The sequence below is a fragment of the Cupressus sempervirens genome, chromosome 10 (genome assembly GCF_028749045.1).
Source record: "Cupressus sempervirens isolate cs-2001-9-10 chromosome 10, ASM2874904v1, whole genome shotgun sequence".
Lineage (NCBI taxonomy): Eukaryota > Viridiplantae > Streptophyta > Pinopsida > Cupressales > Cupressaceae > Cupressus > Cupressus sempervirens.
This window is the reverse complement of record NC_143127.1, coordinates 743,601,166-743,673,254: the sequence shown is the minus strand read 5'-3', so window position 1 is coordinate 743,673,254 and position 72,089 is coordinate 743,601,166. Positions and strand designations below refer to the sequence as shown.

At 33.5% G+C, this 72,089-nt stretch overlaps 1 protein-coding gene across 1 annotated transcript; it reads left to right on the top strand.

Moving 5' to 3' along the window:
* The first annotated feature begins 30,805 nt into the window (after window positions 1-30,805).
* LOC149536034 (uncharacterized) lies at window positions 30,806-33,994 on the top strand. The gene is made up of 3 exons (XM_089804432.1): window positions 30,806-30,978; window positions 31,154-31,211; window positions 31,302-33,994. The coding sequence occupies exons 2-3, from the start codon at window positions 31,167-31,169 to the stop codon at window positions 33,972-33,974; spliced, it is 2,718 nt and encodes a 905-aa protein (XP_089660558.1). The 5' UTR covers window positions 30,806-30,978; window positions 31,154-31,166; the 3' UTR covers window positions 33,975-33,994.
* The last annotated feature ends 38,095 nt before the right edge of the window (window positions 33,995-72,089 follow it).

The following is a 72,089-nucleotide window of genomic DNA, read 5'->3' as shown; positions in this document are numbered from 1 at the left end:
AGTAACCTACAAGTTTTAAGTGATTGCATAATCTTATGGATGCATGCATGAGTATGAATGTTTTATGGGTTCACTAAGCTCTAAAAAGTTTTATTTATATGTTTGGACCTTGGATAACTAATTCACCCTCCCCCCTCATAGTTATTCTAAAGTATTGCAACAATTGGTATCAAAGTCATCTGCTTAAAGAAGACTAGTTTCAGGGTACTAGAAGCACAAAGATCAGGATGTCAAAAAAAGAAGTATCAAAGCTCAATAGAGATAACTTTCTTGCATGAAATTTTTTGTTGAAGTTATACCTTAAAGGACTTGGAGATCGTGCACAATTTACCATTACCATTGAGCATGTTGATCCTGTTGGAGCTCCAACTATTGAGGTTACAAGAAAGAAGAAAGAACACAATTAGGAAATGTTGGAGATTGCCTCTACCCTAAGTTATGCCAAATTTGATGATATCAAAGGCCTTGAATATGCAAAGAAAATTTGAGATGCTCTAGCTACCATCTATGGAGGAGACACCAATGTTCTTAGAGCCAAAGGTGAAAGTCTCAGAGGTAAGTTTGATGAAATGAGAATGGAAGAAGGTGAAAATATTTCTCAATATGTTGCAAGGATAAAAGAAATAGTTAATGCAATAAGAGGAGCTAATAGAAAATTAGATGATGATACTGTGTTAAGTAAAGTTTTAAGAACACTACTGCCTATCTATGCTATTAGAGTCTCTACCATTTAAGAACTAAGATGTATACCAGGGAGTGATCTTTCACTTGAAGAAGTAGTAGGTAGACTCACTACTTTTGAGCTATCTAACTTTGATAATTACAAAGCTAAGAATATTGAATCTGCTTTCAAAGCCAAAGTGTCACTGAAGGAACTTGATGAGAAGAAGAAGAAAAAGAAGAAATTTGTATCTAGTGATAGTGATATAAATGAGAAGGGTGTTGAACAACTTAAAGCACTATCGGCAAGAAGATTCCACAAAGGTAATGCAAGTTCAAAGGTAAGTTGCCTATCATTTGTTTCAATTGCAATGAGGTTGGTCATATTGCTGCTAGATGTCCAAAGAAGAAAAACTACAAGGGAAATGACAGATACAAAAATAGAAGAGATGAAGACACCAAGGACTATAAAGAAAAATGCAAAAATTCATTCTACATTGTTGAAGAGGAAACATATGATGAACATGATGATGAAGTAGTATGTGTTTCAATAAAGGATGAAGATGATGAAGATGAGGCAATTGCACTTGTAACTTGTGTGAACAAGAATGATAGATGGATCATTGATAGTGGATGTTAACATCACATGCTTGGAGACAAAATTAAGTTCATTACCTTAAATTGTTATGATGGGATTAGTGTAAGATTTGGTAATGATGCACCATTCTTGATAAAAGGAAAAGGTTCTAAAAAACCCAGAGATAAGATTTTATGTGACAATGTTTATTATGTTGAAGGACTTAACTATAATATGTTGAGTGTGTCACAACTAAATAATTTGAGATGTAAGGTTGAGTTTGAAAATAAGATTGCTAAGATATATGACACAAATGGGAAATTGATTGGAAAAGGTGATCAAACTAAAAGTAATCTATTCTATCTTGATATACAGGATGCCACTTGTCTTGTTGTAACTGTGGCACAAAAGATTATGTCATGTTAACTTTGATAACTTGGTTAGTATTAGTAACATGAAAAAAGTTAAGAGTTTTTCCTAAGTTGAAGAAACCTAACAATACAATGTGCAAACAATGTCAGTTAGGAAAAATGACAAAGTCAAGTTTCAAGAGCAAAACTTACACCTCTAAAGAAATACTAGAAATGGTTGATACAGACTTGTGTGGACCAATTAATGTGCAAGCTACAAAGAAGATAAGTGCATTATGCTATTTGTTGATGATTATTCTAGGATGATGATAGTTATGTTTTTGAAATAGAAATCTGATGCTTTTCAAATGTTTAAGTGGTACTCGGCAAGAGTTGAAGAGGAAATAGTAAAAGTTTGAAGTGTTTGAGATTTGATAGAGGAGGAGAATTCACATCAAATGAATTTGAAATGTTTTGCAATGATAGAGGAATCAAAAGATAGACATCTACACCTAGAACCCCTCCACAAAATGGAATTGTTGAAAGAAGAAATAGCTTTATGATGGACTGTGCTAGAACACTCATGATGGAGAAGAATGTTTCTTTGAAATACTGGAGAGAAGTTGTAAGTACAACTATCTATACCTTGAACTATGTACAAGTCAAGAAAGGTACTCATTCAACACGTTTTGAAATATGGTATGGATACTCACCCAATGTAAAATATTTTAAGGTATTTGGAAGAAAATGTTGTATTCTTAAAGAATTCAGGAATGGGAAACTAGATGCAAAAAGTGAAGGTACATTCTTAGGCTATTCCACAAGAAGTATAGCTTATAAGTGTTTGAATACTAACACTAATAAATTTGTGGAGAGCACCAATGTAAATTTTGATGAATATACAAAAATGTATGAGGTTGAACCTATGAAAGGACCAGAAGAATACAAATAATTTTTATACTCTTATGAAGGTATGCCTGTTGAAGAAGATGCTACAAATCAAGCTACAAACCAATAGCAAGTTTCAATGACTATCGAGTCACACCCCATGAATGTCGAATTGCATTTAGGAACTGAGTCACATTTAGATGTTGAGTTACAGAATGAAGTCAATGCACATTCTGATTCTAAGATCAATGTACATGAAAGGGATGTTGAATTACCTAACAGAGATGCACACAATGAATCTAATGCTGAAAGAAAAAATGAAGAAACCATAATTGAACCAAGATTTTCCAAATATGTCAAAAGACATCATCCTACAACTCAAATCATTGGAGATAAAGATGCTAGAACAAAGACAAGAAATAGATTGAGAAATAATACATGTTTTTTGAGCATGAAGGAACCCAAATCAATAAAAGATGCATTAGAAGATATAGATTGGAATAAAGCCATAGAAGAGGAGATTGAACAAATTGAGAAAAACAAAACATGGAATCTAGTTCCTAGACCAAAAGGAAAAAATGTGATTGGCACCAAGTGAGTATTCAAAAATAAACTAGATGAAAATTTTGAAGTCACAAGGACCAAAAAAAGACTAATCTACAAGGGATATGCACAAGAAGAAGGAATTGACCATGGAGAGACATTTGCCCCTATTTCTAGATTGGAAGATGTAAGAACTCTACTTTCTTATTCTACATATAAAGGATTCAAATTCTATCTAATGGATGTTAAATCTACATTTTTGAATGGCATATTAGAGGAAGAAGTTTACATAGAACAACCAGAAGGATTTGTTGATATTAACAATAAGAACATGGTATGTAGATTACACAAAGCTCTATATGGTTTGAAACAAGCACCAAAAACATGGTATGAGAGACTTCATAAATATCTTGTGAAGATTGGATTTGAAAGGACTGATGATAACAACAATATATACATAAAGACAAAAAAAGGCAAAGGTATTTTGTTATCTTAAATTTTTGTCAATAATATCATATTTGGAGGTCAAGATGCTTTATGTAAAGATTTTGCGAATCAAATGAAACTAGAATTTGAAATGTTTATGTTTGGAGAAATCAAATTCTTTGTGGGATTGCAAGTACATCAGATGAAATATGGTATATGCATCACTCAGTCAAAATATATCAAGGAAATATTGAAAACTTTTGGATTGGAGGATTCCAAACAAGTACACCTATGGTGATAGGACTTAAGTTGTCAAAGAATGATGATTCAGCTTAGGTGAATCAAACATTGTATAGGTCTATGATTGGAAAGTTGCAACATGTGGTACATAGTAGACCTGATATTGCATTATCTATGGGGATAGTTGCAAGATTCTCTACAAATCCTAGGGAGAACCATTTAATGGTTGTAAAGAGAATAACGAGGTATCTAAAAGGAAAAAAAGAGTTTGGTCTATACTACAAGAAGAATGAGAAATTTGAATTGAGAGCCTACACTAATGTTGATTGGGTTGGAAATATTGATAATAGAAAAAAGCACAAGTGGAGGAGCATTTTTCTTAGGCAAGAGACTAGTTACATGGACTAGTAAGAAACATAATTGTACCTCATAATCTACTACTGAAGCTAAATATGTTGGTGCTACTATAAATTGCACAAACATTGTATCGATCAAAAAATTACTCAAAGGAATGAAGGAAGAAATCACAGAATCTATGATACTTTATTGTGATAATACAAGTTCTATCAATATATCAAATAATCTAGTGATGCACACGAAGACTAGGCACATTGCAATCAAGTATCATTACTTAAGAGAATTAGTTCAAGAAGAAGAGGTGAAGATGGAATATTTTAGCACAAAAGAGAAAATTTCTAATATCTTCACAAAAGCATTACCTAAGGATGCTCATGAGTATCTAAGAGGTAAACTAGGGGTGATACCCCTATGAAAGGCTAACTAAGTAGCAAGGAGTGCCCTACATCAAACAAGCTAATTTCATATGTTACAAATTGATGCAAAGGATCTTACTTTTGGAATTTCCTAAAGTAATTAAAGAGCTAAAAATTTCAAAATAGTCACAAGAAAGGTGATAGAGATAGAAACTAAAGAAATTGAAAAAGTCTATATCTGCATGTTTAAGATGACAAGTTTTTTGCATATGTCTTTGGCATTGTTGTGAAAAAGGGAGAAAGAGTTAAACTGGTCATCATCATAGGGAGAAAGAGTATTAAACTAATCATCGTCAAAGAGAGATATCAAGAGATTTTTAAAAAATATGGAGAGAGTTACTGATCTTAGAGGGAGATAACTATTGATCAGAGGAGAACACAACAATGATGAAAGAGATAGAGAAGAATATAAGAAAGAGGGAGAAATTCTGACATCTACTTAGTAAGAGGGAGATACATCATAATCAAAGGGAGTTATAAGAAAGAATTTTTTTAACCTATTCAAAAGATGGAAGTGCTTGATAGAATGGGAGATTACAATGCAAGGAATTATTTTATTTTTGGTATTATCTTACTCTTTTAACCTATTCAATTTAATTGAACAAGGTGTTTACCATTTAGGTGACTTGGTTGATCGGTTTGGTTTGCCATCAATGCCAAAGAGAGAGATTGTTGAGATGAGATTAAAAAGATCAAAAAGATCATTGTTGAGGGAGATTGTTAAAGTTTAGTCAAAAGAAGGAGATTGTTGAAGAAGACTATGTGTTTCAATCATTGTTTTGTCACTGATGTCAAACCTGCTATTTGCTAGTAAGACAACTACTTATATGATTTAAGTACTATCACTTATTTGATTGATGAAGAGGACTTGATCAAAAGATGTAACAATAGCACTATGAAAGCTTAGAAGAATAAGTTACAAAAAGATTTTCTATCAAGCTTGATCAAGTGGATAGTAGGTGTTGAGAAAAGTTAGTGCAAGCCAAGAAGAAATTTAGCTAAAGCAAAGAAAAAGTTCATTCTAGTGTATGTTGAACAAAATAGTGGATGTTGAGTAAAGTTTAGCTAATGCTGAGCACCAGTAAACTTTAGTTAGTGCTGAGTAATCTAATAGTGGATGTCAAGAAACACAGTATGTGCTGAGCATCAGAAGGTTGATAATGTCAAGTTGCTACATTATTTAAAAGATCATGGATTTAATGAATCTAAGCTAACAATTTTGTTTTCTTAGATTGTAAAAACTAGGTGGAAGATAAGGATGATGAGTTAGTGGCACAGAATTCAAGTTAAACCATTTTTAGGAAAATTCAAAGAAGATTCTAGGAGAAGTTTCTAGAAGAGAGATGGAATGTGGGATAAATTCATTGTATCCTACCTAATCTATCTTAACCCTAAATTAGATGATGGAAAATGAGTGGCAAAATATCTTAATTTCCTATTTATAAGAATGGTTGGTCATGAAGCAAAGAGAAATGGATGCGAGAACCAAAGGAAGATGAGGAGTCAAGGGCTCTACTTCATTAAGTGACCTAAGAGGAGACTACATTGGCATGCTAAGAAAGAAGGCTTAAGGATATCAATGCTTGAAGGGTGAACAAGCTATCAAAACTGCAATGTGTGAAGGCCAAGCAAAATTGAGGATTGAACAATGATCTATAATTTGCAAATAAAGTTGTAAGTTATATCAGATCAAATCCTTACTATTACTCTCTAACAATTGTATCATTCTAGGGTAAATCCTTTGGATTAAGGTTAATCTAATAATCATTTGTAAATCCTTTAACTGGGTGTAATTCCAAGTGAATGATCTAAAGTCCTCTAACAAGGCTCACTCCTAATAGGTTGATTGAAATCATTTAATAGGGTCACATTTAATAGTGTGTATTGTAACCTTTAATAGGGTTGGCCTTTCATAGGGCATCACTTTAGAAGAGTGAAAAGAGTAGCATGTTACTGGTGGTTTTTCCCAAATTGGGTTTCCATGTAAAGCATTGTGTCAAGTGTGCTAATGAATCTATTATGTTTCATGTTTACATTTTTGCAAGTTGATTTAATAGTAACCTACAAGTTTTAAGTGATTTCACAATCTTATGGATGCATGCATGAGTATGAATGTTCTATGGGTTCACTAAGATATAAAAAGTTTTATTTATACATTTGGACCTTGTATAACTAATTCACACCCCCCCTCCCCCCTCCCCCCTCTTAGTTATTCTTAAGTACTCCAACATAAATCTTCTCCACTTGAACTCTTTCTATCATCAACATTTCCTACCAAATCTAAATCAATGAATACTTTCAGTTCAAAGTTGTTATTCTTCTTGTAATACATGACATAGTCTTCTATTCCTTTTAGATATCTTATCATTTTCACTGCCATCATGTGATTTTACTTAGGACTTGCAAAAATTATTGTAAAAATCTCAACTACCAATTCAATATCAAGTATGTTGTGAAAAACATATTGTAGTTTTTCACTCATTGATCTATACAATATCTGGTTCACATCAATAGTCATCATTCTTAGATAGTTTATGTCCTATGACCATATGTGTACTAATTGGTTTTGAATCTTCCATTCCAAAGGTTTTCAGTATCTCCTTGGTATTTTTTGATTGTGTAATATAGATACCTTAATTTATTTGATATAGTTGTAAACTAGAAAATAATTTTATCTCACCAAACATAGACATTTCAAATTCTCTCTTCATCTCATCTACAAATGATTTTTATAATGCTTAATTTCCTCCAAATATGATATCATCAACAAATATTTTAGATAAAAATATCTCATTGTTACTACCAATTTTCAAGTATAGATTTTTGTTATCATTAGTTATAGCAAATACAATCTTCACCAAATAATTGTGCAACCTCTCATGCCACACTCTAGGGGCTTATCTCAAACCATATAGAGCCTTATGTATTTTACATACCATGTTCTTCTTCCTAGGTTCAACAAATCCTTCTAGTTGTTCAATATAAACTTCTTCTTCTAGTATTCCATTTAGAAATACAAATTTGGCATCCATTTGGTACACTATAAATCCTTTATAAGTAGAATAGGTAAGTAGTTTTCTAACTCCTTATAATCTTGCAACTGGGAAAAAATTTCCCCATATTCAATTCCTTCTTGTTTCCTATTCCTTGTGATGCCAACTTTTTCATTGAACTTGTTCTTGAATACCCACTTTGTTCCAATAACATTCTTGTCCTCGGGTCTAGGTACTAGTATCCAAGTTTTTTTCTTCTCTATCTGTTCAATTTCTTCATTTATTACTTGAATTTAAATCTTCATTGTCTAAAGAATATCTCACTATTTTGGGCTCAAATTCACTAAGTAGACATGTCTCACTCAGTTTTTTTCTTGTCATAACTCTAGATTCTTAATCTCCAATGATTTTCTCAAGTGCATGGTATCTTGTCACATACTTTTCTAATAAATGTTATTTTCTTCATTCTTCATCTATAGGCTCATCTTGAAAAATGATTTCAAGTTCATTTTGTCTCTCTTATTTAGGTTTTTCTTGGTTCGTATTGTCTTCTTCTACATGTACCTTGGTGTCATTTTATTGTTGCTCAAAACCTCTAATTTGCTACTCAACAACTTGTTTATGCAACTTGGCATTCATATTTTGTTGTTGGTGGGAATCTTTTCTCTCTCTGTCAAGCAAGGTGTAGGGATCACCTTCATTCATGTATATGAATTTACTGTAATCTTTAGGTTTTGTCTAGCACTCAACTTCATTCTTTTTTTCATATCCATCAACTTTCACATTTGCACTTTTCACAACTTTTTTAGTGTTAGAATTCAAACACTTGTAAGATTTTATCCTAGTATAATATCCTAGGAATATGCCTTCATCACTTTTAGCATCAAGTTTCCCATTTCTATTATCTTTTAGTATATAGTATTTTCTTCCAAAAACTTTATAATACTTTACATTAAGTGCATATCCATACTAAAACTCAAAAGGTGTAACATTTATACCTTTCTTTACTTGCACTTTGTTCAAGGTATAGACTATTGTACTTACAATTTCTCTCCAATATTTATGTGACACATTCTTCTCTATTATCAATGTTCTAGCACAATCCATAATTGATTTGTTTCTCCTTTTAGCTATTCCATTTTGGGGAGGAGTCCCAGGGGTTGGCATCTAATTTTTGATTCCTCTATCATTGCAGAATCTATTGAATTCATTAGATATGAATTCTCCACCTCTGTCAAATCTCAAGCACTTTAGACTCTTACCTATTTCCTTTTCAACTCTGACCATATACCACTTAAATAACTGAAAAGCATCATAGTTTTCTTTAAAAAACATCACAAGCATCTTCCTAGAATATAAATCAACAAATAAAATAAAATAGTTATCTACACAATAGATTTGAACACTAATGGATCCAAAAAGGTTAGTATGAACTAGTTCCAAAATATCATTAGACGAATATGTCTTGCTCTTGCAATGAAACTTTAGCATTTTTCCCAATGGAAATTTTTTACATATAGCATTATAAGGTTTCTTCAATTTTGGAAATCCTCTTAGTCTTTTCATTTTACTAATGCTTACCAAATTATCAAAGTTCACATTGCATAACCTCTTATGCCATAACCATATATCTTCATATTGTGCAAAAAAAACATATCTCATCAGATAAATCTAGATAGAACAAGTTACCTCTAGTTTGATCACCACTTGCAATTAGGCCACCAGTAGCATCAAATATCTTGGTCTTCTTGTGATGGAATTCAATTATGTATATTGATTTTTTCAACTGAGAAACACTCAAAAAAAAAATTTACATCCTTCAACCCAATAAACATTATCACACTTGATCTTATTAGTCAATTGTATGGATCATTTACCTTTCATAAGACATGGTGCATCATTACCAAATTTAACACAAATTCCCTTGTATGGCTCCATGGTTTCAAGTTTACTTTTATCACTAGTCATGTGATGTGAACAACCACTATCAATTATCCATCTATCACATTTTCTTACATATGAGATTAATGCAATTTTCTCATATTCATTAAAATCTTCTTTCATAGAAACATAGACAACTTCTTCATAATTACTTTTAGATTTATTATTAGTTTCTTTTTCAACAATGTAACAATAATTCTCACCTTTTTCTTTGTATTCATTGTTTCTCCTATTGTCTTGGTCATCTATTTTTCCTTTTTACCTATTTTCCCTTTTATCATCCTTGTCTTCATTATCAAGACATCTAGCAACAATATGTCCAACGTTGTTACATGAAAAATAGGTTATATGAAGTTTACCTTTTAATTTTCCACTACCTCTTAGAAGTCTTCTTGCCATTAGTGCTTCAAGCTCATCAGGTTCATCATTAGAAATATCTCTATAACATTTTGTATATTTTCCTTTTCCTTTCTTTCTAAGAACCAATCATGATTTAAAAGTAGATGCAATAGTAGTAGGGGTGAAATTATCAAAATTTGACATTTAAAAAGAAATTTGTCTACCAATCACACCTTCTAGAGTTAGGTTATTACATAAAGTAAATCTCAATTCTTGCATTGCATAAGCCCTAATAGTATAAATAGGAAGTAAAGTTCTCAATACCTTGTTGATTATAGTCTCATGATCAATCTTTCCATTTTTTCCTCTTATGGCATTTATAGGTTCTTTGATTCTTCCACAATACTGGACAATGTTCTCAGCTTTGATCATTCTCATTTCATCAAAATTAACACTTAAGCTCTCTAATTTTCCCCTCAAGACATTTTTGTCTCCTCCATAGATGGTTTGCAATATATCCCACATTTTCTTGTTATTTTTTCAATTTTTTATGTCATCAAACTCAACATAGCTTAGGGATGATGCAATCTCCAACATAGTTTGATTGTGCTCTTTCTTCTCCTTCAGTTGTTGAGCTACTAGAGAAATAATTTATATGCATTATCCACAAAGTATATCACACCATCTCCAATTCCAACTAGATACAGTCTCATCAAACTCTACCATGTAGGAAATTTCTCTTTGTTCAATCTTGGTGCCTCCTTTTTGTACATCTTGATCTTTAGCCTCAAGTAGATTCAAATTTTTATTTACAAACACCAATGCTCTAATACATATTGTGAGAATGTTTAGAATAATTCAGAGGGAGGGAGGTGAATAAGTTATTCAAGAACCATATATACTAATTGAAAAATAAAATTATTTAACTAATCTAGATCTGATCATTCAATAGTCTAGTCTCTATAGAAGATTATCAATAACATAAACTAGCAATCTACTATCATAATAATTATAGACTTGCAAAATGTAAAATATTAACATTGAATCATCACAAATAACATCCACAAAATTTTGATAGTAGGATTTAATGTGGAAACCCAATTTGAGAAAAACCACCAATAACATGTCACCAATCTTTCACTCTTCTAAAGTGAGCTTTGTTAGGAGTCAACCTTGTTAAAAGTTACAATACATAATGTTAAATGACCTTGTTAAAGGATTTAATCACCATGTTTGGAATGGTCTTCTTAGAGGACTTTAGAATATTTCATTACAATGTCACCTTGATTAAATGATTTACATATGATTACTAGGTCAACTTTGATTAAATAATTTCAATACGGATATAATGGTTAGAGAGTAATAGTAGATTTTGATATAAAAAATACAACTCATTTTGCTAATACATATCAGAGTTTAGTTCATGTGATGATCCATTGATTCTCCTTCATTGTCATCTGTGTCTTTGATTCACTTGGTAACCCCTTCAAGCAATCACTCTTTGCCTCTTCATAACTCTTCTTAGCCTCCTACTTAATATTTCCAATAAATAGTATTAAAAAATGCTCCAACCTCTATTAGGTCTTCGCTAGCATTGATTATATTGTTAATATTAGTCCTTTTACCTCCTTAAATAGGCAATTCTAATATTTTTCTTCTTAAACATCACCATAGATCTTAGGTTTAGATTAGATTCCTCGAATCCTTCCAACATTTCATCTCTTCTTTTCTCTTCTAGAAACTTCTCCAAACTTCACCTTGAATCCATGCATAGAAATGCACAAACATGTTTTCCCTTGATATAAATGATCAAGCTCATCATTCATGATCTTTAACATGCTTTCCATATTCCAAGAAGAGGAACACCATCCTAAAGGTCTTTGATAGTAGCAATGTTGAACTTTCTAATGAGGAAGATATTAGGCCTTGGACCACTAGGTACTTCCAAGAAATTTACAATCCCCTCTAACGCAGGTGAATCAAAATATAGAAATTGCATTGTTGGAGGTCATCAACCCAGTTGTTGAGGGTAAACAAAATCAAGATTTTATTAGAAGAGTTTCTGAAGAGATAGTTAGAGAGGGAGTTTTTGCAACTAGACCACTTAAAGCTCCAAGACTAGATGGATATCCCCCAACCTTTTTCATGATTTTTGGGATATCATCAAATATGATGTGGTGCATGTTGCATGTGATTTTATTAGGAATGGTTGAATATTTAAAGAGCTTAACTAGACCTATATTATTCTCATCTTACGATTGGAAAACCCTCTTGATTGGTGGAGTTTAGACTAGTTAGCTTATGAAATAGCATTTAAAAGATTCTATCGAATGTGGTGGTGAATCATATTAAGCCTATTTCATATAAAGTTATTAGCCCACCCAAAATGGTTTTATTCCAAGTCATCAAATTATGGACATGATTATAACATCCCATGAGGTTCTCCATTCTATGAAGAGGAGTGAAAATCCAGGTATGGCTATGAAACTTGATATCTATAAAGCATATGATAAAGTTAGGAGATAAGTTTTACTAAAACTTCTGGGAAATTTTAGCTTTAAGGAGAGATTCAATTCTTTAATTAAGGAAATGATTAATACAATACAATTATCAATTCTAGCCAATGGAGACCCACAGGAATTCTTTAAATATGTGATGGGGATTCAATGAGGGGGGCCTTTGTCACCCTATTTATTTCCTATGGTGGAAGAAATTCTTGGGAGAAACCTCTTTTATGTGGCTAGTTAGGGAAATATTATGGGAGATAAATTGACCACAACTCTACCATCGAAGGTGTTGTGATAATTTGTTGACAACACATTTCTATATTATTTTTCATCTATAATGGAAGCCAAGGCCTAGAAGGAAATCTTGAACCAATATCTAAAGGTCTTTGGACAACATGCCAACTATTAGAAGAACAAGTTATACTTCCTCAACTCAGTGATGGATCTTCAATAAAGGATAACAAGGGAACTGAATTATCAAGTGGTATCCCTTTGTGACACCTATCTTGGTCTACCCCTCATTGTGAAAGAAGTTACCCATTAATTTTAGAATACAATACTGGAAAGAATGTACATGAAGTTGGCAAGTTGAAAAGATAGGATGCTTAGTAGTGCTAGGAAACTTCAACTCATTTCTACCTCACTTTAGGGGATCTTAGTCTACTTTTTTTCTTTATTTCAAAGACCTCTAGGAAAACAATTAGATGAATTTTCTATGGTGGCTATGGAGGAAAAAATGAAAACGAGTCTTATGTGCTAGGAGAAAGTGTGCAAACCAAAATCTCATGGGGAATTGAACCTGAGGAGAATGTTGGACTTAAATATAGATCTCATGACTAAAATAAGATGGAGATTGGCCCAAGATTTGGTTAAATGGTGTAGAATAATGAGAGAAAAATATCTATATGGAAGGTCTTTTAATCAAGTTTGATATAATGAAGGTATCTCGATTAGATCAAGGATTAGGAATAATATTGTCAAGAGCAGGAAGCTTTTAATAGGAGGGACCAAATGGAACATTGGGGATGGGAATTTGGTTAGGCCCTTAGAAGATATATGGACTAGGGACTCTCCTCTAACCTGCACTAAGTTTTTTTTTCCAAAGAATCATGGGGTGGCTAACTATAGGATCAAGGTGGTCAATTATATTGAAAATGGAAAGTGGAAAGAATTGAACATGGGAAATATCAACCTTTTGGAGAGAAAGTGCTCTACGACGAGCTGGGGAACCTCCTAAAAGAAGAATGTATCCCTTCCTTATTAGATAGTGAAAAAGTAATTTGGGATGAAAAATCTTAGGAGGAATTGAGTTTGAAGTTGACCTATTACAGCATTGTTGGGGAAGGAGGCTCCTTGGAATGGAGGCATGTTTGGCAGTCAAAATTAATTTCTCCTAGTGGTCTATTATGCATAATAGTATCCTAATGATTGAAAACCTAAAAAGACATGGTTTGTTGATGGTTAATTAGTGTGTGATGTGTGATTATGAGATGGTGACTACCTCTCACCTCCTAATTCATTTATCTTACTCTATTTAGATATGGAAGAAGTTATTTAATCAAATGGGGATTTCTTGGGTCTTGAATATTGATATTCAACAATTCATTTTAAATTGGAAGTGTCCCTCACATCACTTCCTTATTAAAAAGATATGGAAATTCATCACTCTTATATATCTTGGGATATGTAGAAAGAGTGGCACAACCATATATTTAGAGATAAATTTACCTCTGGAGGTGGTCTTTAGAATAAATATGGGCCTAACTAGGGAATGTACTCTAAATTGGAAATGGAAGCATCTGCCCCCCCTGCTCACCCCCCTCTAACACAACTAGACATGAGATGGGAAGAGGTGTGGTACATATTTCATCTATTAGAAAAAATGGATAACATAAAGGCCCTCAAAATGGAGGGTACTAAATGGAAGTCAGCCCACCTCCCACCCCCCCTCCCCCAAAGTGGTAGAAACTTAATTTTGATGGATTTGGGAGAAATGATTTGGCAGTTGCCGAGGGAATTATCTGAGATGAAAAAGAGAATTGCATTAAGGGTTATGTATGTAACTATGGAAAAATGTCTAGTAATGAGGTAGAAGTTGTGTGTCTTCTATGGGGCTTGGAGAGAATACTATTAATTGGGACATTCAAAAATTAGTGGTTGAGGGAAATTCCTTACTTATCATTGAGGCCATTAAAGGTATTCACAAGATGAGCTAGTAGGCCATAAAAATTATCAAGGATGCTCAAGTACTACTAAATAGTTCAGTATATGGCATGCGTGCCAAGAATCGAACCAAGTGGAAAACATGGGGTCATCAATCACCACACTTGGGAAAGGGAGTACAATCTACTGACAATTTTTTGATCACTCATTCAAAAAGGAAATATTTTAAAGTAATGATGGCCATTTTAAATAAAGGGTTTTTGGAAGTTAGTTTTATGATGATGCCTCATAAGGTGGCGATTTTTGTGATGAGGATTTCAAATTGGGTCACCTTTTCAATAAATATCCTAATTATGACCCTTCATGCTAAGCACAAGTCTATAGATTGAGGCACAATTTAGAATAAGTTTTTACAATCCCAAAGGATGAGAATTTCCAAATCTTAACGACCATATTTCAAGGAAAGGTTATGGAAAGGAGATGAGGTGTCATGAGTAGAATATTTTTTATTCCACCTTCACATGCAAAAAACTCAGGTGTAATTAAAACACCATAGCCCTCTTTATTAACAATTTTTTTTGTTAGGAAAGAAAATGCTTTATTATTTGGTCTCTATGCATATTTCTTGGGCTTTCTAGTAGTATGGTTGTGGAGATGAAGGAAGTTGTGGATGATTTGGTGATTGAGCTTGGGGAGGAAGAAACCATGGAGAATATTAATGCTCAGATTGAGCCACCCAAGATTGAAGAAGTCAATAGGAAAGATAAGGATGCTTGGACTTACTTGCCGAAAGGTGGTCTAATTCTATTTATGGAGTGATTTGAAGGCCATGATGAGAAGGTTTTTAGGAAGTGTGTCAACTCTGGGAAGAACTGTTGGGTGACTATGAATGGAGTTTTGTTTAAAATTACCAAGGATTTTATTATGAATGCTAAAGGTCTAGATTCAAAAAGAAAAGTAACAAGCTAGAGGAAGTAGTCAAGGGTCGCAAATGAAACAAGTTTGGTAAAAAAAATCAACCTAGTAAGGTTTCTGTTCATTTTTGTGATGGGTTTTCTCATTAGAAGCTTCCAAAACCGTATGATATGGTATGTTATGTAATTATGAGATACATCACCATGGAAGACATGTACAAGGTGATTTACTATTACCACTTTCCCATTCTCAACCATTTTATGAATAGGGAATGTATCTCTTTTCCTTACCTATTTATTACATTCTATGGAAGAATGGATTTGGAATATTTACAAAAAGAGAAAAGAAGTTATGAGTTTCACTATATACTACCAAGCCTTAATTTTTCTCCTATTTAATTACAAAAAGGAATTAACCCTCAAATTATTAGGTTGTCCCCTTGCCTACTTAAAATTATTGATATTGCCCAAACTTCATCCCTCTTTTTGCAAAACCTAGGATGATAAGGAGCCCTATGCCACTATTAAGAAGGTTAAAATGGAGAAAATTGAGGTGTTAGATGTGGAAAGTACTGGAGCTAATGTCAAGAAGGGAAAAAATAGGTCTAGTAAGAGACTATGAGAGAAAGAGCCCTTTACCTTAGCTGATAAGAAGAAACTTACTAATTTTGATTCTACTATTACTCTAGGAAGAAAGAAGGCCCTAGACCCAAAAGGAAAGTCAAGAGGAGAAGGTATGAAGAGGAGGAGGAAGAGATGATTAGTGAAGAAAAGAATGAATAGGACATTGGTGGGGGTCAAGATAGTCCTATGTCATCCTATGTGTTAGATGTTTTTAACACCGAGACAAATACCTTAAATTCTAGAAAGGGGGTGATATGGGAGAGTAGGGGATAATTACTTCCCCTATTAGGATCCTTAACCTAGAAGGTCAAAACCAAGGGGAAAAGAAGAAAATAGAGACTTAGGGTGCTAAACCTATGGTGGGTGCTAAAGAATTGTATGCAAGATGAGCCCACTGCCCAAACATGCAATAAACAATATTATTCCTTATAGAAAGAGATAGATACAAAAACCTCTTGCTTGTTGCTTGCGATATTTTTCATATCTTTGATCATACATTAGAATTCACATTATATATAGCTTTCATATCATATATATATAGCCTTCACATAAGTTTACATATCACTTTCAATGCTTAGACGTACACATGCTACTTCACACATTATAAGTTTTCCTTTATACCTTTGCACTTAAACAAAATTGTCAAGTCATCCTTCAAGCTCTCACATGTTTGGTAAAATGCAAAACTAAATCTTTCCCTCTTAAGATTAACATCTAAGATGTTGACCCTAATTATTTAATTAATTTTTCTATAACCAAAATAATTCTTTAACCCATAATTCACATTTCTCTAATATACTATGTTTTGTCATGTACATTGTCTTTATTGGTGTTTAGTACATAACTCATTTCACACTATCCTACTGACTTGCACTCTAACATACATCATCTTGACACTATGTAATATCTATAGAAAATTATGCACGTGCCAATTATGCCTCTACTAACTATGCATACCAAAATTATGTATGTTTTACCAGTTGCATTATCTAATAGTTAGATAGTTTGCCATGCCTAACTGTGGAAACTTCATCTGTACATGGTGCCTTCTCCACATAAGGTATATGTTTCCATAAAATTAAACTTTAACATTATACCAACTTATCCTACTTAGCCATATTTCCAACACTTAAACCCCCCTCCCCTTGTATTTAACTTCCTCCTAGAAGTTGCCATTTTTTGGGGACATTATTCTCATTCTTAGATCCTGCTTATGTTAGTGAAAATGCACATAGGACCATTGGCACATATACTTGTTTAGAAATTATAGTACACAAACTAATTCACATTTTTAAATTATCCTTTCCTTTAATAAAGTACTTCAAAAGTTAAGGTAGAAATCCCTTGGGATGACAAAATAAGAATTTATAGTCTTCACCATGTATAGTATGTTTAAATCACTCATATAATTCCTTAATCTTAATAGTAATGATGCTTAGTGACATAAAAAGTAAAGGGAAGAATAAAACTATGATATGCTAATTGCATTGTAAGAATTTTAAATATGGTATGCTCTTAACAGAGAACACAATATATTGAATCAAAATAGGCAAACTCATCTTAATTCACAACTTTTTCAAAGTTATATGCTAGACCCATAATAACGTCTAGAATTTAAAAGTTAGAATCCTAATTTATCTCTCGCATAAAAGAAGTAAGGGTTTAATTCTCCCACTTTACTAGTGATTTATTCTTAGCAACATTCAAAACATCACATTTCCTACACACAAAGTGATATTACATTTTACCAAAATGAAAATAAGTTCACTAATACATTCTATATCATTCAATTGAGAACTTCAATCACATGCTTTTCTTTCTAAATAGCAATATTTACAAATATCTATTTATTTAAAATCAAATCTTATGTTAAATTAGTGTAATAATAAACATACTAAATGTGTATCCAATACATACACACAAAACCACATTACATGGGTATCATATCACAAGGGTCGGGAGTGGTCCTCACTCTACAAAAGCTCTCACTCTAGGGTATAATACTAGTCTCATCCATATCTAGAGTCCATAGTACAAATCAACATCTAAAAATCTAATACATGACCATAATCCATGATCAAATCCATACTTAGTGGCTTGATGGTGTATGTGCCTCATATACTAAGAGGTCATCCATACAAGACCATGTGCCTTACTCCTTATTTGTGTAAGGTGGTTAGCCTCCAAGGAATAGACACCACACATAAGTGAGTAGTGCAAATAAGCTAAGCCATAGCCCCACATAGTCCCTATTGGAAGGATTATTGGGAAACAAGATATTGGGGTGGGGTGGGGTGGGGTGAATCAAGATCTTAAACTTCTACTTACAAAAAAAAATTTACTGAACTCACACCTAATTCATCTCATGTCTTAAATCTAATATTAAAATTCTAATGCTAAAATGTAAATGAATACATCATATTCATAAAAGATTCAACACATAACACAAATGATTTGGTTACCTAGAAACACTTCAATGTGAAGGTAAAATTGGGATGGGGATGAAACCCACAAATCTTAATTGTTGCAACAATAAAGTTAACCTTATAGGGTTACAATGTTTGATCATGATATATGATCTACCCTATGAGGGGTTCACCCTTTTAAAAGCTTCAAGAGTATTAAGTCCTACCTTGTTAAAGGATTTGACACTAACAATTAAGTAAGCACTATGTTGGGAGGTTTACATAGACTAGTTAAGAATACTCGGTTAAGAGATTTTTCCTAATTCAATCCTATCAAAATTGATTCAATACCTAATCCTCAGTTTACTTTGTAAGCTAATTTTTGATCTCCTCTATACAATGTATTGATCTGATCTCTTAACTTGATATCTCCATTCAGTCCTTCACTACTTTGATTTCCCTAGTCTGATCTGATTCTAGACTTAGCCTTTCTTGCTCTATTCTTTCCTTGTCTTCTTCTTCACTTGCATATTCTTTTCTTATCATCATACTCACACACAAACACACACACACACATACACACACATATTCATCATTCTCTGAAAGTTATAGATCTCAATCAATGGTTTACAATTCATCTTATTTTGTCATTTCTTTCTAATTTTGTAATTAGTTGATTTACCTTCCTTGGGATCATTACCTTCTACAATAGCACATAATATCCATCTTAATTGTCTCTAAAAACTTTAAATATCATATAAAACTTGACCAAGACAATTTACATAGTTGTTTGTGCAATTACAAACTCATATGACAAAAACTAGTCTACTCGACATTTGAATGTGCCGACAATTGGTCATCCTTAACATCTACATTGGCACTCGACTTCTATATACATTTTCCTCTCTATTTTCTCATCGAAAAATATGTTTTCAATTTACTCAATCTCTACTATAATAGCTTGGCCTACGTATGTGCTCGGCCTCAACTGGGGTGCTCGACAATCATTGACTTGCTTGACATGTAATGCAAAATAAACAAGCCATTTAATATGCTCAATCTTTACAAGATGACTCAATCTTAGTGATGACCACTCAATCTTTCCTAGTAAATGACTAAGTGTTTGGACATTAATACAAAACATAGTTTTAGATATCATCAATCTCCCCCTTTGACATTAGTGGAAAAAACATTTTGTGATGAATATTCATTGTATTGAAAAATACTCCCCTTGAGACTAGAATCTAAATCTGTAAAATTCTGAATCTGATGCTATGACATCTGATTTCTATTTGTATTTCCTCTTTGTTGTTATTCCATTTCCCATTTCCCCCTTATTTTCATTTCTCAATAAATTTCTCCCTTTTTTGTCATTGATGGCTTGGGGCTACTAGGGCTAGCTTGTGCTTATCCAAAAATTGTTTATAGCTTGCCAAAATGTTTGCATAGCCTTTATTCCACTAGTCCTTTATTTTCTCCAAAACTTGAAACTAAATTTATAGCTTGGCAACTAGATTAATTAGACCTTCAATATGTAAAAAATGTGTGTCCTTCAAAATAGTTTGTGCAATAAACACTTCTTTCAAAATTATTTCCAAATGAGGTAATAACTAAAATTGAATTAATATTAACTTATTCCTTATTTCACTATCTCTAGCCATGAGCTCGACTAAACTCTAGTGACTAGATGTCAACTTATTGTATAAAAGTGAGTTTGAACTTACATTCTTGCCCAATGAAATAATACTTACTCTCATATCAACATGTAATAGAACATTGATTTTCTAGTGTAAAAGTCTCAACATCACACAACTTCAAGTATAATGAATGAATAGTCTTTAAAATTATTTGTAATTGTGTAACTAGGTTAGAAAGCTTTGCTTGTCTATTTACTTGTTCATGAAAGACCTTTGCTAATGCTTTATGCTCAAATATTCTTTCAGACCACTACATCAATTTATTGTCAGTCTCTATATCTTATGTCTGAACTTTTTCAACTATGTACACTAACTGATCCAAAATTGGATGTTGACCATCCAAGTCAGTTATGCCAAATGCATTCACAAAAATATCTCCAACAATATGCAATACCTATTTTTTCTTGTGCTCTCTCCTTACCTATTCTTGCTTTGCCATGTGGATCAACAAGATTTGTAGTTCTTGCACTTTCTCTAGTGTCAAATTATTCAAGTCATACATGGCTAAAGTAATTACCTCATCTAGATTGATTGAATCATCTACCTCTTCTTCTAATTGAGTCAAAATTTGAGAACGTGACGATGTATCATTGAGTAGTGATATTTGTACTTTTTTCCCCTTCTCACTTGATCTCAACACCTATTGTTGCTTCCCTTGAGCTGATTTCACCTATTGTTTAGGTGTTCTTTCTAATCATTTTGTAGGCTTTGGACTCGGTACATGTATAAAAGCTAGTGAAGCCTCTTACTCTTTTAGTGTCACCTCTTCTGCTGTCATCTCTGTGCCTTTAACCTCTTCTTACTTCTCTTTTGTCTGAGGAATAGGCATACAAGTTATTTGTGAAAACATAATTATAGCCTTGCCTTTTTTCTTGACACGTGTATTCTCTACAACTAATGTAACCTCTACATTACCAATCTTAACATTCTTAATCTTTGGATAATCTACAACTTGTAAAAAAATGGATTTGTACAAGGTAAAGTTGTGTCTAACATTAGACTCTACATATCTTCCTTAGTACATTTTTATTTTTTGGAGGTGTTCTAGATATATCTTTGATGGTGACAACTTCTTTTTGTTAACATTTTTTCACTAGTTGCTTGATTTCTTCTATTAGGTTAGCAACTTCTTCCTTATATGCATCTTCAAATTCAATTTCATCTCCTTCTTCTCTAGTCTCTATTGTTGGAGTAAGCACTCCAAATACTTCTTTGCATACCTGAATGTTGACACACTCAACTTCATGAGCTTTATTCTTCAAAATTTTGTATGCCCTATCTCTTGGCATAAATTTCTTCATAGAATCTTTAAGGGGTATAGACACATGTTTCTTCCCTAAATATGGCATAGCTTGTGCCAACATAGTTTCTCTTATTTTCTTTTCTGTGGATAGTGCCCATTTCCATTTAGCATCTATTCATTTGTAAAAGCCTGTTGGAAATCCATCTCCCAATTTCAAGGGTGTACATCTAAATTTAATCATCATATCAATCATAGCTTCTTCAAGTTTAACTTGATCATCATTATTCAAAGAATCATAAGTAATATCTTTGAATCTTGCAAAATTTTATGATTCTATAATTCTTTTACATATCTGATCCATAGTCATTGGAGGGAGTCTTTTCATGATTTGTAATTTTTTCAAATCATTAGACTCGATCTCTTCATCATCTTCCTCCTCTTGTGCTACGATTAGTTTCCTCCTTGTCCTCTCTTGTATATTTGGCTTTGGTGAGCTAGTCGGTCTCTTCTTTGATGGACTTCCTTTCATTTTCACAACTAGGGGCTAAGCTATCTTTGATCTTGTAATGATATTTAATTTTGGCTTCTAAGGTGTGAGAACCTTCTGGACATCTTTACTAAAATCAGCTTTTACCTTAGGATCAATAATTATTACTTTCCTCTACTTTGTTGCCTTAGGCTTGGCAACAACTAGTTCTTTTCCTTTTCCTTCATTGGCCTTAGTAGGTTTTTTTGATCCTTCCCCTTCTTTATTGTCCTTATCCTCAAGACTCTTTCTCTTTCTTGTCTCTTCTACCTTATACATACTTGATTTTGTAGATAGTTTTGCCATTATGGTCTCATATATACCAAATTGCTCAACATTTGCATCAACATCTTCAATCAAAAGTGCAATCACTACTATTGTAATCTCATCAACATTTACTTCATAGGGCATAGGCCTTAACTATGCAATCCTTGTTATTTTTTCCTAGGCATGCACACAATCTGTGTCCACTACAAAACATATCTCCTCATGATACTTATCAACGATCAATTAGAGATCCTCATTCCATTTCTCATTTTAATTTTGAATTCTTCAAAATAATTATCCATTATAGCCTCAAAAGTTCCCCCAAACCTATTAAGTAAGTTGTTTAATTGTTCCATTGAAGTTCAGCTCCTATTCCATGGTACTCTTCTAGCTGTAGGAAATGAATTTTGTACATAAAAAAATATACATAATAATAAAGACCCGAACTAATATGATGTGTTCTTTGCTTTCTTGATTGCTTCTAGGAACTCCATTAGTTGTTGTAGTTGCAACTTGGAAAGGTCATAAGTATGACCCTCTTTGACAATTTTAAATTCCAAGTTTGTTGCAATGCATGGCATGTTGTTCTCTTAGATTGGTAGAACTTGTGTGCTATCACACAAGCTACAAAGTCAATTATAGGATCTTCAATCCTATCCATTAACATCCCTCTACCATTATGCTTGACTTTGGTTAGCTTTTCGATTTCATTCCTTGTTGTACTTCTTATTATTTTTGGTCTATCCAAGGTAGGGTAACCAGTCACTTGATATATTATGGCCTTGTTGATTTTGATTGGTCCACCCTCTAACCATATCTTCATATCATGGATGCAACTCAACACAACTTTTATCCACTCAACCTCAAAAACCTTTGGGAACCTAGGGCACAGGTAAGCCCTTTCTCATCAATGATTTTTTCTTCTTCTTTTAATACTTCATTGTTTCATAGCTTCTCATAATCTATCCTAATCTTGAAGTCTCCAATCTCTCCTACTTTACATAGATAGAAGGATCTTACATCCTCAATAGTTAAAACTTTGGGTGGAATTAATGAGAGGGCACTAATATTATCTTTAGTCTTCTCAACAACCACCTCTAAAATTTGGTGGAGACATTGGTCATTCCTCACAATTTGAGCATTACTACCTTTCAACATTTCTCTTACTGATGTCATTTCAATCTAGGGTTTGAAAACAAATGCCTTTAAGATATCTTCATAAAATAATTTACTCATCAACACAAATATTACTTATAGATGTTATCAATTATGTTGTAATGCGAAGCTTAATAAGACTCGAAGGTTTATTTAGTTTGGTTTCTCCCTAGATTATTTCTATGGGGGTTTTGGGGTAGTGCCCCCAAGATGGGGTCAAGGGGCAGTGCCCCAAGTGTGCTCATTGTTGCAATACAAGGTGGGGTCAAGGGGCAATGCCCCCATAGGGGTTTTTAGGGGAACCACCCCCAAAGCCAAATATATCTCTTCATCCAAATCACCATGAAGACAGGTCCTTTTAACATCAAGTTCCTCCAAATGCAAATATTCAATAGCCACAATACTTAAAATAGTGCGAATAGAAGTCATTTTAACAACATGAGAGACTATTTCATCAAAATCAATGCCCTTTTTCTATGCAAATCCTTTTACAACCAACCTGGCTTTAAGTCTTGTCTTACCTTCATCCTCTTCTTTCAACCTGTAAACCCATTTATTTTGTAAAGCCCTTTTACATGCAGACAACTTGCATAAATCTCATGTTTGATTTTCCAGCAAAGAGTTCATTTCTTCTTTCATTGAAAACTCTCATTGAATCTTTGTATCCACCTACATAGATTCATCATAATATTCAAGTTCACCAGCATCACTATGTAAAATAGAATACAAAGAAGGAGAAAATCTTTCTAGAGGTCTACTTAGCCTTGTTAACCAACATTCACTGGGGTGTATGGTATTTGTTATTGTGGTTTTTGTAGATCATGAGGAACTACTAGAACATTATCTTTTGGAGTATCATTCAACACTACATAATCATTTTCTTTCTTCTCATGATGCTGCAACAGATCTTTGCCCAACACTTTCTCATTGAATATGACATCCCTACTTCTTATGATTTTACAATTTTCAAAATCCCAAAGCCTATAACCAAATTCATCAATATGTACAACCATAATTCTTTCTTTTAGTAGGTCTATTTTGATAGTATCCTATGGTATCTTCTAAAAGAACTCACTAGTGCATTGCAAGACTTAATTTCTTAGAGTGCCCTTGACTATGTTTACTTGTAAAGTATGAATTATTTTTTCTAGATCTAAGTTTATAAGGTACATCTAAATATAAACATGCTTACATTTAAATCTTCATATTTAGATCTATCAGATATGCTCTTAAATTAGTTTTGTTTCTATTAGCTACAAGATTTCCTCAAATCATTACATAACTTAAATCCAATATACAAAGAAAAACTCTTTACATAAACACACTAATGTATCATGCTCTTTTCCACCCAACCTTAATTGCATCATGAGATCTCATGGATCCTAGTCATACCCTCGAGGAAGAGAACTCATTGCAACCAAGATTTTGGATGATATCTTCAGAGTTGTTTCTAATGCATTATGAAATATTTTCTCTAAATTATATTTGTATCACAACAAAAAGAACCATATTAAGAATGTAAAGGAAGAGTAACTTATCTTTTGTTGAGCTATCCCTTATGCATAATCACCATCTTCAAAATCCTAGATCCATCTCTCCTATTCCTCCCCTTGAATGTTAGATGGTCAACAAAGCTAAGTACTAGAAAGATTTTCTCCCTCTTTGTACTCTATTTTACTAACTAATGTTGGCGAACCCAAATGCTATGACAAATCTATGCACATGGATACAAAGATTCACTAGGAGTCTGCAATGATAGAAGAATGAACTCCTTGCTGAAAAATCAGACTTGGGATTTATGTGAATTGCCTATAGGTAAAGGGGCTGTACAGAATAAATGAGCTTATAGATTGAAAGAAGAAGATGGACGTAAGAAAATATTTAAAGTTAGGTTTTTTGTAAAATGATTTGCACATAAAAAGGGCATTGATTTTGATAAGATATTTTCTCCTATTTTTAAAATGACTTTCTCGTAGTGTTCTAAATATTGTGGCTACTAAAAAGTTTATATGACTTGAAGCAAGCACCTCGGTGATGGTATCTAAAATTTGATAGTTTTATGCATGAGCATTGATACAGTAGGTGTCATTCAAATTATTGTGTTAATTTTAAGAGGTTAAATGATGAAATCTAAATTATTTTATGTTTATATGTTGATGATATGCTTGTAGATGGAGCTAACATAGATAACATTAAGGGGCTAAAAGAACAATTAGAACATTCATTTCCTATGAAGGATTTGGGAAAATGAAAATAATTCTTGGTATAAAATTTTGTAGAGAGAGGAAGAACAAAAAATTGATGTTATTTTAGGTTGACTATATTGAGGTGTTGCAACATTTCTCTATGGAGAATGCAAAAGCTATCAGCACCCCTTTACCTGGTCATTTGAAGTTGACTAAGGAGATGTATCTAAGGACATTGGAAGAGGAGAATAAGATGTCTAAGGTACCTTATGCTTAAACTATAGAAAGCTTAATGTATGCTATGGTATGTACTAGGCCAGTTATTGCACATGTAGTGGGAGTTTTTAGCAAGTATACGAGTCATCTAAAGATTGAACACTAGAATGCACTTAAATGGATTCTCAAATATTTGAGAGAAACATCCAGTAAGTGTTTACATTTTGGGGGCTCTACTACTAATTTACAAGGCTATGTTGACTCATATTTGACATGGGATATTGGGGTACTACAGGTTATGTATTTACTATTGGTGGGACAACAGTGAGTTGGATTTCTTGGTTGCTGAAGGTTAATGCTTTATCCATTATAGAGGTAGAGTATGTTGTTGCTATAGAGGTGGCCAAGGAGATGATATGGCTTTAGTTATTCATGAAAGAATTGGGACTCCCACAGAGGGATAATTATTTTTTTACAAATATCTAAGTATCATTTATCTTTCCAAGAACTCTGCTCTACATTTAAAGACAAAACACATATAGTTGTGGTACCATTTTATTTGGTCAGATTTGGATGATGGAAAGTTAAAGCTAGAGAAGATACATTGAGATGATAATCCAACATAATGTTTACAAAAGAAGACACAAGGGAGAAGTTGAACTCTTCAACTTTGATTGGTCTTTTAGACTTAACAGAATAAAAGAACAACAGAGTCTAGGGTGGTTTAATATTCCAATGGGAGCTATAAGTTTAGCAGTGCTATGATCAATCTTGAAGTGGGAGATTATTGTTGTGGATTATGATTAATCTCCAAGTGGGAGATTGTTGTAATGTGGAGCCTAATTAGACTTGGAGGTTTATTCGGCACAATTTCCCCTAGATTATTTCTATGGGGCATTTGGGTGTAACGCCCCCAAGATGAGCTCAAAGGGAAACACTCCTTGTTGGGTCCTAGGGTGGGGTCGATGAGAAGCAAAGGTTTTCAAGAGTAGTGTCCCCGAAGCCAAAAATGAATCTACTATTATAAAAGGCATCAAATTCTATTGTTCTTTTGGATGACTTATTTTAAACCTAATTTTAGAAGCATAAAAGCTTGTATAAAATGGCTTAGGGTTAGGGATTTCATTATGTATGATTCAATATTATAGCTTTTTGTGACAATATTGAGCAATAAGGGATTGCAGATTGTAATCACTGAATAATAATATTGGACTTATTGTTGGTGGACATAGCCCATAGATTGGGTGAACCACATTAAATCCTTGTGTCTTGTGTTCTCTTCTATGAATTTCTTTTTTTAATATTGGCTATATTTGAATGTAACTGTTATTTTTGTTCATGGTTATTCCTAACACAATTCGGTCTTTATGATCATTGGGGGCATAGATGTTACAACTATCGAATTCTCTGCCATCCTTTTGGCATTTAATCCATACAACCTTGTTGCATGGTGATCTCCCCAATCTTAAGTGTTGCAACTCCTATTACATCCCACTAAGATTATTGCACCTCCTTTACCAACAACCTTTACTTCTTGTAACACCAGTACATCTATTTTCTTATTAGATAATAATAACCTTTTAGCAATATATTTCCTGTCTAAGGACTCTAACCCTCTTACATTCCATGCAATTATATTAAGCTCCATCATGATACAACTATTTTTATTTGTCCTTCTATGGATTGAAATTGCTTAAGGCAATTAGGTAATTACTTTTTTTGTTTCTTATTTTCCTTAGGAAGGTTAGCAAAGCTAGGGGATCTCTCTCTTTTCTTGATAGTTTTATCTTGGTTTTAATTTTCACTAGTTTGCTGACTAACTCTCTTTAGGCTTTTTTTTTTTGCTTCCTATTTTATCCTTCTCTTCTTCTTTTAGGATTTAAATACAGAGTTATCACCTTCTTTAATGGGGCATTCATCAACATTCATATTCTTCCCATCATCTTGACTAATTGCAAAAGGATCCACAATTTCCTCTACACTGGGTGGATCGAGACCAATATAGGGGGGGATCTTTTGCATCAATGGAGGCATCTTTGGAGGTCAAAGGAGGAATAGCTATGAATTCAAAATCAAAAGTGCATTTTGGTAACTACTATGTAAATAACACAAAACAAATTATGTGCAAACTGCAATTGACTTAGCCATGAATGCATGATTCTTGGTTTTTTTGAAAAATCATAGTGTTTTTGGGTAGTAAATTTTGAGGGTGTGACATGTGCTTTGTAGAGCCTCTAGGCTATCGAGATTATAATTGGTGGACATTTCAACAACTGTGCCCACAATCTCCCCTCCCCTTGGGGGCATCCATCAGTGTGGGTTGTCTCTCCTATACTCCCTCCATACCATCCAATTCACACAATGTGTCCTCCAAATTGAGACTACCATAGACTATAGATTTATGTCTTCTTTTAGCAACAAAAGTCCTCCTAATTTTTTGGAGTGCCACCAGTTGGGCATTGAGATATTTGGGCTTTTTTTACCATCTTGGTAATCAAGACCAAAGGAAATGGAATCTATGTCAGAAAAACCACAAATAATCAAAGGTTTAGATGAGGGCACCTCATCATTCTTATAACTATTTTCCAAATAATTGGCTTGAAGGGCATCAAACTATGTCTAGAGCTTCTAGTTAGTGGTGATCGAAAGCTTATGGGAGTTAGTGGGATTCAGATTCTTGGGAGCTTTCTTAGAGGAGGCAAGGCCACTTTTTAGTCTAGATAGAGAGCAATCTTTTCTCCTTTGCCCCTCCTTTTTGCACAAGAAGCAACCATTCTAGTCACTAAGGAAGGCAAGAGAAGCGACAATTGTCAATTTTGAAATAGAGTTCATCTGGAACTTTAATAACATGATTAATAGAAATTAAAACCCTAGTGTCAAAATGCAGAAGAAGATCATCAGTATGCTCTACTCTATTGGCATTTCTAATTGGAATCAAGGCCTTTGGAATGAAATTCCATAAAAATGGAGGAATATCTCCCACAATAATCTATCTAGGGAAAGAAGGGGAAACAACTTCATCAAAGTTAGCTTTTGGATTCTAGGGTAGGGCACGAAACATGCTTAGACCAATCTTCCAGTATTGTCTTTTAACTACTTCTTGTTGGTGAAGGTGATTGTTAAACAAGATTATAAGAAAGCCTTTTTGAAGTACGTAGATGAGAGTAAAATGAAATACAAATTAATTTTTCAATACATTGTGAACCCAATCATTCATATATTTCCTCCAAGGAATACTATCTAAACTATTTGTTACTAAGAATATTGTAGAACTCTTAAGCCTACTTTTCTCAAAATTTCAATTGCTATAGCCATTTGTACATTGGGCTTTATAACAAATGGGTTGGTATTAGGAATATTAACTCCCTCTTCTACCTGGAGCTAAGGTGATCCAGACGGGTTTTGCTTGAAGAAGCACACAATATTAGGGAGGGATGGAATGCCTTCAACTACTTCTCCAAAACTTTTCATGTTGATGATGTTCTTCCTTACCCTTTCCTTGAAAAAGCCATTAAGCTGAACTACAGTAAGGTTGATTGCAATTAATGCGACAGAGGACCTTCTATTAGTGGAAGGTCTCCTCAATGGGCATGCCCTAGTTACAAAACTCAATGGAAAAAAAGCTTTACAAAATAATCATTACAAAGGCTATACAAATTTAAATATTTTATAGTAAAAAATTACTATTATTTAATAGAAATATTTAAAATATTATTTTTAGTAAACTTACTAATTTTATTATTGTTAAAATTACTTTTACAAATTAATTTTTTTAATAGTAAATTAATGTAAGGAAGCAAAGGTGCGCGGAATTGCTTCCTACGCTAATCTTTGAGAGGACGATTATGCAAATCAAAGTAACTATTGCAAAGATCTCAAGAAATGCATAATAACATAATCAAAATAACAAAGAACACACAACACAGTGATTACCATGGGGAAACCCTTCCAGGAGAAAAACCCCACCCTCCAAAACTCGCACAATGTATTATCAAACCAAGATGATTACAATGCACTTGCAATGCAAGTTCTTATAGGAGCGCATCACCACAACTCGAACTTGGAGGGACTCCTTCTAGCACCAGTCTTGCAAACTAAACTCAATTACACAAACACCTCCCCAAGCCCTCCTTTTATAGTGATTTTACAACCTGGAAACCACTTAGGGCCCGTTTGGTTGCAAGCGTAGGAATTGAGAATTAGAATAGAAAATTTGAATGAGAATGGAGAATGAAGAATAGGAACGGAAAACTGCAATCCAATCTTGTTTATCCCTTGTTTGGTTATGCAAGCTTAAATTGGAATAGGGTTAACTTGCAATCGGTGCCATTGGAAAATCGCTGAAATATTTGAAAATATTTTTGAAGATGCAATAGGCACCATTTGAAAATCGTTTAAATATTTGAAAATGTTGAAAACAGAGTTCCAGCGTTCACCCCGGGTCAAAGTGGATTTGAAAATTTAATCAAATTTGAGAAAGTTAAAATGAATGCAAGAATAGCAATTCTAATTACAAGTATTTTTTGGAATGGACAAAAGCTCATTTTGGAGCTAAAATGAGATTACGTTTTCCTATTCCCTATTCCTATTCCACGCACCAAACAAAAAATACAAATCATATTCTAATTTCCTATTCCTATTCCAGTTGTATTCCAGCAACCAAACGGGCCCTTAAGGTTTTACAAAAGCATGAGCAAAACTATCATGCCACATGTTACCCATTTTTGACAACAACCAGGTTAAAAATAGTAATCATGTCCACAATTTTGTCTCTTAGTCTAGACTCCCATAAAAGTCACAAAATGAGTCATCAAGGCTCTAAAAATAGCCTACCTATATTCTACTAAGGACAAGACTCATTTAACAACTCACTAACCACTTTCCAATGCATAAACAAGTGGAAAACTCCCACAAACTAATTTTGGAATTTTCCAAAAAAAGATTGCAAGGTTGAGACACATGTTTCTCAACAATTAATATATTCTAAATTAATTAATTAATTATTAATAAAACCACAAAAATTAAAAATTAAAAATTCCCAAAAATAAAGCATGTCAGTTTTTTGAAAACTTCCATGGAACGATTCTTCTAAAAAAAGTGGAGGTGAACGAAGGACCAAAATGGGTGCTTAAAAGCTTGCGCGTACAAATCAGTTTTCAATGGAAGGGACGCAACCCTTCTCTTAAGACCAGCAATTCTTATTTATATATCGTCAAATTTCTTCCTTGACAAATAATTGCATCGATCTATTCATCTTCTTGAAGAAGTGATAATAAATTTGCATTACTCCATTCTTTGAAAAGATCCTTATCGGAAAGAAATTTGGTGCAGAGTATCACGCTTAGGTATGAAACCCCCATCAATTGTGACCTCAGATTTACAATCCCTTGAATAAAATAATATTTTGAAAATGCTTTATTAGGTTTTTAATTTGATACGGAACTGTTAAATTTTGTGTAGTATCTGTTATTTGTTATCTTTTATCTTGAAAATTATAATTGCTTTGACTGGATTTTGTAGGAGTTGGAGAAATATGGCCAAGGGAAAAGGATCCAAAGCAAAGGGCAGTAAGAAGCAGGTAACATCTCAACCTTTAGACAATTGAAACAAATGCATGCAAATGATTACATGCTAACTAAGAAAGATGATTGTATCAACAAATTTGCAGAGCTTCAGCCAACAAACACCAGTAACAGTAAATGTAAAAGATGACAGAGAAGCAAGCAACAGTGACAAGGTGACAAGTTTGAATGAGGGGTTAGTGAATACAATTACCAATGACAGAAAAGGGCTGCAAGATGAGCAGAATGCAACAAGAGTTTTGAGCCTGAATCATGAAAAAGAGTGCATTCAATTAAGGCAGGAAAAAGTAAAATTAGAAGAGGAGTTGAAAGAGCTGAATAATAGGAATGAAGAATTGCATGCCAAAATGATTGAAAATGGTGGCCTCTGGGATACTTGTAAGGCGAAGTTAGAGAGTAGAATAATAGATATGCAGAAAAAGCTTAATGAAACAAAGATTTTGGCCCACAATAATCAAGTCTCATGCAATGAGATGAGTAGAGAGAAAAGTGAGTTGGAAAATAAGTTTAATCAATCCATCAATGAAGCTAGACAACTAGAAGAAAAATTAGCAGAAGAAAGGCACTTGTGGAATATAGGTAAGAGAGAATTTGAAGCTGCACTTGCGAAATTGCAAAATGAGCTTAATGAAGTGAGAATGTCAAGCCAGAAGCATGAAGATTTGTGTTCTCAATCAGAAAAAGGTAAAAATGAGTTGGAATGTGATTTGAAGCCATCCATAGATGAAGCTAGACAGTTAAAGGAAAAGATAGCTGAAGAAAGGCACTTGTGGGATACTTGTAAAGGAGAACTTGAAGTTAGGATTGCAAAACTGCAAAATGAGCTCAACGAAGAGAGAATGTTGACTCAGAAAAATGAAGATTTGTGGAGTTATTCAGAAGAAGAAAAAAATGAGTTGAAAAAGATTCTTATAATGGTAGAAAATGAACTTGATGAAACAAAGATTCTGAGAAGGAAAGACCAAGAGCTATGTAATGTGCTAAGAGAGGGAAAAAACGAGCTGGAAAAGACACTGCTAATGTTACAAAATGAACTTGGTGAAACAAAGATTTTGAGAGGGAAAGAACAAGAGCTGTGTAATGTGCTGAATGAGGAAAAAAATGAGTTGGAAAAGGGTCTTGTAGCGCTACAAAATGAACTTGGTGAAACAAAGATTTTGAGAGAGAAAGACCAAGAGCTGTGTAATTTGCTAAGAGAGGAAAACAATCGGTTAGAAACTAGGTTAAAACAGTGCAATGACATGATTGGAGAATTAAATACAAAAATCAAAGAAGACGAGCTACTGTGGGTCAGTAATAAGGAGGATTTAGAAAGCATAGTTGTAGATCTGCAGTATGAGAAAGAGATAATGATCAAGGAATATAAAGCTCTGTGCATCCATTCAACAGAAGAAAAAGAAGATTTGGAAGACAAACTGAGAGAATGCAACAATAAGAATAAGGAATTGCATGCCCAGATGAGAGAAGATTGCCTCTTGTGGGAAGCTTGTAGGGCAAAATTTGAAGACTCTATTGCAGGGTTGCAAAATAAGCTTGATTCAATGACTAATGAAGGAAGAATTTTGAGGCAAGAATATGTACAGTTGTACGTTGAATGTGAATTTTTCAAGGCACAGTTGGGAGATTATAATGGCACACTAAGTTCCATGGAAGATGAAACATGGAGTCTAATGTCTCTCTCAGAGAGCAATACAAAGACAGTGGAAGCCCTGCAAACTCAAGTGGAATCGATCACCAATGATCAAACACATTTGAGAAAGAAATATGAAGAACTGACAACTGAAAATGAATCTCTGAAGTTGAAATTGGAAAATTATGATCATAGCTTCGATTTAGCAGAAAATGAAAGGAACTCACTTAGATCTACGTTAGCAAGCAGGGAGAACGCTTTGATTCAAGAAAATGGCTCATTGAAACAAGAAGTCCTTGAGCTTCACAACAAATTGGGTATGTTGGCTAATGATTACAAAAGGGTTTCCATTAATGATATGCTCGATTCAGCAACAGGGGAGACACAGTTACTCACATCTTTATCAAAAACCACTGATAAAGTAATGGAAGATCTGGTTACAGAGAACAGAACAGCGAAACAGGAAGCCCTTCAAGTTGATAAAGAAAACCAGGCTTTGGTTCAAAAAAATTATTCGTTAAAACAGCAAGTCTATGAGCTTCAAAACAAGTTGGGTATGGGGGCTAATGATTACAAAAGCATTTCCTCTGATGACATGCCTCATTCAGCGACAGTGGAGAGGCAGATACTCACATCTCTTTCAGAAACTAGTGATAAAGTGATGGAAGATTTGCTTATGGAGAATAGAATAGTGAAACAGGAAGCCATTAAACTTGATCGAGAAAACCAACTATTGCAAAAGGACATATTTGCGAAAAATTCATTACTTCACACAAAAGATGGAAAAATTACAGAGATGAATGCAAAAATGATTGAGCTCAAGAATGTAATTGATGTCTTCGAAGAAATTGGAAGAAAACATACCAAATTACACAAGGAATCTGGAGATCTTGTAAGGGAAGAGCAAATGAAGAGAAGAGAAAGCGAGGAGAAAAGGAAGGAGGGCAGTTGGAGGGTTTCAAATCAAAACCAAAGGCCCTTTATTGGTAATTTGACATCTTGCATTCTTCCAGATATTAACAAGTCTCCTCTAAGAAAATGTTTGCCTACTGGCGCAAAATGTATCGTTCTTCCTCCAGATGCTCTACTTCGTGGGTGTCCTTATGGCTGGTTTGGTGGGATGGTATAAATAACCACCCTTTCTGCCTACTCTGTGAGAAACGTAACATTATGTTTTCTATTATCTAGATTCTAACTCATCCTTACAGTTTTGTGAGTTCTGATTGATGTATACCATAAAAATTCCTTCACTGCAATACATTGCAATGTTCTTAAGTTCATTTTAAATTTTGTTTATGAGATATCATATTCATAATTGCGTACAGTTTTAAGGTTGTTGAATTCTGATTGTATACTCAAAATAGTGTACAAATTTTACATACTTACGCATAAGGTGGATGTTTTGACATCAAATTTGGATCAAATCGTGCATTTTTATTATAGAATTATCAAGGAAGCATATGAAGGTACCTAAACCTAGATTTTGTTGAAAAAATGGAGAAAGTCAAAGCAAGGTTATATCACAAAGCATAAGCCATAATTTTCTTCCTATTATGTAATTTGCATCTTATGATGAAAATAAATTGACCAAATGAAGAGAACCAAAAAAACTGAAGCGGAACAATTGTACAAAGAACCTCAATGAGAGATAGCCATGAAACTCTGCAACTGAAAGGGGAATAATTTTCCAGAGCAAATCAATGGCAGACAGCCATAAAACTCTGCTCTTCAGTTTTGTGTAGTCAAATATGCATTTCTTAAAAGAGATAACAACACTTGAACTACGAAGTAATCCATGTGATTCTCACCTTTCTCCCTATCATAATTATGGTAAGTGAGCTGAATAGAAGGCTGAGCTTGCCCTCTAATTTTTGCTTCCTTCGATGAAACATTGTCAAATCCAATTCCCCATCCCCCCACACCCCCTCCCCCAACCCTGTTTTTATAAAACCAAATTAGAATAAATGATCTATTACATTTTATAAAGGAACTCTCATTCTCAGAAAAAAAATACATCAAATTAGACATTTGCCTTGTAGGAATGAGGGACACAAAGTCAAGAACATCGTCTCCTAAGGTAATATGCTAAGGGGGGCATTGTTGGACTAACTGCCAATGACATGCTTAACCGCCTCCTATGTTTTATAAGTCTAGTGGTTGTACTGGGCATTAATATGTCAACAACTCTAGCTTGTAACAGTTAAATGATGCCAACTGATGACTTTTCAATTTCACAATAAATGTAATTTGGAGATTGAATGAGATTTTCATTATTGTTTAAAAAAATTATCGATTCAAGATCTAGGCTTCGGATTGGGTTTGTAAGAAAATAAAAACCAAATGCATGTGCGTGCACATGCACAAACACACATAATGGTTGAAAATGCAAAAAAAGACAAAAGATTCTCAACAATAAAGATTCTCCATATCTGTTTATCTTGAAGGATATTGTTGAAAGGTCTCAGTTTTCTAATGCCCAAACCACCAATTTTTTAGGGAAGGAAGATATTATCCCAAGAAATGAAAGGGAATCTCTTATGGTCTTCAAAACCAGACCATACAAAATTCCTTTGGATCTTCTCCATAAGGTCAACATCTTTACTTGATATCCCAAAGAGGCTCTACACATAGGTAGGAAGAAGATTTTTGTTGGTGAACAGATTGTCCTTCAACTATTTAGCAAATTCACTCTATGCCCAGGGTATAGAAATTAAAAAATGTCCACAATAGTTGAGAAAATCTCATGTTATTCGATCTTCTCTCTAAATTTTAAAGGTATAGCTCCCTTTATGAAATTCACAATGAATTCAAAATTGTCTTTGCACTTTAACCAGAAAGCACGTAAGGATCTCTCACTTACTCTTCGATAGTGAGGTAAGAATCAATACAAACAACAAAGATAAATATCCATCGAACCATACTTCCACAAAACATCTACTTCAAAGGAATGAATAACACCATGAATTGATCTCAATCATTCAAACACCTTAATTGAAATGAACTTACAATAAGAATAGCAATCAAATATCTCAAACCAATAAACCAGAGTTCACAAAGTAACAATGGTCTAAACACTTTGAACACCAAGTTTCCAAGTTGAATTCAAGATGATATATATATATATATATATATGTTAAACCTTCTTCATGCACATAGTCATTCAAAAGAAAAACATCCATATACTATTCTTTGATTACTGTATAAAAGTATCTACGTATTAGAGTTTCTAGCTATCTCCTTCTAAAATTAATTAGTTCAATGCCCCAGCATTTATACTTCCATTACAAAATTTGAAAGGCCTCCATCAAAACCCAACCATTTTGGTTAAAACAAGAAACAGTTATGAACAAGAAAGAAGTTATAAAATAGGTGTCAAAATGTAACTAAACAACTATCTTGTTCAAGTCTCACCACCAATCTTCTCTTCCTCGCCCACGGTTTGATACACCAACTTCCAGCTCCAAAAAGTGTTCATGAGCTCCTGCATCACATGGGAATGTGGATTTTTTAGGCTCAGCAATCTGGCCCTACACACATCCTTCTACCATTAGAACTCCTTTATCTTCAAGCTTTGATGCCGCATGTGGTCTTTGTTGAGATGTAACATCAACTCAATGTTTGCCAACGCAATGAAGTCATTAGCACTGGGCAATTCATTATCCCTAATATGTTTAACAGCTTCATTGAAGTTCTTAGTTAGTGTCTTAGAATCCATATTCCCTTCGTCAAACTATAGGATTCCCATAGGATTTACTACTTTCATATCTTTCAGGAGTTCTTCGTGCATTCCAGTGACTTTGTACTCGATGCCCTACACTTCTTTAATCATCTCCTTATAAACTGACTCCTTCTAACTCATGTTTTTCATGATAAACAACATGTAGGGATCTAAATTTTTCATAGGGTTCTCATTCAGAAAATTGAGCACCCCAAACCTCTCTACTTTAGTTACATGAAAAACAATCATCTGACACTAGCTTTGCTCTACTTCCCACCTGGGGATCAAAGTTTGAATCTCTCCTAGTTGTGATTCCCCTTCAACATATAGATTCATGAATTCCAAAATAAACTTATTACCTTATTTAATGATGATTTCCGCCCAATCCTTCATGGCATCTGCTAGCAGCTTTCCTCTTTGCATTTGCTTCATCAATTTTTGACTTCCAAAAGAATTTGAATCAAAAGCTTTGGGAGCTTGAACAACTAGTAATGCACCGAGATTCATCAAAGAATCAATATATGCGGCCATAGTCATTACCATGCCCTTAAGCTCCTTTTTCTCTTTGCTATCCTTCTTAGATTGAGCTAGCATGTGGTCAACAGAGAATTTGAAGAAGTGATTACCAGTGCTTCGTGGTCCCTAACTCAACCGAGGTAACTTTGAAACCTTCATCATCAATATCATCAGACTCCATTTTCTACTTGTATGTGGCTATTTTAGCAGTTATCTTCCCAGTCATTGGGTCCTTGGTTAGGTGGACATCTGTCTTCAACTTCTTAACCTTTGAACCCTATGAAACTTATTTAGTTACAATGTCCTTCACAGGTGATGTAACTGGTTGTAGACTTCTTTTCTTGTTGATTGTGCTAGATAGCCTGGTAGGGATAGCAGGACCTACAGAAATTGCCCGAGGGTCTCTAGTGGGAGTCATAAACTTTGGTTGATCCACCTTAGGAGCCTCAATGATCTATACATCACCATTTGCACCATCTAAGAAATTGAGACCATCAGTTGAATCCTGCCCCTGAGATGACATCTTCTTTGTTTGAACTTTGTGTTGCTTAAGGGCCTTTGATTTAGCTTGGGACCTAGTCCTCAAAGTCATGCTTTGCGTATGGATGGGCATCCTCCTTTTTTTACCTTGAACTAATTCACTAGCTGCAATAGGAGAGGAAAGTGGAATGTTAGAAGATGATGGTTCAAAAAAGGAAACCACCCCTAAAGAGGGTTCATTGACAACTTTCTTGCTATGCTTCCTTAGCCAATCATCTGTGTAAGTAAATATAAATCTAGCTCTTAGATTTATATCCTCCTCGTCATCTTGGTTCCAATCTACTACCAATGACTTCAATTCATGAGATTCTTCCCAGCCTGGTTCAACTATATCTAAGCCATCCTCAATAACCCCCTCTATTTTGAACTTAAACCTTAGAGAATTGATTTTCTATAATGTTAACCTTGAATGATCTCTCCTTAAAACCTCCTCCTTATCATTACAATCTTTCCATAAATCCTCTAACTGTGGGGTTGTTGATGAGTGGCCTACAAGCCCAAGAATTTGAACTACATATCCCTTACTATCAAAGTTTCTTCTATTACGATAGGAACCAAAATTGAATCCAAGTAAATTGCTTCCAATAAAAGAGATGTTAGTCATACTATTATAGACTAGAGAACCCAACTTAATCGGGAAGGTTGTCTCCCAATCCTCTTGTGGTAGATTATCCTTAGCAACAGAGAATAGTTTCTTGCAAATCTTAGCTATGAAAAAGCAATCTAGAGCATATCGAGGAATTTTTATAGGTTCCTCTTTGAATCTGCCTATTCTTAAGTAAGTGAACTTGGGAAACTGTATAAAATAACTTCCATATTGTTAAACTAACCTTTGAGCTTCAGGAGACAACCTAGGCATTGGTGTTTTCTTCAAAGCTATGTGCACATTTTCAATCAACACATCATGAACCTTCCTAAAGTTCTCCAACACTTTATCCTTTTGTAGCAGAGGGCAATATTGGTACACCATTATTTCTTCACTTTAGACTCCATGAGGAAGAGGGGTAAGTTCACAAACACAGGCAATACAATAAGTCAAGTAGGAAGCCATATAGAAATTTTCCTTGGACTCCTTGGCATGCTTAAGTTGTGTCCTTAGTGAAATAGCAATAATCTCCACCCAATACATCCACCGTTCTCCCTTCAAAATAATTTCTATATATCTGTACATCCATTCCTCAAAGAGGAGAACATCGGTAGAACCTTTGACTCTATCCAATAACACCACAAGGTCATAGATATGAGGTTTAATGTGATCTTTGGTGATAACTTTGGGTAGCCTAGAACCTCCACCATACATGATCTTAGTTCATTTCCTAGCCAGGGTATTGTAAAATTGGTTTGGAGTTTCTTGATATTTGGCTTAGGCTTGAACAAGGGAGAATGTAGCAAAAGTACCCTCAGGTAGATGCAATAGTGTCTCTTGAAATTGAGATTACCGTTTCACCATCTTTGTTTACAATACATTTAATCCTAACATCATAGTGGTCAATACACATTTGGAGCAACTCAGGACTCAAAAGAGATGGAGGAAAAGCTGTAGCTTCAAGTAGTCCACTAGTTAGAACCTCCATGCACCCTTTCAAATCATCAGTATACTCAAGGAAATTTTCTTGCAAATTGTCTACCTTTTCACCATCTAAATTTGTATCACTTATGACAAGATTTCTACATTCCAGACTCAAAACATTGCCAAAGAAATGCAAAACATACTTAATCCTTAAATCAAAATAGCAGGGCTTCAAATTGATCTTCTTGAAAAACAGAGAGATTGCAAAACAAAAACAAGGATTTCAATGTTTCTCACCTATAATTTGCTAAAAGAAATGATTTTCCCTTCCTTCCTTAATAGTTTCTTCTCCAAACTTCCAACTCTTCACCCAATAAAAAAAAAAAAAAAGCCAAGCTCATTTTAAGAAGGAAAAGCACTTATATGTGGAAGTACAGGTTCATTATAGGGCATTAATGAAAAATCACTCCTTGTTAAAGATTGCATGTTCAAAAGCCTTATGATATGACCATCTCATTTAATAATTCCCCTTTTCGGCTATACCAATAATGATTAGCTTTATTGCAACATCCAATCTCTTTTCCAGTAGTAGATTTTCCACTTTTTCTCATAATGATGATTTTGCATTGGGAATAAAAATGTCCTTTAAATCATCACTCTCTAACACAACCATCAATTCCTTGCAAAATGATGGTGCACCATACACCATAATCTGATTTCACCAAGACAAGTCTATCGTTGGATGGCTTTGAACTACTTTAAACTGAGGTTCAAAGTGGTTTGAAAGTGATTTAGAAGAACACTCTACCAGATGGGTGCACACTTCTTGCAAGAAAACTCATTAGTGAAAAACCTCTGGTTGAATTACTTTGAACTATTTTGAACCGAGGTTCAAAGTGGTTCAAAAGAAGGGACTATGATAGTAAGCTTTTGGGATTTGTACAAAACTTTGGATGACGATGAATATGCGTAGTGATGAATGAAAGACTTCAAAAATCCAAGGAAAGAGTTTTAAAATATGGTGACTCGTGAACAACTAACAATTTTAGAGGATGGATTTGATCAACTGAATTTTTTCTAGTTGGCTAAGGGTGATACCCTTCTAGCTAACCAATTTCTTGTTAAATCTATCAAGGAGACTATTCCAAGAAGAATAAGGGGGTTTGAGGTCAGTAGGAAGACCCAATTATATAGATGGGAGATTACTAATGCCACAACCTAGAATGGCTGCCATCTTCCTCTCTCTTTTAGCTTGGGTGTTGATGAAGAAGACAAAACTCTTGTTCATATTAATAAGTTGCCTCATTCCCTTAGTGTAAGAGCTCAAAACCTTTTTAACAACCCTAGCTTTAGTTATAGTGGATTTACCCACCATAATGGTGTTATCGATGAATTTTTGATGAGAGAAAACCAGGGATCCAAAAGAAGGTTTAATCCCTTTCAAAACACCTAAATTTCTATTAGCTAAAATTAGCCTTCCTAGAAACTCAACCAAGATGATGAAAGAGGATGAGCGATAAGGGGTCCCCTTGCCTTAAACCCCTCAAGTGTTTGAAGAATTTTGAAGGAGATCCATTGACCAAGACAACAAGAGACAGAGTAGAAATCATTTGGTTGATAAGATTACAAAACTTGGCATCAAAACCAAAGGCTTTAAGAACCTTAATGAGGAAAGACTAGTCAATATGATTATAAGCCTTGAATAGGTCAAGCTTGAGTAGAAAACCTTCTCACTTACCCTCTTCCAAAGAATGAATGAATTCATGAATAATTATGATAGAATCGAGGATTTGTCTACCTAGAACAAAGCCAAATTGTTGAGGAGCAATGATAATAGGGAGAATCTTGATAATCCTATTAGTTAGGACTTTAGAAATAATCTTGGAGAAAGAGTTACAGAGGTTGATGGGTCTGGAAAGGTCCAAAGAGTTTGCCCTCTAGAACTTTAGGAATAAGAACTAAGAAGGTAGCATTGATCTCTTTCAACAAAATTTTAGTTCTGAAAAACTCTTGGAGAACTTAAATTTTAACATCCTTTGAACCACTTTCCATTACATTTGGAAGAAGAAAGTGGGAAACCATTTGGTCTCGAGGCTTTTTCTATAGGGAGGGAGAACACCACTTGCTTGATTTCCATTGGATTAGGGATATCTCCAATCAATTGAGTTGTGCTTTAACTAGACCAGAGATGAGATGGTGGAAATAATGTCTTGTTGTTCTTCTCCCAAAAAATTGAGGTCTCTAGACAAGAGAGAAGAGAAGAAGGAGATGACCTTAGAAGCGATGTATTTTTCTTCCTCTAAAACATCAGCCCCCCATTTGATTATGTTAATTATATTGTGGGCTTTATGTTTTAAAGTAGAGATATGGATGAATATGGTGTTTTGATCTCCCTCTTTAAGCTAGAGAACTCTCAATCTCTATTTCTAGAATGCTTCCTCTTGCCTAATAATATTGTCAAGCTTGATGAGAATAGCTTTTTCCTTCTCTAGTCAATCATTATTATAACCCTCCTTCTAAATGACATCTTGAATGATGCTAAAGTCATCTGAGATCTTATCTTTGGATTGGAAGATGTTTCCAAAGTCTAACTTATTCCACTTCTTGATTTTTTTTTAATGTGCCTTAGCTTCTTGGCCACCTAGAACATAATAGTAGCCTCACTATGAATATTCTACCACTCTGAGATGTGATTGGTGAGATTTGGGTGAGATGTCCACATTTTTCTTGAATTTGAAGGGGAAATTACATTTAATGGAGAGGACCAAACCTCCATGTTTCTCATCTTCCCTGAGAGGAGTGTTAAAGTCACCCATAATGATGCATTTCCCCCTTGGAATCTGGATAAAGTATTTCTAATATTGATCCAATAGTTCCTCATATTGTTCTTTGAGTTAGGAGCATACACATTAATTAGATACCAACTCTCAATATCTTTGATATTTAGAACTTGAATGAGTAAAATGTTACCTTCATCACGTAAGACTTGAGGCTTGAAAATATTAGAGTTGCAAAGGGTAAGCAAACCACTTGAAGCACCATCTGAGTTAGTGGCAAACCGCTCCATACTACTGTTGAAACAAATCCTCTCCACATGTTCATTTTTTATTTTAGTTTCTTGAATAAGCATAAAATATGGTCTATGATCCCTAATCATATTTCTAATCAACTCTTGTTTGTCAACTCCAATAAGCCCATGAATATTCTAGGATATGACCTTCAATTCTTCTTTGAAGAACATGCCTCTTGGATGGCCTTTTGACTTCCATCTATGAGATTCTTTCTAGTTTCCTCTTGCCTATTCTAGCTGGAACTCTTCTTTCCAGGAGTTTTAGATTTTTCTCCAACATCATATTTCGCTCTACTCCTAGTGGGAATTGGGGACACTAGAGATGGGTCTTTTCTATTCTTTTTCTTTTGAACCGTAGTCCACTCACCCTGTCTCTCATCCACACATCTCACAAAGAGATCCTCCATTTTGGATAGTTGTCTTGGCATTGAGGACCTAACCATTTCCATCAATCTTGAAACCTTCCCAAGAGAAGCGATCTCTAGGATTTGGTTGATATTAGATTACTAGGAGGTAGTCTTTTTCTTTTGCATTGTGTTCCCCTACCCTTCAGAAACTTAGGTATCAAGGACTTAGATATAGCTTCATTTTCAGCATGAGTTGTGCATGAATCCTCATCCTTCCCAATAAGATGATCCACTTTATTCTTTCCTCCATAAGTATTGATGTTTGATGCTTAACAACTTCCTTGAAGGTGATATCCCCTTATTCTTCTCTAAGAGAGATGACCTTTGTGCTAACCTCTTCAGTTGCCTTCAGCTGGGCTATCACTAAATACTCCCCTTGGATATTATGTGCCTCTTTAGGATTTGCATTGCCCTTCAATTCACATGCCTTAGCTCCCTCTTTTTTATTCTTGTTTCGATCTTTCTAAATCTCCTTGGTCTTGTTCTTACCCAAAGTCTTCCTCCTAGCTTTTTCTAGGGCATTTTTTTGCCACACGCCTTGCTTTCTTGCAATGAAAGCAAGAAAAGGGGACATTTTCAAAGTCCGGCTTTTGAATATGCTTACCTAGATTGGAATGAAGATACACAACCTCAAGCATGTGTCTTCCCTCCTCAACCCCAATATAGATCTAAGCATAGGTTAATCTCATTCTAGATACTATAATGGGTTCAATGGAAAGGAGCTCCCAAAAAGTTACCTTTTGTATTGTTATCAGGGGGTGACTTATTGATGATAGAGACTAAGTAAAGGGGGAGATGTGTATTTATATGGGAAGTGATGTATAACTTATTAAGATTGATAGAGATTAAGTGTCAGAGAGACAAGAATAAGAGGGAAAATTTTGGTATAAGAAAGAGGTGAAGTAGAGAAGCATGTTAATAGTGTTATAGAGGTATCCAAACAAAGCTCTAAGTATCATCCTCCCCAAACAATTGATTGTTTGACAGAGGGATCCAAAAAGCTAAAAATAACCAACCATTTAAGTTTGTGTACAAAAGTGGGTGAAGTGTGTTCCTACATGTTAAAGAAATTAAAAGAACCTCAATTGCATACATCCACTAAAAAAATTTACACTAAAATATGCCCCCAAGAGAGAACACTTCAAGGGTTTTACATGACAATAAGAGAGAGCATGAAAGGGATCTACAAACTTTTGGGTTAGTATGATTATATGATAATTTGACAATACTATACCAAGTATAAAATTTTATCATTCCTAAAAGGAAATAAAACTATAAAACAACAAATAAAAAGCATGTAAGTGATACAAAGAAGATTCTTTGTGGGCTAGCAACATTGAGACAAAAAAATAATTGACATGTTGTTGTTTCACAAGCATCCAAGAAGACTACACAAGGGCATATTTACAAATGCTAGAAAATAAAATTTAATGACACACTTAAGGAGAGATATAAATAGAAGAATATGTATAACATGTTCAACTACTTTATCACCTTACAACACCAGAGCAATAAGGGTTTTCTAAAGCAATATCTGAAAAAAAAATATAGTAAAAAACGTAATACAGGGGAAAAAGCACAAAACACACAAATACTACCATGCTAGAGAAGCCCACTTCTTGAGCATCCCTTATTACCCCCACCTCGACCACTTAATCTATAACATTAGGAAGTCACATAAGGAACAACAATAATATCCAAGAAAAGAATCTAGTGGGAAATTACTATGCTCAATACAAGGAGCAAGTATTAACTACTTGGAAAGTATGTTAGGAAAATCATGATCCATACCAATATTCTCATATTAATCATCACTATAATTTTAATTATCATTAATGTTAATAATTTCATCATTAAGAGTATCTTCTTGACCAATAAATCAATCACAATAAAATCTAAGATATGAACAAAATCATCATGTTTATCCATTTGCACATTATTATTATAATTAACTTCCTCTAAGGGCTCAAACATGGGTCGATCAAAGGAAGGAAAAGGTTAAGAAGATGATATAGTTTGAGAAGCAAGAGCATGTGCCTTGTCTTTACCTTAACAATCCTTGTGATTCTTACAAGTGTGTTAATGATGGATAGTATTATGAGACAAAGATATAGAATTAGGATCACTTGCAATAGGTTCTTAAGAGAAAATTACTACAGATTGACAGATTTTCTAAAAAGTAGGAATAGGTGGAGTAGGTAAGATAGGTGAAAAAGGAGAAAAATATTAGTGAAACTAAGGTCAAGAATCATATATGTTGTGAACTATTATATGATTGATAAATATGATCAAGATGAGTAGGTGGTTTTGAAGGGAGAGAGGGCTAAAATAAGTCCATTTTAGTAAAATATTAAGGACTAGAAGGGTGATAAAGAGAATTATTGATAGTAATAATTTCTCCATTGTAAGAAAATTAAATGCATTTTTGGATAGGCAAACTTATAACTGAGATGGAAGATATCTATGGGGTATCAAGCTTAGCTTATAATTGATCAAAACTAGGGATGACAACAAAGGTAGTATCCAAAAAATTAATATAAATTCTTAGATGGAGAGATATCTAACCTTGAGGGTGACAAAGGAACCTATTACAAGTTTGAATCTATAGTTAAGATGTGTCATAAGTATCCTTACGCAATCATTTGTTAAAAATATTATCTTCATGGATAACATTAACTATGAAAGAGGAGATGTATTGGAGGTAGCATTCTAGAAAAACCTTTTTAAAGGAAGGGGATTGGAATACAAAGTTTTTTCACATGACCACCTTGAATCATAGGATGGCTAATAGAATTTCAAGACTCAAAATAGGAGAAGGTTTTACTAAGGATGAGGAGCTTATCAAAAGGGAAGCAGTGGAGTTTTTTAGTAACCTACTCCAAAGTGACCCCAATTTGGATGTGGATAAGCAAAATTTGTTTCTTGATTGCATTCCAAACTATATCACTAAAGATTAGGATAAATTTCTTATGTCCATTCCTTCTAATGTTGAGATATCTAAGGCTATTTTTTCATTTGAGGGAGATAAAGCCCCTGGGCCAAATGGGTTTCCATTTTTGTTCTTTCACAAGTATTATAATACCATTGCTACTGATGTGTGTAATGGGGTTAAGGAGTTCTTTGGATCTAAGAAAATTCTACAAGAATTGAATGGAACCTTCATTGCTCTTATTCCTAAGAAGCTAGGTGTGGATAGTATGGATTAGTTTTGACCTATCAGCCTATGCAATTCTTTTTATAAGATTATATCTAAAGTGCTGACTCTCAAAATTTTGCCTCTTCTCTCAAATGTTATTTGATGATAGTAAAATGGGTTTGCTTCTGGTAGACGGATTTTGGATTATATTATTTCAATTCATGAAAATATTCACTCTCTCATGGTGTCTAAAAAAAAGGTTTTCTCCTTAAGTTGGACCTTTCCAAAGCTCATGATAGGGTGGATTGGGCTTTTCTTTAGCAAGATCTCAAAGATTTTGGTTTTAACAAGAAGTTTAGGGATCTAGTCCTTAGGTTGGTTTCCTCTGTCACTTTTTCTATGCTTGTTAATGGCTCTCCTACTCCTTTTTTTGGGCTTCAAGATGTTTAAGATAGGGGATCTCCTCTCACCCATTCTATTTATTTTGCTGGCTGAATGTTTGGGAAGATTTGTAGAAAAAATGGTGAATATTGTAGACTTTGTGGGCTTTAATCCATCTTCTAAAGCTCTGATATGTTCACATCAATAATTTGTGGATGACTCCATTGTCATGGGAGAGGCTTCAGTTAGAAATGCTAGAAACATAAAAAAGGCTTTAGAGGATTATGGAAAAGCTTCGAGATGAATTATTAATTAAAACAAAAGTGTTATTTATTTTATAAATGTAAATGTTCCTAGGCAAAGTAAAATTAAAAAATTATGGGTTGTGAGGTTGGTTCCTTGCTTGGGTCTTATTTGGGGTTACCTCTTTGTTTGGACCCTCCTAAGAGTTTTTGAAGTTTGTGATTTATAAGATTCACATGAAACTTGTAGGATGGAAAGGTTCCCTCCTCAGTTAGGCTAGGAAGATTATTTTCTAAAAGTCCATCCTATAGAGTGTTCCACTTTATGGTTTGAGTGTGTTCAAAATTCCTAGAAATTTTTCTCAAGCTATTGAAAAAATTTAGAAGCTCTTCTTATGGATTGGTAGAGAGATAAAGAAAAGGTTATCTTTGATTGCTTGGGAGAAATTTTGCATGCCTATCAATAAGGGTGGACTTGGATTGAGAAGAGTAACTACTATGAATGAATTTTTGTTAGCCAAGTTATTATGGAGATGGCACAAGGGGGAAGGGGAATGGAGGAACATTTGGGATGATAAATATAATAGGGACAACAATAATTTTAATCAGTTTCTTAATAATGATTTGGTGTGAGGGGGTTCCATGATCTAGAAAAACACTAATAAATATATACATATCATCAAGAAAGGGGCCAAGTGGAAGGACTGTTCATTTTTGGGAAGATACTTAGGTCCTGGATCATCAACTTTGTGATGATCAAAGGTGGAATAGTTATATGGAGCAATGTAAGAATATTTTTGGTACTTTTGTTGCGGATTACTGGGAGAATAACTCTTGGCTAGATCTTAGAAGGGTGGATGAGAACATAGTTGAACTTAACAAGTTTTAAAATCCTATCTTTTTAAGTAAAGGGTAGGATGAATTGATATGGAAACATGATCCTAGTGGGATGTTCTTGGTTGCTTCAGTCTATATCAACTCTTTTGATTTGCATCTAGGACACTATTGGGCCAAGGGTTGGGTGAAAGGTATGACACCTAAAATAAATTTTTTTTTTTTGGATTATTTTGTAGGATAATATCTTGATTATTGATAATTTAATGAAGAGAAGGTTCACTATCATTAATAGATGTTACCTCTACAAGAATGATGCTAAGTCAACCAAACATTTAACTTTACACTATCGTTAGACTAAAAAGATTTGGGAAAGGGTGTGTGGTCTAATGAACATTGATTGGGTCTTCCCTGATACTATCCAAACATTCTTCATTAGTTGGAAGCCTCCTTCTAATAATTATTTGATTTTAAGATTGTGGGATTTTATTTTCCCATATCTTTGTTGGGGTATGTGGAAGGAGCACAATGACAGGGTGTTTAGAGGTGTTGAATCTAATTGTGATTATTCTATAAGATTACGGTTCTAATGTCAGAGCATATCAAAATCAATGGTACAGGACAACAACATCACAATAATTGGGAAGAGAAGGTGATTCAAAATTGGAACCTTGATGGCTTGAGTATGAACCAGAAGGGTTCTAATCCAAGGGATAATGCAAGATGGGATTACCCACTAGTGGATTAGTATAAGATAAACTTTGACGGGGCCTCCAAAGGTAATCCGAGGATTGCTGGTTGTGGTGTTGTTATTAGGGATACATGTGGAGAGAAAGTGGGTTGTATGGCTATTCCTATTGGCAACCAAATCAATCATGTTTCTAAAGCTAACACCACCCTACATGGTCTCATTTTGGCTAAGAGTTTAAATTTGAGGAAGGTTTGGGTGGAAGGAGATTCTCTCAATATCGTAAATTACCTTAATAAAATGATTAAACCTTCATGGACTACTAGTAATATTATCTTTTAGGCCATTAATATTAATATTTCTTTTGAAATATGTGTTGTTACTCATAACTTTAGGGAAGAAAATCGAGCTGTTGACTGGGTAGCTAATGTGGCTTATATGAGTGAACAAAAGATAATATGGAATAATAATGATCTATTACCTATTGAGGGTCACCTATTTATCGATTATGATAAAGTGGGTAGTGGGCAAAGATGTTATAATAATGATGATCATGTTAGAAATTAGCATTTATGCTTTGAACACATTTGGGAAGTGGCAGGTTATGATTTCTAGAATGGAGTGTTTTATGCCACATGGATTGTGGGTTTTAGTCTCCAATTTTCCTTTCGACTGTGGTATTGACTCCAATGTTTTTATGCATAGAGTCTTTCTGCGAGATCATTTTATTTTCATTACAGAGAAGAATATGGGACAAAAATGGATGAGAGTTGAACCTGCCAGCTACAAGGAGTGGAAGAAAAAAAAGGAGGTGTGGGAAATACTAACGAGCAAGAATTTCATCAATTTTATGGAAAATCTTAAAGGGAATAACCCTGCTATTAATCAACAATTTATCAAGACTTGGAAGGATGTATCTATCCTTGTTGGAAACTAAAGAATGGAGGTATCAAAAGAGATTATTGTGGAAGCCACAAGGTTGGATATGGAGGGCATTGATTTCTACCATGACAGGAAGCTTTCAAATAGGGTAATTGATGAATTTGTGGATTCTGCTAAAGAAAAAAATCATCTAGTGAAAATTGGCAAATCTTACTATAGTCCTACCTCTATCTCGTGGCCTTGGAGATTTTTGTTACTTGTGATCATTGAATGCCTTAATTTGGATGGCCATTTTACAAAGCTTTATGGTTATCATTTTATGTTAGCTAACCATTTCAGTTTTACCTTCTATCATAGAAAATCATTGGGTAATTCCATTTGGGCAATTCAAAATGAACTGAAGGGTGAACATGTGTGCCATGAGGGTTTAATGGTACTCACTATGAATTTATTGAAATTTAAGAGGGTGGAAAAACCCAAGCATAGTTTGAAGGCAATTGAGTATGATACAAAAGGCAGTGTCTTAGAGAAGGGCTATGATATGGATACTAAGGGTGAAGTGGAGGGGGGTAATTTGAGTTTTAAAGGGGGTATTAGTTGCAGTTCTTAGAAGAAGAATAAAAAAGCTAAGGGGAGTGATTATGGCCGAGATAGTGATTTTGATGAGGGACGGAGGAGGGGATCTTAGAAGAAAGGAAGTCGAGGAAAGGGTTTGGGGAATAGAGGCCAGAATGAGGATAGGGTTTTGGTTCCCTCAAATGAGGAATTTCTTATCCACAAAATGGAAAGGAAAATAAAAATGATGATGATTTGGGAGAAGGGGTCAAGAATTCCTCCAAGAATATGGCTCTGGAAAAGGAGGACTTTGGTGGGAAGGATCGATCCCATGATAAAAACATGAATGAGGGGGAGATGGGTGTTTCAAAAGGACTTATGCGTAATCTTGGGACAATTATGAAGGAAATTGGAAACCTAAAACAACAAATGTAGATTATTTTTAAGGATTTTGAATAGGTTAGCAAGATGGCCAGAGGGGAACACACATTGGGTCAACATATTGACTAGCTATTGGAAGTAATTAGTAATGTTGAAGAGGTGAAAAATCTAATGAAAAAAGTCCCACTATTTGAAGACAAAAACAAGGTCTTGGAGAAGGCTAATACTGATTTTTAGAAGAGGTTGGAGAGTCTAGAGGCCAGGATGGGTAATATCAAAAAAAGGATTAAGAAGATGGCTAATCACAATAGTAACATTTTAAAGATAGTGGTAGATAATGTGAGCAGTCTTCTAAAAAAGGTTGAGCAAGATAAAGGGCATGATTCACCTACTGTGACCGAGAACCAAGGACCAAGTAAGAGAACAAGGGCTCATTCCAAGAAGGTTGGGGATGTGAATAGGATGGAAGAAATGAAGGCTATTGTAGAGAATATGCACATCTTGGTAGATCAAGCTGCTAACTTGTTGTAGACTATGTAGTTGTTCGAGTGCTATTTTTTGCTATACTTTTATTATTTTTTCAGCTTTGTTTATGATTGGCCTCTTGATTTTATGTTTATCTCTGATCTCTATGAGGCATGTCAGTTTGGTTTCTATGTTATTAGACTTTTTGTGTTTTGTCTTAGAATTCTCATGTTCTATTGTTATGACTTCTTGATACTTTGTTAAAGGTTTCAGGTCCTTTAAAACCTATTTTTACTTAATCAAAACTATGAAAGAGTGATTGATAAAAGTACCACAAGAAAAGATATGAGATACCCTAGACATAATATAAAGAGGACCATCAAGTTCTTTAATAATCTTAGAATGATAAAAGTAATAGGAATTGAAGATGTACTTTTAGATGGAGGAAAAAATAAGGGTTGAGGTTGAGTTTCAACATGATTAACCGCATGATTAACATCTTTTACCTTGTCATTGTAAGTGATATTAGAAATCAGTGAAGAAGATTGATTAATGATATTTTCTTAATGTGAAGGTAAAGGATTTGAGTAAATTTTCATGTTATAATTAGGAGGAGCCGTATATTTATTTGTACTATAAACCTTAGTATGAACAAATATAGCATTATAATTGATAAAATTTATTGAATGAATTTTTCAAAGTAATCTTTAATTATTGTAGTCATGTGGACAATGGTATTGACAAAGATAATTTTGATTAAATGTCTTAGGAAATCATTTTCTAGTATCAATAAGACAGAGGAAGTTTAATAACATTGACATGAATTAACATCAATATCACTACATGAAAATGCTTTGATAAAGAAGTGTATTTACAATTAGGATGATACACAGAAAAAAAAAGTAGTTATACCTTTAGGTGTGATAAAAACTAGATCATCTACTATGTTTGTTGTCTTCTTAATTTTAATGTAATTATTAAGAATAGAAAATTTATTTTGATGAATGGAAATGTCACTCTTATGAACAATAGTAGTCGAACCATTGGAGTAATTCTCTCAAATTGGATCACTTATAGTTGATAATGGTGAAGAACTACACAAATATGTGAGAAGGAAGTATACTTGGTGAGGCGAATCTTATCTCTAATACTTTTTACAAATCTGACAAAAAATTGTTGAATATTGTGATTATGTGCATGATAAGATATTTGAGCATAAAAATGTTTGAATATAGTACCAATAAAGTTACTAACATTTGTGGACATTTAGTCAAGTTTTTTATTAGTGAGAACACTTATTCAGATTCTGTATGGCTAACGATCTCATTGAACATTCTACAATGTTTGCCATGTAATTTAGTAGCCACTAAGATTTATAGTTCCTACTGAGAATTCCAATGGTTACCAAGTGAATTCAGTTAGTGTGAAGTGAAATAGTTCAAACCAAGTAGAATCAGGTAGTGTAAAGTCTAGCAATTCAACCTGAATAGTTTAGTGGTTACCAAGCTTTGCAGTTTCTACCAAGCTAGTAGTTCATGTGAAGTGAAGTTAGTGTTAACCGAGCCTTGTGATGATTAGTGTTTACCGAATGTAGTCATGGTAAATGAGTAATTCAATTTTTACCAAGTTACATAGTATCTACTAAGTCACTAGTGCAAACCAAGTTTGAGACTACTCTGAGATGATTAGTATGGACCAAGCTTCTACTTCTACTAAATGCATGATGATGTTGAGTAGGGATAGTGGATGCCAAGTATTAGAACTTCACCAAGTTAGTCTTCAAAACTTGAGTGTCTATATTTGGGCTGACTTTGCAATATTGGTGTTAACTTGTATATTGGCCAACTTTGTAATTATGTAAATTGGATTGATATATATGTAATTTATTGTATCATATCCAAAGTATGATGAAAGAGTAAGAAGGATGAATGTGTGAAATCGAAGCATGTGAATATGAATCAACACAAGACAAAGTGTATTGTAAGGCCATATCAACAAAGGAGTAGTAGAGTCATATCTATCACATAAAGGTGATCAATACTTCAAAGAATCTCTATCAATAATTTAGTTGTAAGTCAGAGATCTACTATTTCATCCTAATAGGCAAAGCAGTCCAAATCCTTTCACAAGGTAGACTTAACAGTCTTTTGTCAAATCTCTTCATCAAGTGCATACTTAACTATGTGTTTTTAAAACCTCTAACAAGGTGGACCTAGTAGTCCTAATTGCTCCTAATAGGGCAGATCATTAGAAGTGATCATTGTAAGCCTTAGCAAGCCAAATTTATGCTATAGTATTGAAGTTTTGTGGGTATCATCCCCACCCCAATTTTACTTTCTATTTGGAAGGTATCTAGGTCACCAAATTATTATGTTCAGGTGTCATGAATGTTTTATGTTTTTAGTCTCTCATGCATGTAGTTAGATCTAATTTAATGAATTAAATGGTAATTAGATTATTGCAATTAATATTTGAATTTGGTAAAGATTTTAAGGTTACTAATTCACCCCTCCCCTCTCAGTAACCTAGCAAAGTCTTGAATATTTCCAAGAAATGGTATTAGAGCATTGTTGTTCTTAGGATAAAGCTTGATAGCTTGAGTAAAGATCAAGGACAATGGAGATATTTAGACTTGATAAGGAAATTGATAATGAAAAGCTAGATCTAGATATGGTCATTGCACAACTCAAGAAAGCTAAGGAGCAACTTTCCCAATCCTTGAAATGAAGGAAAGAACTTGTAAATCAAATGAATGATCATCAGTACATTGAGGAAAAGATTGAAGAATTTTTCCCTTCAAGAAGTTTAGATGAAGAAAATGATATAATCAAAGAACTCCTAGAGAAGAATGGTTCCCTGCAAGAAGTAAGAAAGCTCAAAAGAGAACAAGAAACTTAGTTAGTAAGGCTATGTGAAATCTTGGAACCAAGGAACAAGATGAAAGAAGAAATGGATGAGATCCAAAACCAATCCCTTTAGCATGCAGATCTTATGGATCAAATCTCTAATGCAAATGAGGAAATCATGAGCCAGAGATAGATCAATGAAAGATTAAGAAATGATCTAAATTTGGAAAGACAAATCAATGGAAGAATAATAAGTGAGTTAAGATCTGAAAAGAAAATTAGTGAAAAATTGAAAAATGACCTAAACACTGAAAAGAAAATCAATGAAAGAATGATGAAATCCCAAGAAAACATGAATCAATTGAATCAACTGAGTGAGAAAAATCTCTATATACAAAAAGGAAAAGCAAGAATTGGATACAAAGAAGAAGGTGAATCCTTTGAACAAGGTACTCAAAAAAATCAAAGACCTACTTGCAATCACTATGGTAAGATAGATCATACAACAAATAGATGTTGGAATAATGGTAAAGAAAAATTTAATGGTAAATGCTACAATTGCAATCAGCATGGTCACAAGGCTAATGAATACAAAGAGAAACCAAAATTTGAAGGCAAGTGTTGCAAATGCAAGAAACAAGGTCACAAGGCATCAGATTGTAGAACCAAGTCATTTAATCTAGCAAAGCAAATTGTAAAAGCACTATTTAGTAGGGACTATAACACTTTGTGTTAGATGTCATTACTATGGAGAATATGGACTCATTGGCATGAACTATGTTAAACATCACACAAGGAAGAGAGATACCACCATAAGATGTTTCACTTGTACAAAACTTGGTCATCTAGCCAAGAATTGCATGAATATAGGAAAAATTAAAGATGAAAAGAAAGAAAAAGTAGATAACATTTGAAAGAAAATGAGGCAGCAATGGATTCCTAAATCTAATAAAGAAGCTAGTCCAAGAAATGATGGTCATGTCACTCAAGAAGTGGGTGACTCCACCATTCCCAACTAAGTTCTTAAGGAAGAACAGGAATCGTGTTATCATGATTACATCCAAACAGTTCCAATAGAAAGGAAGCAAAGATCGAAATTAGTATTTAAGATATAAAAGGATCATCAAGTGAGATCAATACCAGTTATCACCAAGTTACCTTCTCTACAAAGCAAGGTTGGGTCATGGACTTTACTGAGCAAGGTCAGAAGTAACAAGTCACACAAGGTTACCGAGTTATGAAGCATTTACCAAGCAATCCAAACAAATAGTGGATGACAACCTGTCATGCATAATGATGTCATCATAGCTACCTTCATATCGAGCATTAATGGTGATGTTTTAACAAAAATTAGGAAATCAAAATTATTTTCACCAAGAATTCTAAGTGTTATTGTGATCAAGCGAATTACAGAGTAATCAAGTGACTTTGAGTGGAATTTGTAGCTAAAATTCTTTAAAGTTTTTAATAGCTTATTGAGTAGCCATGATATAAAAAAGTAATATTAGTAAAGCAAGGAAAGGGTCAAAAATGTTGGTTTGAGGAGTCAAATGGAAAGCCCTTGATTTCAAACTTGTGATGGAAAGCCCTTGATTTCAAACTTGTGCCAGCATTTACTAAAACCCTTGATCTAAATGGAGCACAATCAAAAATCCCTCCTAAGGTACTACTCGTTAATGATATTCGAACTCATTTTAAGTTTGCAATTCAAGAAATCAGAACCCTAGAGATGGATGATGCCCTAAGAGAATTGTGTGTAAATGGTATTCTCAAACCTGAACATAAGCACTTGGAAGATAAGGGTTTAACCCATATTCCCCACTTGTCTCAAAGTTTCCAAATCAAATGGATTAGATACATCCTAAGCCGAGTTCACGATGGTTAGTTATGGCTTGAGCAACCAGTCTTGATCACTAAGAAGATGATTCATCACATCAAGACCAACTTTGGAGAGGATTGAGACTATTATTAACTTAAAAATATTGCATTGGTAGCATAATTTGTATATTGTATGCATCTCAAGCTGGGGAATCCTTTCAGAGTATTTTTAAAATTTTGATACAACAAAAGTCAAAACCCTAGGTCAAGTGGATTTAGACAAGAAAACTCTAGCCAAGTGGGATGAAAGAGGAATGAAGATCAATAGTGTAACTGATGCAGAATTTAAATTTGGCATACATTCGATAGCCCATAAGATCTATAATTCTAGCCATCTAGATAGTGTGTCATGTGAAGCAGTAGACTTGGCATTCAAAGTTGTGAAGAATAATGTGTCATATGATCTTGCAAAGTTTAACAAAAACTTGGAAAGTATAAGGAATTCCAAGAAAAATCCTTGCAAATTTGGTTAATTGTTGACATGTTTATTTTTCTATGTTCAAAATTCTTTCCCTTCAAAAGGCATAGTAGTATGGAGAAAGGATGTGCCAGTGATAAATGAGTATATTGCAAAAATGGGTGAGAATTTTGTTAGTATAATGGATACTTATTTTGATGTCTTCAAGGAGAAAATGAACAAAAAATTCAGGATTCCAAAGAAATTTGTTGAAGATTACAAAGATGATGTTCGCTTCATGGTAGCTAGTGACAAAGTCTACATTTAGGTAGTAAAACCTAGAGTTGTATGTGTAAAAGCTCTTCCCTATAGGGTGAATATAGATAAAGCAAAGGACATAATTGAAGCCTTGATAAATGAACCTATTGATCCAAAGGCACCACACTTTGAAATGTATGATGAGGCCAAGAAGAGAATAGAGCTTGAAATTAAGCTTCCACAGGTGGTTAAAAAAGAAAGAGGAGAATAGAAAAAATCAAAACCAGCATGCCTCTTATGTTGATCGAGGGTAAAGGAGAAGATGTGGAAGAAGCAAAGGATGAAGAAGAGTTAGAAAAGGAAGAAGAGAATTTTGTTAGTATAATGGATAATTATTTTGATGTCTTCAAGGAGAAAATGAATAATAGATTCAGGATTACTAAGAAATTGGTTGAAGATTACAAAGATGATGTTTGCTTCCTAGTAGACAGTGACAAAGTCTACATTTAGGAAATAACTAGAGTTGTATGGGTAAAACCTCTTCCCTATGAGGTAAATATAGATGAAGTAAAGGACATAATTGAAGCCTTGATAAATGAAATTGTTGATCCAAAGGCACCACACTTTGGAACATATGATGAGGCCAAGGCAAGAATAGATCTTTAAATCAAGCTTCTATAGGCAGTTAACAAAGGAAAGATGAGAATAGAAAAAATCAAAACTAGCACACCTCTTATGTTGACCAAGGGTAAAGGAGAAGATGTGGAAGAAGAAAATGATGAAGAAGAGTCAAAAAAGGAAGAATAGCCAGTGAAGAAGAAAGGCAAGGTGATCATCACCAAGCCATCCACTATAGTGTTCACTAGGAGATCCAAGAAGAAAGGCAATGAAGTTGTGTTTAGTAAACCTCCTTCAACCTTCCAATCAAAACTTAAGAAATTGGAAGAAGGTGCAGGCATAACCAGCTTCAAATCATTGAATTATGAAACCAGGTCAGAAGCCGAGAAGAAACAAGTTGAAGAATTGGTGCTAACCAAGATGGGAAAATGGAAGTATTCCCCTAATCAAATAGCCTTCTAGATCTCTAATGAATTATTAGAGAAATTAAAGCCAAGATGGGACTTAGCTATGCAAATAGAAAAATATATCTATAAACAAATCTTGAGGCAATTGGTATAAAGAAAAATGAAGATAAGATGACTCTCAGATTCAATACTTGTTTAATTTTGTTAATGGATATAGAGCATGTGATCAACAACGCCACAAGTATGTGAAAGAATGTTTATCACTTGCATAAACAAAGTGACTTCCCTGTAGAAGTCAAGGATGATGATAGTAATGATGAGGAAGAAGAAACATACTCTAAGCCAACACATTTTAATAATGAATAAGTTGAAGAAGACAAAGAGGAAGAGGCTACCGAGGAAGACAAAGAAGATGAAAAGGAGATTGATCCTAAGAAGATAGTAGCTATAGTCATTGCCTCACTTCCTCACTCTCCAAGAAAATCAATAGCTACATCAAATTTGAAGACAACTTCAGCAAGTTTGATTATGACCACAATCGATACATCAAATGTCCAATCACACTTCGCTCCATCATAGCTTAGCATATCACTGATAGAACTATCTACCACTTCATCGACCAAGCTGCAACCTTCCTCTTCTTTAGCCACTGAATTAGCATTATCAGTAATGAGTATAGTATGTTCCAAAATTTTGAGATCTTCAGTTGTAAGTACAATTTTGAGTTCTATAGTTTTGTCTTCTATAGTTTTGGATACTTCTATAAGTACTTCAGTTTTGGATTTAGTAAGCATTCTAGTTAGTATTCCATGTGTTGGTACTATATCAATTTTTACTCCTAGTCCTACTATCTCTATAATTGTTTCTATTTTGGATTCAAAGGTATTAAGTACAAGGACAGTTGAACCTAAGGCTCAACCAAGTACAATATTTTTGAGTAGAGGAAAGGAGATAGAGGAGGATATAGACCTAGATGAGGAAATTGTGATTCCCAAATGGGATTTTGATAATATCACTACAAATCAAATGCATATAGCTGGTCAACTCCTCCAAAAGAAGGCAATACAAAAGAAATTAAGAGAGGAAAGAGATAGAAAATATAAAATTATAGATGATGCCAAGAACATTTTGATTGAGGCATTAGATGTTGAAGTTGATACTTCTCAACACATTCTATTTCAATTAGAAGAGGGAGTCCAGAAGTTTAATGAGGACTTTAGTGGTCAAGACAAATTGATTGAGAAAGCAAAAGAAAAATTTGATAATAAAGTGCTAGAGCACATTACTCAACAAATTTCCATTCAACAAGTGGAGCTTGCCTCAATTTTGACCAGTCTTGAAACCTCTTGCACAAATGAAACGTCACTTTTTGCAAAGTTGTGTAATATTACCAAGTTCACAAAGGAAATAAAGAGAAAATTGACAAAGATTGATGAAGATCTAAAGTCTAGTGCACAATAGTTGCAACTTGACCCTAATTCAAGCTCTACACATCATATGAAAATCATATTCTTGTTAGATATGCAGAAAAATTTGTTGAGAGAAGAAGCAAGGATTTGGTCTTCACTGATAGATATTCAGAATATGATCCTTCCTATCATGGATATAATGCAGAAGCATATTGCTTATTCCAAAACATTGATCCATGACAATAACTTCTCCATAGTATATCACATGATAGAACTCTCTACAAAAGTCCAAATTGCTCTACATACGTGCAAATTTTTGCAAGAAAATTGGGATAAGACCATAGCACTCATATTTAAGGTACATTCTAATTTTCTTTTGTATATTGGTGTTTGTGTGTAAATAAGTTTTGAATAAATCTTTGGCATTATTGTCAAAAAGGGGGAGAGATAGTATGTATATATGAAGAGAGACACTTAGTATGCTATATATGGGGTGAGATAATAAAAGGGGGAGAGACACTTAATATGCTATATATAGTGAGAGATACTTGTTATACTATGTATATTGTATCTGGGAGAATCATGCAAAGGAAAGAAAAGTGTATATAGCAAAGAATTTGCAGATATAGTATACTATATATACTTACAAAGAATTTTTTTGAAAAATCCCCAAAAAAATAGTATACCATACCCAGCCAGTATCGCATTGTGATGTATATAAGTTTTGGATGATAAATGTTTTTGTCACTAATTCCAAAGGGGGATATTGTTGACATTTAGTCAAGTTTTTTATTAGTGACATAACTTATTCAAATTCGGTATGGATACTGAGCTCATTGAATAGTCTATAGTGTTTTCCATGTAATTTAGTAGCCACCAAGCTTTATAGTTTCTATCGAGCATTCTAATGGTTACCAAGTGAATTCAGTTAGTGTGAAGTGAAAATGTTCAAATTGAGTAGAATTAAGCAATGTGAAGTCCAGTAGTTCAACCTGAATAGTTCAGTGGTTACCAAGCTTTGCAATTTCTACCAATCTAGCAGTTCATGTGAAGCAAAGTTAGTGTTAAACAAGCTATGTGATAATTAGTGTTTACCAAGTGTACTCATGGTAAACGAGTAATTCATTTTTTACAAAGTCACATAGTATCTACCAAGTCATCAGTGTAGACTGAGTTTGAGACTAATTTGAGATGATTAGTATGGATTGAGCTTCTAATTCTATCCAATGCATGATGATGCCAAGTACTGATAGTGGACACCATGTATCAGAACTTCACCAAGTCAGTCTTTAGAACCTGAGTGTCTACATTTGGGCCGACTTTGTAATATTGGTGTTAACTTGTATATTGGCTGACTTTGTAATTATGTAAATTGAGGATTGATGTATATGTAATGTATTATATCATATCTAAAGTATGATGAAAGAGTAAGAAGGATGAATGTGTGAAATAGAAGCATGCAAATGTGAATCGGTAGCAAACAAAGTGTATTGTAAGGACATATTAGCAAAGGAGTAGTAGAGTCATATCTATCACATAAAGGTGATTAGTACTTCAAAGAATCTCTATCAGCAATTCAGTTATAAGTCCAAGATCTACTATTTCATCCTATTAGGTGACCTAGTCCAAATATTTTAACAAAGTAGACTTAATAGTCTTTTGTCAAATCCTCTAACAAGGTGGACCTAGCAGTCCTAATTGCTCCTAATAGGGTAGATCATTAGAAGTGATCATTGTAAGCCTTAACAAGCCAACTTTATGCTATAGTATTGAAGTTTTGAGGGTATAATCCCCACCCTAGTTTTACTTTCTATTTGGAAGGTTTCTAGGTCACCAAATTATTATGTTCAAGTGTTATGGATGTTTTATGTTTTCAGTTTCTCATGCATGTAGTTAGATCTGTGTTGCATAAAAATGTAACTAAGGAAATAACACTAAGCAACTAATGCACATTCCTACATTATCATGCAAAACCTCAAAATATGAAAGAAGACATGTAAATGAACAACAAAATAGCACTATGCAAACCTCATGAAACCATCAAGTCTAGATGATTTCATTGCTCATGGGATGTGGTTTCTCACAAGTCCAGCAGCATAACAATAAGGTAGATAGTGCTTGTGAAAATGAGGAGAGGGTTCTCCTTTTATAGGAAAATGAATGCAATGGATGGCTAAGATTGAATGCAAGATGGATGGCTAGGATCTCTTAAGATCAATGAGGTGTCCATGAGGTGGAGGCTAAGTAGACTCCACATGGATTAGGGTTTTCACCATTCAAAGGGGGCAATATGCTCACACATGTGTGAGCAACCTTTGATGGTGACATGATCAATGAGGTGTGAGAAGTGTGTAAAATCATGTTTCCTCACACATGTGTAAGACACTTTTGAAAGTGATGGGTCAATGACATGTGTAAGAGGGTTGGAGGCTCAAGGTTTCTCACACGTGTGAGACACCTTGGTTCACATGTGAAGGGGGACAAGGTTGTAAGAGGCATGCAAGATATGAGGGATAAGGAAAGTGTGAACATCTCTCACACATGTGTGAGGATTCCTCACACATGTGTGAGAACACACTTAGGATTAAGAGGTGATTAGCTAAGGTGATTAGGGAAGTGGGTAGGTTTAGCAAGATGGGTTAGGTAGGCTAGTGAGGTTAGGTGAGGGTTAAATGTAGGAGCCATGTGCACAAATAGGATTAAATGCAATATTTAATTTCTAGTGGGATTAGGAGGGAATTAATTAAGTAAATGACATACTTAATTAAAGTGAAAGGGTTTAGATACAAGGGGAATAGGTTAAGATTTAAATAAACTTTAGTTTATTTAAATCAAGGTAAGGAAAATGTGATTAAATAAATGCAACTTTATTTAATTAAGGTAGGGGAATTAAATAAATATTAAATATTTATTTAATTGGTTAGGAAATGGGTTTTGGACAAATTTAGGTGTCTACAAGATCTAATTTAATGAATTAAATGGTAATTGGATTATTGTAATTAAGATCTGAATTTGGTAAAGATTTTAAGGTTAGTGATTCACCCCTCCTCTATCCATAACCTAACATTGTGTTGAATATTTCCAACAACATTTTCTTTAGCATTCTACTTACAATGCATCAAACCAGTTTAAGAAATTTGAAGACCAATAACATTTTGAAATTGTTGGACATATTTTTAAAAAGAATTGATAGAATACGTGGGTAAAGAGAAATATCATCAAAAAGGTTTGACCCTAAAACTTTGCATGAACAACTTAGCTATGAGCCTATAATTATGAGGAAAATCACTATGTATAGTTTGGAAATTTTTGACATGAATCATAGGATCCCCCTTACCATGATAAGTGTCAAGATGCAGAATCTCAACGTATTTCCAAATAGGGATAACTCTAGTGGAAAATTTCACTCATTAGGGACCCAAAATTTGGTGAAAACATGTGGACTTTTGAGATGGCCATGTCACCCACACTTTATGAAAATTGGGTCTGATGCTTAGACCAATCACCAATAATGATACATAGTTATTTTAATTTTTTTGGTAACTTCACCAATAGAATTTAATCTTTCCACATGGTAAGTCAAATATTTTTTCCCACAAATTTTGAGACTTTTCTTATTCGATGGACACATTCATCAATATGTGGTAGATCTTTAATTTAGATTATATGTTAAGTACATATACTTGACACATGTCTCTATTCCATAGACTTTTCAACTAAGTTTTGATCATTTTAATCTTTGGCCCAAAATAGATTTGAATCTGGACAGGTGTCATTATTCTAGAGACTTTCTCCAAAACTTGTTGTCCTTTAACATTTTTTCCTTATATAGGCTTTATACTTTAGGTCATGAATTTCTTCAATACTTATAGATTCTCCAAGGTTTTACTGAGTTTTCATATGATGAAACAAAATCAACAATAAAATTAAATTTTCCCCATAAAATTATGTTACATTTGCCACAATTTCTATAATTTTTTCCAAAGGGGGGTTTCTTAAAGTTATCCCTATTTTTAGATGAAAACATAAATTATATCTAAAGAAAGGGTAGTCTTAGAAATATGACATATAGGAATGTTGTACATAGATTTAGTGAATTGAGCAACTTGTTGTTGTAAAATAGAGATGCTTTAAACCAAGATAATAATGTGAGCATTATGAGATAAAATAGTAAACTTAGATACAATCGATCTGTTATAAATGTTATTATAGAACATGGAATTAAAATGGAAAGATGTTTAGTGATGATTGAAAGAAGTGGGAAGAGGATTGGAATAGGTGAAAGGAAAAATGTTCTATGAAGGTAATGATGATAGTATGAAAGTAGAAAAAATACTCATGGTAAGTATGGGGTTAGGAAGACCAACACTTAAAGGAATATATAATTGTGTAGAAGTCAACACAAGTGGTGGCACATAAGTGGTAATGCTAGGAATGGAGGTTGAAATAGGAATAAAAGGTTTGATAGTTGTTCAAGGAGGAGGGTATTCTAACTCTTGAGAACATTACATTCTAGCATAAGTAATAATAAGGTAAGATATACCACACAAAATATTAATGCCATTATCATTATGAGTAATTTTTCTTAACAATGTCAATAGAGATAACACTATCACAATTTTTATTCTCTTGGACAAGCCAATTTTCCAATTTATCAAATTAATGATTGATCTTGTTAACTTGGAAATGAGGAAATCTTGAGGCTACATATTCATCATGGGGAGAGTTAATTTCCATGATAGATTTGAGATTATGAGTAAATTTTTTGGAATTATCATAGTCCAAGGAAACAAAGAGGAATCAGGATCAAAAGAGTCCATGAGTCTACAACTTCTTCTAATGGGGAAGCTATAGGTCAGAGTTAATGTGATAAATATCATAAAAAAAGAGACTAGAAAAGGAGAGATATACATACATACATATATATATATATATATATATATGGAAGTATGATGACATAAAGAGAGTGGGAACATATAAGAATAACTCTATGTGATCATCAAAATAACTTTACACTATGGGGTAATAAAATCAAACCTATTATGAGATTTGATGAAACTCTTAGCATAAGTTATACCAATGTATGGAGAAAAAGAACAATAGATTATATAATACTAATGGAGAGTTTGAATGAAGATGCATAAACCCATAAAAATAAATACTAATTGGTCAAATTGAGAATTGGGATGAGCTTTATTGATATTTAAAAAGCATCATAATAAGATTATGCAAGTGGGATAATATTTAGAAAACTATACTGACACTTGTTGAAATGATCAACTTGATCTATAGTGATTAATATACCAAAAAGATTTTTTGGAAGGCTATACTGATGATGCAAAAGGAAAATCATCTATTAGGAATTCATACAGACCAATATGAGAATATTTTAATATCAACTTAATTTCTAAGGAAAATTTTAGTTATTTCACACATAAGGAAGATGAGATGGTTTGTATGAACCATAAATCAGTTTCTACACTATGGAAATTGAATGTCTAGTCCAAATTGTATCTACAAAATTTGCCTAAGACACTTGGAGAAAGTAACAAATGGAAATAAAAACTATCACAATAGAGTTGAACACAATCTTGAGTACAACCTATGATTTTAGAGTTTCTATGAGAAAATTCATTACTACAAGAAATAAATCTTAATGAATTAAATGCTAAGAGATCCCAAAAAGTATACACAATTCTAGGTAGGGCTAGAATGCATCAAGTTAACATCAATGGTTATTAATAGAAGATTCATTTTGTAACAAACTCAAGGAAGATTTATTTTATATAATTTTGAAAGAAGAGATCAATAGAGATAACTATAGTAGCCATGGGTCTACCTACAAATAATGAATTCTAGAATGAGAAACCACAACCTATGAGGAAACATGACTTTATCAAAGAGGAAGAAGATCAACTAGATATAACATCTATTCTTTATTTGTCTATTTTGGATCTTTCCAAAAGTTATGTGAGTTATGAAAGTGATTTCATTGAGATTGAGATAGAGGAAGGCAAATTTACATTTATTTGATAGATAGATTGGTAAAGGGTAACCATGAACATTAGGTTGAGATATCAAGGGTTGTAAAGATGATACATTTTTAAGAAGCGGTGCCACTTATTTCATGAATCAAGGCCTATTGTCTCCCTTTTCCAAGGTCTTTTTTTTTGAGTATTTTAGCCATATGTGTCCATGGGAATAAATTATAAGGGATACACCACATCTATAAGGACTCTTACCTAGAGTGCTAAGATGCAAACCAACCAGCATGGGAATTTTTGGAGCTTATGTATAGCATGTCAAAAACATTTACTATTAGTGTGTGAATTATATGGAATTAGAGAAATAGTCATTAATTAGGAATAATTGTGTCATGAAAGGGTACACCATTTCATTTTGTAAATAGATACTTGTCTATAAGTATAGGATCATTTGGTAAAAAAATACAAAACAATATATACTATATAGAATACGTAAGTCATATAGTACTTTTTTGAATTGATGTTACCCAAGATGCTATATTAAAAGACTTATTTCATATGTACTATTCAATGGATGAGGTCATATTTCAATTAGTTTCTTCTTTATATTCAAAAATGTGGTATCAAATTTATGAGTGGATAAGTTCTTTTGATATTTATTCTCTGAAACAAATACCAAATGTGTAATCTTATCTATTTATTTCGGCACCAACAAATTTGTGACTATACTAGGGATGTATTTATTAAAAAAAAAACTATTTATAGTCTTTATCAATAATGAATGGTACAATCTTTCTAGGGAGTCAATTCTAAAGCCTTGGTAGGTTAAACTCTACTTTGAAAAAGAAATCATAGATTTAGAAAATTTTATTCCCTTTAAGAAAGGGTGGTGATGATAAATAAATTTATTTACATTAAGAGAGATGAGGGCCCAATGAAATTTTCACTAATATTCACATGGGGACTATTTTGATGTGGAGCCTAATTATACTTAGAGGATTATTTGACATGGTTTTCCTGTAGATTATTTCTATGGGAATTTGGGGACAATGCCCCCATGATAGGGTCAAAGGGTAGTGCTCTTACAGGGTCCTGGGTGGTGCCCTAGGTGCACTCCCTATCATAGTATAGGGTGGGGTCGAGAGGCAATGCCCCCATAGGGGTTTTGGGGGATAGTGCCCCTGAAGCCAAAAATGACCTTATATTGTAAAAGGCATTGGCTATTATTTTTCTATTATTCTATCCCTAATTTTGTAAATAGAAAAAATCTTGTATAAAAAGGCTTAGGGTTAAGGATTTTTCATTATGTGTGATGTAAAAATTGATTCTTGTGGTAGTATTGGACCGTAACAGATTACAAATTGTAATCATTGGATAATAATAATCTTGGACTTGTCATTGGTGGATGTAGCCTAGGGATTGGGTGAACCATGTTAGATCTTGGTTTCTTGTGTTCTCTTATGTGTGATCTATTATAATATGATATTGGTTATATTTGCATGTAACTATTTTTTTTTGAGTTTAATCCTAACAGGGACAAAAATTATTGCATAATAGAGATAATAACCATGTAGAATTAAGTCCTAATAAGAACTTGAGTGAAATCAAGAATACATCTACATGGTTATTATCTCTATTATGCAACCTATTATAAAATTAGTTCACACAATATGACCACATTAAAATAAGATTTTTTTTGTTGCCACAATCATTTAAAGTGATAGAAAGGAGGTTAGATAGCTAAGCAAGAGGAATGATCCTAAATTATTTAGTCCAAAATATCCTAGGTAGAACATAGAGGAGGATAAGATTGATAAACTAATGAACATGATAAAGAATCTATATGTTAAACAAAGTAAAAGAGACAAGTTTTAGTAAAGTAAAAATGAACAATCATATTGGAATGAAAATGAAAGGTTCAAATCACATGATGTGCCTTATGCTAGTACATAAAAAGATGGTAATCATGAGAATGTAAAACAAAATAAAGAAAAATTTGATCCCTTGAGAAAGAATAATAATTCGATGGAGGATGGTCCATGGTTTGAAGTTTGAAAATTACCTTATGCACCCGAGTAGTGTGTAATTGGGCAATGCATACTAGAAGATGAAAACGAAGATGATAATCAACAACCTAGATAGTAAATTGTATCTCATTTGATCCATTTTGGGGAGGAGACAAGTACATTTTTTAAATGATGAACATGTGTTTGACATCTGTGTAAAAATAATAAATCGGCAGTATATCATACAAAATGCATTTTTTGATGATGAAAGTGTTCCTTCTATTAGGAAACTAATAGATGAAGGAAAAATAGCATATAGCATAATAGAAGTAGCAGAAGATTGAAATAACTACCAATTGAGAAGCAAAAAACTAAATAAAGATTGGGAAAACTTGTTTGAATATTTTTCAAAGTACCAAAGCATGAGAACAACAAAAGAGACAAGGAACATGTTCTACATGTGACTAAACCACTAGAAAAAATCACACCTTCAAATTTAACAAAGCTTATAGATATGAAGACACATGATAAAAAAGTTTAAAATTGCTTTTTTTTTTTTGTCTCAAGCTTTATCACATGTGAAATTTTTTATTCCTTTACTTGAAATAATGAACTTTTATAATTACAAAAAGAAAAATTTAAATATTCTTAGGGAGAAAATGGAATTACTCAATAATATGTGAGAAAATAAGGCTTCAACTTTCTAATCATTCAAATACACAAGAATGAAGGGCTTCCAAACATAACTCTCAATATAAACCAACTTAGATTAGAAAATCCCAAATGGTTTACAATACTAAACCCAAATCATATCAAGGAAGTATGCAAGAAATTTGTCATTCATACAATATAAATTTGAAGATGTGAAATCTAAATATTAAATTGAACTAATTAGTTTTATACAAAATGTAAGATAGGTATAGGCTATAAACATATACAATCAAGTAACCTATCAAAATTTGAAAACAGGTCCATGATAAAAAAAAATGAATACTAAAATAATTACCTTGAAATGTACAATAGAAGAAAATATTTTGACTCCAAAAATTGAAGATCTAGAATTGTGTTTGAACTTTTGATTATGAAGCTATGATCATGTATGATAGCCTAGAAAGTCCTATTTTTCTCTGTACTCCAAGAATAGGTCAAATTGGTGGTAATTATTTTTTAAAATTTAAAAGAAGATGCAATGTTCCAAAGAAGCTATAGAAAAATTAACCTAAGGTCTTCAAAAAGGTCTTACCAATTGTTTTTAGATCTATAATGACAATTGAAATATCCCCTCTTGCACATGGAAAAATTTAGTTTTGTTTATTAGGGGAGGGATTTCCTTGGTCAAGATCTAAATTGAGGAATCAACCTTGAAATAAAATTCAATGTAAATCATGAGAGGAATCAAGAAAAATGTAAATATTCACCTTTATTGATGACACCCTTATCAATATAGATTTTGTAATGCTTGTGTATTGTCAATGTTGAATTTGCAATGAAGGATGTAGGAAATCTCTATAAATGCAATTGATCTACAAAAACCACATTGTGGATCCATGAATTTAAATGTTAAATAATAGAGAAGATTATGAGTGTCACAATGTAGATCTTCTCCCTTGATGACTAACAAAATGCTAGATCTTGAAGAGGAAATGCTCACAAAGGACCCTTGAATCTTGAACTCTTGAAATGCCTTAGAAACTATAGTATCTTGAGTTTCTTTGTGCATGTTATGATGACTTGTGATTTCATGTGGATGATGGATGTAAAAATGAGATTCCTAGTCTTCATTTTATACTAATTTTTGGGATTAAAAATAAAGAAATATGACATGGTCTCCTAATTTTGAAAATTGACTCTGCAAGACAAAAATGGCCTTAGGAGCAAAAATATTTGTGAAATCGATCAACTTATGCAGAATAGGTTGACTTATTTCAACTAATTGAAGAATAGGTCAAATTATGGGGAATTGGTCAACTTCATTTGAGTTATTCTAGAGTTATCTAAAAGAATGGGCCCCCCTAAGGTCTTAATAAATGTGTTGATAATAACAAAAAAGAGGACATTGAATGGGAGAAAAGGTTGATTGAGAAAAAAATATGCATGGTCCATAAGATCACTAAAATAAGGGAGATAGAAGAGATCAAATGATGGGTGCCTCCATTTTAAGATGCTTTATTTAGCCCCCACTTTAGTAGGAGTATGAGCTACCTCATACTCAAGGTTAAGTAGATTAAAAGAAAGATTTGATTTTATCATGACTAAGAAGATGAAGAAACTACCAATCAGCTAATAGATTGATTAATCATCAAATCTAGAACCATAATAAGATATTTTCAGAGAGAGAGAGAGAGAGAGAGAGAGAGAGGATATAAAATATATTTTATAAGTATGCTTATCAAAATTAGAATGTCTTCCATGCACCACAAGTGTTACTAGCATATATATATATATATATATATATATATATATATATATATATATATATATATATATATATATATATATATATATATATATATATATATATATGTATGTATGTATGTATGTATGTATGTATGTATGTATGTATGTATGTATGTATGTATGTAAAATATAAAAACCTTTTTTATCTATTATCTTTAAAATTATAATTAAATATGACCTCCCCTCACCATTTTGAAAAAGATATATACTATTAATATAGTGAGATATGTGAGGTATAAATATATTGTTTCAAGGAATTTATTTTGAGGAGGGGGGGAAATGGGATATATGAGAAAGAGAGACATGTGAAGTAGAGAAATAGGAGGAATAAGGAAGGGGATGCAATAGAAATGAAGGATGGATAATTAGAGATTAGAATAGATAAATATGGTTTTTGTGTGTGTGTGTGTGTGTGTGTGTGTGTGTGTGTGTGTGTGTGTGTGAGAGAGAGAGAGAGAGAGAGAGAGAGAGAGAGAGAGAGAGAGAGAGAGAGAGAGAGAGAGAGATTGTAATGAGAGAAAGATTTATGAGAGGTAGAAAAAGGGAGAAGGAGGAGGGGAGAAATGAGAAAAAGAAAGAGAGGGGGGCAAATAGAAGGAGAAGGAGAAGATATAGATTGAGAGAGAGGATAGTTAGAAAAAGATGTTATAATATATGAAACAGATATATAATAGCAATCTAGTGAGATACATGAGGTATAAGTAGATCGTTTGAAGGAATATATTGTGAGAAGAGAGGGGGGGGGGGGGGGGGGGATGGGATACATGATTAAAGGGAGACATGTGAGATAGAGAAATAGGAGGGATAAGGAGGGAGATGAGATAAAAATGAAGAATGGGGAAAATTAGTGATTAGAATAGATAAATATGGTAGTGCGCGCACACACACACACACACGTGTGTGTGTGTGTGTGTGTGTGTGTGTGTGTGTGTGTGTGTGAGAGAGAGAGAGAGAGAGAGAGAGAGAGAGAGAGAGAGAGAGAGAGAGAGAGAGAGAGAGAGAGATAAATAACTAAAATATGAGTGAATCATTTATGTTCAGTTATCCTATAGTCCCTTCAAACAATTTTTAGTACTAAATAATATTCATAATCATCATATAGTTTCACTTGGTGTATTCATTCAACTTCAAATTTAACTCAATCAATCACTTTACTCAAAAAAAATTATTCACTTTTCTATGTTAGCCAATTGACAATAATAAACTTAGTTCTTATTGACCATAATCTTAGTTATTACTGAGTTAAATTAAATTAAAATAACATCTAGAATGACTTTCAAAAAAATATTTTTCACACAATTAACACCAATATTTTTAAATTAGAAACCTTGTGAAGGGAAAACCCTCCTAGGAGCAATGAACCAAAGTTTTCACTCTCTTAAAGTGAGCTATGTTAGGAGCCAAACTTTTTAAAGGTTACAAACATATTGTTAATGTGACTTTGTTAGAAGATTTCAACCAAAATATCACATAAAAATTATAACTCCTTGATCTTGTCTAAAAAGTGACCTTCTCTAAAGTACTTACAAACACCACTAATCAATGTTACCATATAGAATCTCACAAATTTGTTAGGTCCATTTGGTCTAGAAGATTTTTTGGCACAATGATTAGAAAGTAATAGTGTAAACATGATCTGTATAGGTATAACACTACCATACTTGTTCAAATCTCTTTTTTGTTCTCGTCTTTGTTTGTCTTTTGATTTAATTTCTTTGTTGTCTTGAATAGCTGATTTACTCTTTCTCTTTGTTCTTATTTCAACTCTGCTTGGTTCACCTGGCTCAATTATATTCCTTCAAATTCTTCAATACCTCACAGTTTAATATCTTCTTTTAATATTTGATCTACAACATTTGAAAAACCATCATTCAACTAAAATTTAAAATAGCAACGAAAAATGTCTTGAACATCTCCTTAAATATTCATTTATGTGCTTCTAAATTCTTCCATTTATTCTCACTTAAACACAATCATTGATCTCAGACTCAGTGTACTTGGTCAGATAGATAATAAAACTTTCATAAAATGTCATGTTCATTCTTAGCCTTATTTAATATCCATAACCAGATTCTTATTGAATTTTCCCAATCATTGGTCTTGCAATAAACTTTGACTCATGCCTTTGAACATCTTGAACATTCCATATTTCCATCAAAAGATAACCTTATATTATATAATTTCTTTTGACTTGTTTTTTCAGCTATATCTCGGTGAACATAACATTTCACTTGGGTAATACAATACTTTATTAATACTAGGCTCACTCAACAATACTAAATCTCCCTATTATTTTTCTAACCACTCCATGAACATGGTTGTTGCTCAGAAAATATTGTCTTCCTTCTCTACCCTTGACACTCAGTTATGCTTGTGTAGCTCAATACATTACAATATTATATAATTATAAAGTAATTAAACCATTAGTACATTATCACTGCCCAAATCCTTCAAGTACACATTTTATACCATTCTTATCAAGTCTTCCTTCAACACACTTTCTTCAAATCCTATTCATCAATCAAATCCTCTTCATCGATCATCTTGATATATCACTCTAATAAGTTAGCATAATATATAGACAACTAAGACTTTACATCAATGATAATATAATAACCAATATAAATATTTTACATACATTCATAGCATTACTAATTAGATTATCACTTGGGGCTAATAGTTACATGGGAGATATCTATTGTATAGAGAAATAAAATAGAAAAGGTTGAGAGATATGAGGTAGATATAGATGGTAAATAACATGAAAGAGATGGTTAGAAGAGAGGGATTTATTGGAATGGAGTTCTAAGAGAGAGAGAGAGAGAGAGAGAGAGAGAGAGAGAGAGAGAGAGAGAGAGAGAGAGATGACAATGAGGGGTAAAAGATGGTAAGAAGGGGAGGTAGAAAGTGACACATGGTAAAGGAGAGAGATGAAATAGAGCTCAAGGAAGAGGATACTTGTGTATCATAATAAATAAATATAGTAATGAGTGGGAGAGGGAGAGGTGTTAAGGAGGGGTAATTGATGGTGAGGAGATGACATATTTCATTACAATTTTAACCATAATCGATAAAAAAGGTTTGGATATAATCTACATCACAATATAAAAATAATGAATGGTTTGTAAGTCCAAATTTAGTAATGGAACATAATATATTGCATCAAGTAAATGTGTTGTGCCTGCCCCTAGTTTACATTATTATTATTATTGTGGAACTCTTTTAGGCCAGTTTATGCTTGATGATTAGTAGTTACTTCATGTATGCATGATTGCACCTTGATGATGATTATTACAGTGATTTTATTTCTTTGATGATGTTAATTAGATTGATTATTATACATGTTTTGTTATGGATACTTACCTCATACTTCATGTGTATGTGTGCATGTATGCTTTCTTTATGTATGATGTTTCTAATGTGGTTAAGAAAGGGAGTCATAGTCACCTACTAGTCAGGATCTACATGATGTACCACTTCTTGCCATTTCATGTTTAGTTTAGAGTATATGTGTTTGTACATGCATGGATTTTATGTAGATTGCAGGTACTGGGTATCGACTTCCTTAAATTGCGAGGATGAGCATACCTTATCACAATTTCTCATTGGTAAGAGAGGGGAGATAAATTCTTTAGTCCAAATCCTAACCTTTAAACCAA

What these genes read in the sequence shown, in the direction of transcription:
- LOC149536034 (XM_089804432.1), top strand. Translation starts at nt 31,167, where the DNA reads ATGGCCAAGGGAAAAGGATCCAAAGCAAAGGGCAGTAAGAAGCAG. An exon ending in CAAAGGGCAGTAAGAAGCAG is followed by an intron (nt 31,212 to 31,301) that starts GTAACATCTCAA and finishes ACAAATTTGCAG; the next exon opens with AGCTTCAGCCAACAAACACC.